General features: G+C 38.3%; 1 long non-coding RNA gene across 2 annotated transcripts; it reads right to left on the bottom strand.

Moving 5' to 3' along the window:
- Nucleotides 1-12,726: 12,726 nt before the first annotated feature.
- LOC306654985 lies at nt 12,727-66,373 on the bottom strand. Of its 2 annotated transcripts, XR_013762148.1 has the most exons (5): nt 66,309-66,373; nt 29,298-30,147; nt 15,195-15,356; nt 13,681-13,738; nt 12,727-12,820 (listed from the first exon to the last, which is right to left on the bottom strand). It is a non-coding gene; the product is annotated as an uncharacterized lncRNA (long non-coding RNA). The 2 variants fall into 2 exon arrangements; XR_013762149.1 differs by lacking the exon at nt 66,309-66,373 and having other exon boundaries at nt 29,298-30,167.
- Between the last annotated feature and the right edge of the window lie 5,716 nt (nt 66,374-72,089).

Raw genomic sequence — 72,089 nt, 5'->3', positions numbered from 1 at the left:
GATGTATAGTCGAGGGACATGACTTCCATGGTTCAGCTAAAGGGGTTTTGAACTGGAGCAAATAAAAGGTGGTTCTGATCTCATCTTTGGCACTAACTTGGTGGGGACCTTAGATAAGTCTATTTACTTGGAGTGCCTAAGATTTTTAGCCAGAGGACAGACTTCATCATGCAATCATATCAACTGCACTGGAATTTTGTTAGAAAGGGTGAGAGACTTTGTATATTATAGTGCCACTTCCAGACCTCAGCCTGACCGAGGCTGTGCCCTGCATGGACTCCGCACCTGTACCCTGCGCAGACCTGCGCTGTGGCTCCCCACCTACCAACGTGTCCAGAAGCTAGTGCAACCATCGGATTATCCCTGAAGGGGAAGCCACCATCTTTAGGTGGGGAAACTCCCATCCTGAGATGCCTGCTAAGACTGGAAGCTCTTTGTCAGGCACCTCTCTTGCATCAGGATACTGAAGACTGGGGAGATTTGAATAGTAAAAGACTTATACCATAGATTTTTTTTTTTAATTTTTAATTTTTAATTTATTTTTTCCTCACTCTATTTTCCTTTTATTTACTATGTATATTATAAAAGTGTCTGTGTCATTTCTCCCTGACTCTCATCCTCCTGGTTTCCACTGCCTTGTGAATTCACCAAGTCACCAAAGTCAGCAACCTTCTAATATCCAACAAGTCACCAATACACCCAACTTTCTTCATTTTTTTCATTTCCATTCACCAACTCTGTTTCCTGGTACTTTTGTCTTAGAGCAGTGCTCATTCTGGAGGATTGCTAAAATAGCTTCTCAATGGGTTTCCCAGCCTCCAGTATTGCCTCTTGTAATTGATTCTTCACGAGACAGAGCAGATATGTGCAAGTCCCTTCCCTTCTTGTAATTTTCCAAATGTTCTCCTTGACTTCAGGTCAGGTTCAAGCTTCATAGACCAATACACAAGATGTTCCATGTGGATAGGACCTACACTTATGCTCATGTAATACCCTTGATTATTAACATTCCTCAAAATGGCACAATTCCATGCCTCAGGGCCTTTGCACATTCCATTTCCTTTCCCCAAAGTGGCCTACCTCTCTCCTAACTCTCTGTAATGCCCCACCTCTTTTATTCCATAGTTCCTGCATTTCTTTTTCTCATAGCACTTTCCAGGGTATAATGTTGGTTTGAGTGTCTGTTTCTCTGAACTAGACTCTGGAAGGAAATGGCTCTTTCTAATCCCAGCCCTGGGACCAATAATTGTGGATGCTCAGTAGATGTAAAAGTGTTTTCAAATAGATGTGGAAGCACTTGGAAATGTTTACCCAGCACTAAACAGGCATTATTAAGGGAGTATTACTACAGGGTGGGAACTGCTCAGAGGAAAGGGACCTGGCCAAGACCAGGGCTTGGGCCTTTACGGCCTTGCATTGCCGCGTCTGCTTCCAGGTGGAGTCACATTACACATTTAGTGCTAATCACCTCTTTCATTCCATTTCTGCTCCTTTGCCAACATATCCTCAGGACGCTGTCTGAAAAATCAGAAAAATGGTTGTTCAGCTTGTATGGGGAAGCCAAATGGAGGCCCAGCTCAATTTCACCATTCAAATAAACAGCCTACCTATTGGACTTTGAATCCAACTGGAAACAGACCAGGTAAGGTAGCTAGGTATTTTCTCGTGTTTGCAAGACAGTAAGTTGCTGGTCTTGCCATTCAACCTTTTAGGTTGGTCCAGAGCCAGGAAATCAAAGTACCAGGGCAAATGCATATTATACATTAAGTACATATCTAGGAAAAGCAAATATCAGGCAATACCTGCTGTGACCTGAAGAGCCATCCGAATTTCAGAGCCCTGAAAAGCACCTTGCAGTTTGGTTTTCTACCAACAGAATAGCCCATTAAGTTGGGCCATTAACTCAAATGAAAGGTTTCAGATTTATTTTCATTGGCAGATAGAAATTAAGTTGCAAAAACTCAACCAGTACAGGCTAGAATATATTTAACTTCATTTATTTTTAATTACATAAGTAATACATGAATATATTGTCACTATAAAAACTCAAACAATACAGATAAAGTTCAAGTCCCTCTTAACCACTCACTACTTCACTCATTCCCCCCCGCCTGCTGATATCAATCTGAAGTGTGTCATTACACACACACACACACACACACACCCCAAAATGGAACCTTATATCCCAAAATAATAGATGTTCTAATCCAAAGTGAGATACAAGATCATTATGGAAGATGTCAGAGAAAGTCATCAAAAAATTCAGGGTTTTTAAATCCTCAACTATATCAAGAGCCTGAAAGAACCCTGAGAAGGATATTAGGTGGAGAGAGAGGTTTTGATGAAGGCGGTCAGTCCTCCACCTCCATGGAGCCAGGGAGAGGTGAGGTGCTTTTGTTCATCTCAAACATGGCAAAGGCTTCAGTGGGAACTTTCTGAGACCTGGGTCTACATCCCTGACATGATTATATTTAGCCGTCTTTTTCATTATGGCTCTTGCATTTTGTTTCTCGTGTAATCCTTTCCCAACTCTGAAGGTTAGAAATACGTTCCAGTTTTCTTCTAGCAATTTTATGATGATTATTTGGTATTCGATGTGTGTAGAATTTTGTTTTCACAATATGAGAGACTGGAATAACTACTTTTCCTCAAATGAACCACAAATTCTTTCAACACCATTCATTGAGAATTATTTCATGACACCAGGTGACACCTTTGCTGAATACTAAAGCTCCAGATAGTCACTGGTTTCTTCTGAATCATGTTCTGCAGCATTGATCCACCATCTACTCCTTTACAAGTACTTTCATTAGAATTCCATTCTGCTCCCTTTGGAGTTGAGAACACCACACAAATAATGCTCTATTACCAATGTTTTCCAGACCCTTTACAATGGTAGTACCAGGTACCTGACTCAGTCCCCACTCACCAAGCCAGTCCCCCATTCTGCCCTTACCCCAGATGTCTCTGCTCAAAAATCTCATCCGCTCTGTGAAGCACTTACTCTTTGCTTCTGAGGGGCTTCTTGGGTAACAAAGATGTTTTCCACCTCCCACTCCTGCTTCAGCATCCCTAGGGGATGCCATGGGGCAGGTCTGTGAAGCTAACACAGGCACCACTCCTCCACCCAACCCTGACCCTCAGTGTTATGTGGCTATGACTCTTGCCCCTTGCTGAAAGCGCTCAGGAGGCTCAATGATTTAGTCTTTTCCGGTTTTGCCCATTCATTTTTTTGTAGTACTGTTTTTCTTGGAATCAGGCATAAGGAGATGGGACTCTGTCCTCCCCTCAGAGGGACAGATAACAGTGCTATTGTCCTGTAGCCCTGGATCACTGTCCCACAGACAGCCCCTCACAGGCCTGTACTCTTCCCCATCCAGGCAGATCAGGAATCTCAAATGTGCTATGCTTCGCACTCATAGCTGAGGCCTCTGCTGTGGGCCACAAATCATACAGGGATGCAAGGCTTCTTTCAGTCATCTCTGCACTGGGGGTTGTGGGGAATGCAATGCGTCTGTACAAGGCTTCTGTGAGCCTTAAAGAGATAATATATGCTAAGTCCGTTGTAAGGGATGCATAGATGCCTCATATTTTTCCTTCCTCCCCAAATGAACCAACGCCCGAGGAAACACCACCACTCCTCTGAAGCTCCATTGATTGTAGGCCCTGTGCAACCAAAGGATATCTCCATACTGACTTTCATTGACTTCTGGCCTTTTATTTTTTCTTTAGGGGAAGATTTTTATTTTCAGAAGACAGATATTTAAATTATAATATATGGACTTTGGCTAAGCTACACCCATCATCCCTTGATTGTATGTGGAAACTGAAACAGGAACACCCCAGAGGATTGGCCCTGCATACAACTCATAGCTTCATCTCATTACAATCATCAAAGTTAATGAGGGCCATAAACTGTTCCATAACATATCAACGGGCAGTGTGATTAGAGGTCAACCTGGACGCCACTATAAAACTGGCACATCAGAAACAGCACATTCAAACAAAACTTTCTTATGACAAAAAAGACAATGAAACCACGTATCATTTTGGTGAAATTATGGCAAAACTAACTTTCAGTCAAAAGAATAATGGAGGCATGAGCTTTATTTTCTGATAAAGTTTTTATCTCAGGTTAGATAAGCAATTTTGTTTGCTAGCAAGTGTAAAAATTGATTACAGTTACTCAGTTATATTTTTTATCTCACCTACTTCTAGAAAGACTTTGAGACTATTTGAAGCAAAGCCATGTAGAGAAGAGGGCATTATGTAAAAAAGTACAAAAACTTAGAAAGAAAATGTACCAGCAATCAGGCCAATGTATATTAACATTCAGCTGAGACTTCTCTATATACATCTGTACATTTGGCACTATTTACTTTTTAAACACTATTCCTGGATCCCTGAAATATTATTATAGATTTTTTAAAAATTAAGATCAAATTTACATAACAAAAGTCAATCACATTGAAGTTTACAATTCAGTGATATTAGTACATTCACAATGTTGCACAACCATCACCTCTTTCTAATTCCAAAATATTTTCTATCACCCCAAAAGACTTATATTCACTAAGAAGTCTTCACCCCTGACTCTGCCTGCCCTAGCCCCTGGTGGCCACTACTCTTTCTTTCTTTGCCTCTGCTAGATATTTCACATGGAGAAGCACACATTATATGACCCTTTCATGTCCGCCTCTGTTCACTGAGCATGACTTCCAGCTTTACCTGCTTTGTAGAGCAGGCACTAGTCCTTCATCCCATTTTTACCCTGTATAATAATTCATTGTATAAGCCACATTTTGTTTATCCTTTTATCCATGAACCCATTCGATTTGATTCTACTTTTTGGCTACTGTGAACAATGCTGTTATAAATAGGGTGTGTACGAATACCTGTTTGAGACCCTGCTTTCATATTTTGGGGGTATACATAAAGGAATGAAACTGCTGGATCATATTGTAATTCCATGCTTAACTTTTTGAGAAAATGTTTTCTCCACAATAAAAGTTCAACAGGAAATTGCTCATGAAGCAAAAACTTGGGATAAAAATGCAAAATCACAGAACCATGTTTTTTTGGCAGACACACACGCAGGCTGCCTCTGCCATTCTGAATGCCCACGATGATAACAAGTCCATCTGGTATCATGAGTTCTTCATGGGCCTCTGCAGAAAAGGGCAACAGTGTGGATGCTCAGTTCCTCTAATCATCTTCTCTCCCAGGCACAGGTGATGCCACAGTAGAGCTTCTTATGATAAAGGCCATATATTGACAGAGACCTGTTGCCTCAAGTTCAGCTGAGAGCAGATGCCAACACCCTCCTTTGCCTCCTACTAAGTCAGGGGTGAATTATACAGCATGCTGGTACAGGAGACTGATATGGTCCCCAGGGTGGTTCTGAGTGGCAGCCCTCTCCTCTACAGAAATTTGTAGAGAAATGCAGAGGTCAAAGCCTGTAGATTGGCATGTGACCTCACTCCCAGAGCTGAGATCTCTGCACAAGCTGCACTCCAGTTCTGGGGTCAGATAGAAGTCACCATAAAACAAGAAAAAGAAGATGTTGGAAAATCTCAGAGCATCTACTGAGGATTTGACTAATGAACTTACTTTACTAAATCAGAAAGCACTTCAATTATAATGAGCATCTTTTTAGTACACCTAAGGAAGTTCTTTCAGAAAATTTGTTCAAGACAAAATAAAAAACACACAGTCTTGAGAGAAGAAAATTAGTCATATACAAAGTTTTATTCCTTAATCAGCTGAGATTCAGTTATGTTAAGATTCAGACCCCACCGAGTCAGCACAATACAGCAACTGGGTATGTCTAGTGGCAAAAATCACTAATACATCTATACCCCTCATTTTTTTGTTGTTGTTATTTCTTTTATCGCTTTCTCTCTACTCCACAAACATCTCAAGAAAAATACATGAAGAAAGACTAAAGGAAACAGAGTCATCTATTGCAATACAATAAAGAATCATGAAGTTAGTTCCCCACGTATATTATTGTGCATTAGAAGATAAACGTTGACCTAAAAACCTACATGGAACCAGGCATGGTGGCACATGCCTATAATCCCAGAGGCTCAGGAGGCTGAGACAGGAGGATTGTGAGTTCAAAGCCAGAATCAGCAAAAGCAAGGTGTTAAGTAACTCAGTGATACCCTCTCTCTAAATAAAATGCAAAATAAGGTTGGGGATGTGGCTCAGTGGCCAAGTGCCCCTGAGTTCAATCCCCAGTACAAAAAAAAAAAAAAAAAAAAAAATCTATATGGAGATAGACTATATCCTACTCTTTTAAAAAAATAAATGCATGCTCTTAACTCCCCCCCTCAAAAGCAATGCATATGCCAAACCATTTCTGGATCTCAGACTATAACAAAGAAAAATATTTAGAATTAAGTTTAATGGATTAGTTATTTATATCAAATGCCCTTCCTCTGACTACTAAGAACTAACTAGACTCAGAGTGGAAAAGCTGGTCCTACAGCTGTTACATCAGCAGTGCATTTCACAGGACCTGGTCTAGTATTTACAGGGAGCAATGCAGGTAGATGTCAGTGTTCAGGAGCCAAGACTCCATTGTTCCCTACTGCTGGGAAAACCCCTGAAGCATAATTTAACAATATGCAAAGTGAAATTCCTTTCTGACAGAGTCATTCCTTTGCTAAGTCCAGGAAATAGAAGAGAGGACCTCATTGTGTGCTATAAATATGCAGTACATAGTGATTGCGTCACACATCTGGAGGATGTGAATTTGTTGATGAAGGTAACTGCCATATTAATGTGACACAAATACAAGGAAACATAATGCAGAGGGCTAAAGCTATTTTTGGCACTTACTGGGTCACTGAAATGCCCAGTAATGAACCCTAGAGACCTCACAGATCCTGCTTGGAGAGCAAAGAACAGACATCTCCATCTCGCAAATCCTTACCGGCAATCCAGAATTTTCTACTTTGCTACTTTGCTCACATCCCCCTTTTTATGAGGAGGGATTGTTTTTCTCTCTTTCCTTTTTTTTTTTTTTTTTTTTGTTTGTTTTGTTTTGTTTTCCAAATCTTAGAACATTGGGGTGAGTGAATGAGGAATGAAGTTCATTGTTAGACACATTCTTTCCCTCGCTCCACAGCCCAGTAGAATGGATCCTCCAGTCTCCAATGCAGAACTTTAGTATTTTTGATGTGGAGATCCACCCATAAGAAGCAGTGCTGATTAGAAAAGAGAGCATTAGTAATAGTAGCCTTCACATATTCAGCATTTACTGCATGCCAATCCAAATGCTAAACATACATTTTGTACCAGATCACAATTGCAAAGATAAGCCAAATGAAAAACAGAAGCTGTCATTAAATTAACCATATAAAACTCCACCACTGCAAAAGCTCTTCATAAACAACTAGTGCACTAGTTGTGGGTCAATAATAATGTAGTTGAAGCCTGTCATTCGTGGATGGTCCTCTATTGGCCAGGAATGTTTTGGTGAACATAGCAGTTAATTTATACTGATGTCTTAAGCACTGAGTGAAGAAGGACCTTTCCTTGGCGGGGAGGGTGTGGGGGGTACTTGGAATTGAACTCAGGGGCACTCAACCATTTTTGCACTTCTCAAACAAGATTCAGAAAGTCAGCTCCCGTGGAGCTGATAGAGACTTCATTTGGCTAGTGATGCCAGTGATCATCCTTTGGGTACATTGGATATATCACATATTCCTTAATTTAATCTCTAACACATGATATTTTTCAGATGAGGAATCAGAGGCTCAAATGGGTCAAATATCTCACTCCAGATCATATCCACGATAAATGGTGGAGTCAGCCTTTAGGTGCACACCTGTGGTCTGCCCCTGAGGGTGGTAAGCAGCCATTCTCAGAATCTCTCTGATCCTGCAGGCCAACCCCATATCCACCCCTTCACAGCCTACTGATCATAGTGTCCAGATGTTGAGCAATGCTTGCCCTGGAGGTCTCCTTGGGGTCTCATCTCTAATGAGCAGCTCTTGGCTCTTCCAGTAACAGCCTCTCACTTTTCAAGACCACTCTCATGACCCACAGTCAAGTATGATCAGATTATCCAGAGGACTTAGAATAGAAGGGGAGGATATGACACCACATGTAATGGGCAATAATTAACTATGGACTTCAAAGGGATTTTGGTCTTCATTTCTCAATATCTCCAGGCAGAACTTGGTGACTCATGACTCACGGAGAAAGTCATCTTTCTTGAAAAAGTGTTTCACATTTTTTTCTACAACATTTTTATTAACTTGTTATCTTAAAAAAAAATGCTCCAAAGCACATGACTGCAATTAATTTTTTTAAAAGTAAAGACCAGCCTTCCTTTGGATCTGTAAGAGATACTCCATAGAGAACAGGATGTTAGAATGGTGGCTTTTTCTCAGGGTCATGGAATGATTTTTCCCATAAGCTTCTGTGTGATACAACTCACTCGGAGTCCCTGTTGATCATTATAGAAATGTTTCTTTCCTTTTACTTTTGAAAAATCTATTGAGAAATACTTTCTCCACCATGTTTTAAAGCACAGAGTCTTAAAACCTTTTTTACCCAAATTGAATTTATTGTTCTATGCTTTCATCTTTGTACCTTTATAAAAAAATTCCTGTCCCAATCCCAAGAGCACAAAAGATATTTTCCTGCACACTTTTATAAAATAATGCAAGTTGTACTTTTATATTTTAGGTCTTCATTTTCTGTAGGGTTGATCTTCATATATGGCATGACAATAAATTTTATTTCTTTAATGATAAAGAAATTCTTCCAAAACACTTTGCTAAATAAACAATACTTGAGACTCATTTGCAATGTAATCTGCTTATATATCAAGTTTCTGCATAATCATGAGCATATTTTGGGTGTCATATAAATAAATATCCCATAAAATATAAATGAATATAAATAAATAATCAATTGGTTTGTATACCTGGCCCTATGCCACTATTGCACAGGTCAAATTACTATATTTCCAAAATAATTCTCAATTTTTAGTAGAATATGTCTTCTTTACCATAGCCTTCTTCAAAAAGAGTTACTATTAGTTTTTTTCCCTGCTTTAGAATAAGCTTGTTAATTTTCATGTAATCTTTTGATATTTTGATTGGAATTATGCTAGATTTTAGGGTAATTTAGAAAGAGTCAAAATTTCTGTAATTTTGAGTCTTTCCATAATTAGGGTTCATCTCTTCCACTAACCTTGATTTATTAAAACAGATTTCCTTAATCATTTATATTTTCTCTAATAAAGTCATATCCAACTTTTATTAAATTTATTTCTAGGAAACTTACACATTTTGCTGCCATTACAAATAGTCTATTTTTTTTCTTTTATTAGTGCATTACAGTTATACATAATAGTTGGGCCTATTTTGACAAAATCATACATGCATGGGATTTAATTTATTCCATTTCAGTTTACAGTGCTCCCACCTTTTTTCCTTCCTCCTCCCTCCTCCTATCCTTCATCTTCTGTTCCACTGGTCTTCCTTTTACTCAATTATTTATTTAACTTTTATTGAGGGTTTAGAGAAATACATAAAGGTAGACTTCATTGTGGTATACACATTGTATAATTTCGTCAAATTCATTCCTTCCTTCCTCCCCTTTCCCATCCCTCCTCCTTTCCTATCAATCTCCTTCCTCTACTCCACTGATGTTCTCTCTATCTTTATGATATCTGCCTCCTGGGCTTTTTCCTCTCATTTTACTTTAATTTCTGCATATGAGAGAAAATATTCAACTCTTGATTTTCTGAGTTTGGCTCGTGTCACTTAGCATGATGTTGTCTGGTTCCATCCATTTACCAGCAAATGTCATAATGTCATTCTTCTTTGTGGCTGAGTAAAATTCCGTTGTGCATATATAACACATTTTCTTAATCCATTCATCGATTGATAGGCATCTCTGAGATGTTTGCATAACTTTGCTCTTGTGAATTGTGCTGCTATAAATGTTGATGTGTCTGTATATCTATAGTATGCTGCTTCTTTTGGATAAACACTGAAGAGTGAGAGGACTGGATCATGTGATGGATCCATTCCTAGTTTTTTAAGGAATCTCCATACTTTTTTCCAGAGTGGTGGTACTAATATTCATTCCAATCAACAATGTATGAATGTACTTGTTTCCCCACATCCTCTAATAATTGTCAAATAGTCTTTTTTTAATTATTTTTTTATTTTTATAGACTGCATTTTGATTCATTGTACACAAATGGGGTACAACTTTTCATTCCTATGGTTGTGCACCATATAGATTCATGTCATTTGTGTAATTATATATGTACATAGTGTAATAATGTCTGTCTCATTCCACCATTTTTCATACCCCCTCCCTCTCATTTCCCTCTATATAATCTAAAGTTCCTCCATTCTTCTCTCACCCCCATCCCCCACCCCCATTACATATCATCATTCACTTATCAGGGAAAACATTCAGCCTTTGGTTTTTTGGAATTGACTTATTTCACCTAGCATGATATTTCCAATTCCATCCATTTACCTGCAAATTCCATAATATTATTCTTCTTTATGGTTGAATAATATTCTATTGTATATATATACCACAGTTTCTTCATTCATTCATCTGTTGAAGGGCATCTAGGTTGATTCCACAATTTAACTATTGTGAATTGAGCTGCTATAAACATTGATGTGACTGTATTACTGTAGTATGCTAATTTTAAGTCCTTTAGATATAACCTGAGGAATGGGATAACTGGGTCAAAAGGTGGGTCTATTCCAAGTTTTCTGAGGAATCTCCATATTCTTTCCAGAGTGGCTGCACCAATTTGCAACTCCACCAGCAATGTAAAAGTGTGCCTTTTTCCCCATATCCATGCCAACATCTATTATTGTTTGTGTTCTTGATGATAGTCATTCTAATTGGAGTAAGATGGAATCTTAGAGTTGTTTTAATCTGCATTTCTCTAATAACTAGAGACGTTGAACACTTTTTCATATATTTATTAACCGCCTGTATATCTTCTTCTATAAAGTGTCTATCCAGTTCCTTGGCCCATTTATTGATTGGGTTCTTTGTATTTTTGGTGTAAAGTTTTGTAAGTTCTTTAAAATTTTGGAGATGAGTGCTCTGTCTGAAGTGTGTGTGGAAAAGATTTTCTCCCACTCTGTAGGCTCTATTTTCACAGTATTGATTGTATCCTTTGCTGAGAAAATTTTTTTTAATTTGAATCCATCCCATTTATTGATTCTTGTTTTGATTTCTTGTGCTTTGGGAGTCTTGTTAAGAAGTCTGATCCTAAGCCAACATGATGAAGATTCAGACCTACTTTGTATTCTATTTAGAGGACCCAAAAAAACTCCACTAGAAAATGTCTAAAACCAATAAGTGAATTCAGCAAAGGAACAGGATATAAAATCAATACACATAAATCTAATGCATTTCTATTCATAAGTGATGAATCCTCTGAAAGAGAAATTAGAAAAATCACTCCATTCACATTAGCCTCAAAAAAAAAAAAATACTTGGGAATCAATCTAACAGAAGAGGTGAAAGTCCTCTACAATGAGAACTACAGAACACTAAAGAAAGAAATTGAAGAAAATCTTAGAAGATGGAAAGATCTCTCATGTTCTTGGATAGGCCAAATTAATATTGTCAAAATGATCATTCTACCAAAGGCACTATACAGATTCAACGCAATTCCAATTAAAATCCCAATGACATTCCTCATAGTAATAGAGAAAGCAGTCATGGAAGAATAAGAGAACTGGAATAGCCAAAACAATTCTGAGCAGAAAAAGTGAAGTAGGAAGTATCACAATACCAGACCTTCAACTATACTACAGAGCAATAGTAACAAAAACAGCGTGGTATTGGCACCAAAATAGAGATGTACCCACATAAATACAGTCACCTCATACTAGACAAAGGAGCCAAAAGCATACAATGGAGAAAAGATAGCCTGTTCAACAAATGGTGCTGGCAAAACTGGAAATCCATATGCAGTAAACTCAACTCAAAATGGATCAAGGATCTAGGAATTAGACCAGAGACCCTGCTCCAAATAGTCTCTTTTTAAAAGAATTTTTTTTTGCTATGATGAACACCAATGGGGCTGATATTATAAAATTAATTTCATTTCCAGCAGTTTTATCAGCTCTCATTAGTACCTATAAATTTTCTGGAGAGTCTAATGACTTTTCATATTGACAACAACGTCATCATAATAATATAATATTACCATATTAATAAATGCCTTGTAGGATATTTTTCTTTCAAGTTCCTGTACAATTTCTTTCTTTCTTTTTATTTCTTAATTATGAATATGATCAGTCAGGAAGACAGAAAAAAAAATGATCTAAGATCAGGGGTAGTGGGTACATGGCTTTGAGATCAGTCAGAAATGGAAGCAGTTTGGTTTAGTCAAGGATGGTCTTGCAGAAAAGAGAGGCAAGTATTGAGAAAGATGGATCTCAATTCCACCTTTTAGGCAATAGAAGTAGGATGAAGAACATCCAGAGTGTCCCAGCACCCTTTTCTGAACATGGCAGGTTGCCAGGCGGGGAGATGTGCCATGGTGCAGGCCGAGGGGGAGAAACAGGGCAAGGAAGGTATGGCTGTCTGTGAAGTCGAGCTTGAGAGATAAGAGGCAGCAGGAGTGTCTCTGGGCAGGGTGCTGCAGTGGGAGGAAGAGATGCCCTCAGAAATAATGGCAAAGGCAAGGACTCAGCACATTTTCCTCATCTGCTCCACATCAGTCTGAGCTATGCAGGGCTCACAGCAGCTGCTGAGAGCCAGCTATGCACAAGTCTCTCCATCTTCCCATCCATGAATTGACCTGGAATTGGTCACATGAGAGTTCATCAGGGAAATGAACAAAAGTTTCAAATCAGTAATCTTTGCTTTGGAAACACTTGCTAAATGTTTACTGTTTACTTATACAGGACACAAAGTTTTCAGAGTGGGCTGACTCCTCACTCACCACACAGCTGCATACCACCTTTTGAAGAGATGGGCTTGTTCATGCAGGATGCCTGTAACTTTGGAGTTAGAAACTGACCATCTCTTCCCAGGTAGAGAAGCATAACATAAGCATTTGCTGCAATAATTTGATGATATCACTAAAAAGTTGGGAGTAGTAAATTCCAGAGTTCCCTTCTGATGCTGGCCTCTATTTAACACCTGCAGAAGTGTCTATGGTGATTAGAAATCAAGGGAGTACTCCTGTGCCAAGGTCAGGGTCACAGCACAGCATTCCCTCTGTTTTCCCACCCCAGGATCCTCCCTGACATTCATCAATGGTGAATCATCCTGTTGGTATCTGGAAACGTGAGCCATGTGTGACATGGATATGGGGAACCTCTCAGGCATCTTTCTGTGTCATGGGTTGAAGATTAATAGAATTCCTGAAAGCCTACCATCCAGTTCCTTTACATCTTCTTTACAATTTCTTCAGTTTTTCTTATTTTAATATCTACCTCTAGGATTTTCATCACCACCCCCATACCCATTAAAGGTCTTGTCTTCCTGTGTGATTTGACTTTTTTTGCACTTAAACAGATTTGCTATCGGAAAAGTTCCTTAGAACAATAAGGTACTCCGGGGTGGGGGGCTCTTTCCAGTCTCTCCTCTTAGTTCTTCTCCAGTTCCTTTTGCCTCTAACCCTAATATAGAGAAAAAGGAACATAGCAGACTTACATTTGGAGATCACCAGAATAAGAAACTTCAACACACAAATGATTGACAGCAGCTCACCCTGTGCAAAGACCTGAATAGATATGAGAAAGAGCAAGAATAAAGCTATTATTCATTCATGAGCACAAATTCCTTAAGATTGAGTTGTTTATAATAGTAATAACTTCAAAACAAAATGAAAAGAAAATAGCTAAGTGTTCAATAAAAAGAGATTGGTTAAATAAGTCCTGACACATATTTACATTGGAATGTTATATAGTCATTAAAGATCATGATATAGAAGAATATTTAATAGCTTGGAAGAATGCTTATGATGTATTGCTTAAGAGAAAAACAGTCACAACATGAATCTCATACAAACACATGTGCACACATGCAGGCACGTATTTGTATAAGCAGCTGTGTCACTAGATAGATAATGGAAATAAAATAACTGATAAAGGCAACTCTACAAAATGTCAGGAGTTTATATTACATACCATTTTTACTAATTTGCATTTTAAAATTTCATATCATATATCACTTGTTCAAAGTATTTTGTTTTCTTTTAATTTCAGGGCTACTTATCTCCCTACTTTCATATCTCTTGGGAAAATTCCTTGTGCTTTGTGTCTTCCAGCTAAGTGACCTTGACTGCCCTTTGGCAATTACTCATAAAGGACAATGAACTCATTATCAGTCACAGAAATCGAGACCCAAACTCTCCACAGATTGTGCTCTGAATTCAAATGCTGCTCTCGGGTCACTCTGTATGAAAGCAGTCTACATAGTTTTATATTGAGTCAAGAACAGCCCACTTGATTTACTCAGTCATTTTGGACCCTAGCAAGGGGGTTTTCAAAGCATGCTTTCCTTTTCCCTTGCAAGACAGCATGGAGTTAATTGCTCTGGCAGACCTGGGTCATGGAAGGAAACTTTGGTCTTAACCACTTGGTTTACCTCTGGATTATATGTGACAGAGCCTGCTGATCATGTGGGAAAGAGGAATTCTATTGCAAGAACTTTCTAGTTAAAAGCAATCATCTATTTTTAATCCCAATTTTAGTTTCAATTTTTTAAATCACAAGAAATCTTTCAAAAATTATTTTGAACTTCCCTGCCTTGGTCAGTGGAGTATATTAAATCTAGTGATTTTGATGAATGCTAACTCTAATTGTTTTTTCTGCCCTAAGTGATGTTAATGCTGGACACAACCTCGTACCATGCAGCCCACAGACCTTGCCTTTCACTGGTTTTCTGCATTCTCCTCCAGCACAGTGAAGACCACACTTCTCATTCTGTTTCAATTCATGCTCCTGATACCACATATCAGGTGCCTTAAGCAACAGCACAGTTTTGGGGTTTTTTTGTTTTGTTTTGTTTTGTTTTGTTTCCCCTCACAGTTCTAGAGACTCAGAAGTCCAAGATCAAGGTGGAACTGATCTGGTGTGCTGTGAGAACCTCTTTCTTGGATCATAGGTGGCCTTCCTCTTATATCCTTACAATGTCCAGGGAGACAGTCTCACTTTCCTCCTCACCTTACAAAGATGCAATAGATGCTAATGTCATCATAGGACTCCATCCATGACCTCATTTAAACTGAATCTCTTCTCAAAGCCTCCACCTCCAAATACCATCCCAATGGGAGTTAGGTTCCCATGTATGCATTTTGGGGAGATGAACAGTCCATGACACACTACCTACAGAGACAGAAGGTGTTAATTTCTTGTCTCCTCTAAAGTGCTGTACTTTTGATACTGTCATGACAGTGACAACACAGGAACAAGTCATTAGTAGTATTTTAAAAGTGTGAGTAAAGAAGTTCTGAGTAAATTCTTAAGGGTTTATGTTCTCATTCTTGCTCCCTATAGTTTTTCATCTATATTTTCAATCTGGTCTGGTCAGCATTTTATTTATTTATTTTTATCTCTTTATTTATTTACTGGTGTTTGGTCATAAACTAGTTGAAGTATTGGAGAAATGATCTTCAAACATGAGGCATTCACCTATCTTAAAGGTAGTTTTTACTATTGTTTTGGTTTGATTTCCATTTTTTTCCTAAATAAAATAGATGTTTTTCACAGGTGCTTTTTCAGCTTTTTTGTCACTGTGGACCAAAGATCCGACAAGAACAATGTAGAAGAGGAAAAGTTTATTTTGGTGCATGGTTTCATAGGTCTCAGTCTATAGTTGGCTGACTCCTTAGCTCTGGGCCCGTGGTGAGGCAGAACATCATGGCAGAAGGGCGTGGTAGAAGAAAGCAGCTCAGAACATGGTAATCGGGAAGCAGAGAAAGCTCTGCTCTTCAGGAACAAACTATAAACCTCAAAGGCAGCCTCCAGCGACCCACCTTCTCCAACTACAACTCACCTGTCTACAGTTATTACCCAGTTAATACATATCAGTGGATTAATCCACCAATTAGGTAACAACTCTTATAATCTAATTATTGAACCTCTGATCATTCTTTCATTGTCTCACATGTAAGTTTTGGGGGACACATCATATCTGGACCATAACAAAAGGGAAAAATTTATGTTCCATATTTTTCATCCTCTGCTGTTCTAGACATAAAGAAGATGCTTGATAAACACCAGTTAATTGGAAATTCATAGAACTCTGAAGTCTCTTAATAACTACAGATGCCAGAGGTAAAGCCATGATATAATAAAGATACAAGGGTGCATGACAGTGTTATGGTTTAGATATGAGGTGTCCCCCAAAAGCTCACGTGTGAGAAAAATGCAAGAAACTTTAGAGGTGAAATGATTGAGTTATGGGAGTTTTAACCTAATCAGTGCATTAATCAGGGATTGACTGAGGGTAACTGTAGGAGGGTAGGGTATGGCTGGAGATAGGACATTGGGGAGTGTGCCTTTGGGGGTGTATATTTTTCTTGGTGAGTGGAACTCTTTCTCTGCTTCCTGGTGCCATACCATGAGCTGTATTCCCCATCACACTTTTCTGCCATAATGCTCTGCCTTACCTCAGGCACTGAACAATGGAGTCAGCTGTCTATGGACTGAAACATCAGAAACCATGAACCCCAAAATAAACTTTTTCTCCTCTAATTGTTCTTTTCAGGTCTTTTGTTCACAGCAGTGAAAATTTGGCTAAAACAAACAATATAATGAGAGATCAAATAGAAGTTTCATTTTTTTCTGTGTTAATCTATGATTGCAGTTATTGATAGCTGCTATGATTTAAATATGGGTAGCATGCCACAAAAAGCCATGGATTAAAGATTGTCTCAGTTTTCCCAGTTATAGAATGCCTGCCTAGCATATGCAAGGGTATAAAACACACACACACACACACACACACACACACACACACACACACAAGGTTTAGTTTTCAGAGTGGCAATATTGGGAGGTGCTGCGAACCTTTACTTAAAGAGTTAGGACCTAGTATGGGAGATCATTAGGGGTGTGCCCTGAAAGGAACTGTGGAACCCTCATCTCTCATTTTGTCTCCTTCTCTGCTTTCTAGTTCAAGATGTAAGTGTTTGTTCTGCCACATGATCTCATCATTATGTGCCGCCTTCAACAGAGTCCAAAAGCAAAGGCACTATCTGATCCTCAACTGGAACTTCCAGAACTGGAGTTAAAATAACTCCTATCTCTTTATAAGTTAATTGCCATAGGTATTTTGTGATAGTAGTAATACAAAGTTGGCAATACAATAGTACATAACTAATAGATGAATGATCCTCATAACATTTTACTGGAGATGAGGATTTTCAAGTTTTTATGAGTTATTTTATCTTTGTAAAATGAGAAGGAGTTGGAGATTCACTGCTCTGAGGGGTCTAAAGGGTGAAGAAAAGACTTCTTCCAGGCCACAGCACCAGATATCGTTTTTGTATAACAGATTCTGTTTCCATCTCTGTCTTAGGCAAGAGGAAGAACAGCTGCAATTTTACCCACTTTCAGTAACTTTGTAGGAGTTTGTCATCTGTACTTCCAGTGCTAACATTTCCATAGATCTAGTTGTTTCTTCCTGCGATATGCTCTGCCTTGGATTTCCTAGTGTTTTTATTTTATCCGAATGAACTCTGTATTTTGTGAGGCTGTTTGAATCCTCTTGGAATGAGGTAGGACATAAATAAATAAAAGTATTATCTCTAGAGCCGCCTTTTCCCCACCAGTTGTCAGACCCTGGGTCTATGGGGATGCCACTTAATAAATTACTGATTGCATGTATCCTGAAGGTAATGGAGCTTCCAAAGGTGCAGAACAAACCACCAGAGAGTTATTTAAGCACTAGGAAAATCTGGCTCAATACATTATTCCAGATCTATATTTATGTTCATGGCTTACAAAGCACCCCAAGGGCCTTTTGGGATAAGAAAAGCTGCATGAATCTAAGAAAATATTATTAAATAGATTCATTTTGGGTTGCAAGAGAGTATGAGACCCTCTGGAGAACCACTGGAGGAGAATGAATTATTTTCTGCAATCTCCAACACTTGTCTTTTTAAGAGTCTCTCATTGAACCCCTGGTGCCCACCCTAATAGTTCCAGCTAATCCTGTTGCTATAGTTACAACAATTAATTACATGCTTAACTAGCCTTACTAGTACATTGCAGCAATTCAATTAAAATCTGATTTTATTCTTCCTGTACTTTGAGAATTGTTTTTCTTTTTTTTTTCAGTCTCCAGCTCTGAAAACTGCCCATAAAATGGATTGAAAGTTTCTCAGAGGTTGTTCAGCTCATTTACCAGTGGCATCTTTGGCTAAAATTTGATGTGGCCCTGATATAGACTTTGGTATGAGAGCCAAAACATTTGGGAGACTGATTCCAACAGCTGAGCAAATCATAAAACCAATACCCAAATGGGTGTGGGTTGGTATGAGGAGATTTTTTTCCTTTCTAATTTTAATAATGTATTTAAATTGAAATGAGGATATACAAGATTCCTAAGTTAGTGGCTAAGATCAACCACTGGTTTTGCATGTACAGACCCTCCCAGTGGCCCCAGCAGCTGTTCCATATGATTGAGGCCAGAGAAGATTTAAGGGACAGTGAGATTAACTGAAGACCCAAAGTCTCCAGGTACCTGATGGAAACACTTTGATTGGAATGGATTATTCCCTCTTCTACTGGCTACTAATGTCAAAATAAAAATCCAGAACCTTCATTTATTCAGAGGGAAACAAAGTTTTAGAGATGTAGCATCCAAGTTTGCATCACTTTTGAGGACAGAGTTGGTGGTTAAAACCCATTTTTTAAATTGCAAAAGCATTCTATCAAAATAACAAACACTACAATTTTCTGACCTGTCTGCACATTTTTTTTTTTTTTTTTTTTTTTTTTTTTTTTTGGTACTGGGAATTGAACCCAGAGGTGCTTAACCACTGAGCCACTTTACAGCTCTTTTTTTTTTTTTTTTTTTTTTTTTTTTAGAGACAGGGTCTTACAAAGTTACTTAGGGCCTCACTAAGTTACTGAGGCTGGCTTTGAACTTGTTATCCTACTGCCTTAGCCGTGTGCCGCCACCACCAGCTGTCTCCACATTTTTAATAGTTCCTCTTTTCACTTTGCCTCATAATAATGACAGATAATATTGATGAATTTCTATGTACTAGGTACTGGGCTAAGAAATTTCCCCACATAATTGGATTCAGCAGATGGGGAAACTGAGGTTGTTAGCACTAACAGACTCCCCTCGTTGTAGTGGGCTAGTGGCAAAGTAACCATCACACCTGACCTGACCTTTCTCCTGTCATCTGAGCTCTGAGTGTTGTTTTGTTTTGTTTTGTTTTGTTTTGTTTTGTTTTGTTTTGTAGTGGGGATATAATCCAGAAGTGCTTTACCACTGAGCTGCATCCCCAACCCTTTTTATTTTTTATTTTGAAACAGGGCTTTACTAAGTTGCTAAGTCTGGCCTCAAACTTGCAATCTTCCTGCCTTAGCCCCCAAGTCACTGGGATTAGAGGCTTGCACTACTACACCCATCTCTGAGTCTTTATTTTAGACTTTATTTTAAACTCGCAGTTCGTCTTAAAATTCTCTTTATTCTGACCCTCGTTTTGAGGATCACTGACCTCTTTGACTCTCCAACTTCTACTTAGAGTCTGTGAGGGGGAAACCCCCCACCCAGCCCTGACCTTCATCTGCCTGTGACACTTCCCTTCTTGTCTCCCCATTATCCCTGTAAATTCAATACATTCAAAACAGAACTAGTACCTTCCCTTCCCTAGCTTTCACGCATGCATTCTCTTGACTGCTCTACCTCTGAAGTGGGACACATTTTCATCTGTCATGGAGCTCTGAAACCTCAGCATTCTCTCTGATCTTCAACTCTTCCTCTTCTTCAACTCCCTATGAGTATTCACTCCCTGGCGTCTTAGCAACTAACATGGTAAGCTCTCACTTCTGTTGGTATCTCCTTTCCATGTCCTACCTCAGCTGCTCCAGGGGCCAACACTGTCTCCATGGGACAAACCAGTCTTTTTCCATGAGCCAGGCTGCAGGCTTGTCTAGAAAATTGAAGCACACATGGATTTCCTTCCTAGTTTCCATACTGCTGTGCATCTATTCCCTTCCATCACAGCCTCAGAGCTTCTGGGCTGTCCTCAGCAGGACAGCTATTTGCTGGAAACACTCTTCCTTTCTCTCCTGCACTTGGAGCTTCTCTGAACCATTATTGCATCCCAGTCCTTCAATCAAACAACCTTTCTGTAGCAACCCTTAAAAACAGCATCCACCAACACTCTTTATAGATATGTCCTGGTCTAGTACAAAGCCAGTGCATGGTAGGTATTAATACATTTAATTTCTAAACCAAAATCTGCTTATTTAAAATGAGAATATGTCAAAATGAATCCTAATATGTACAATTACAATGCACCAATTCAGTTTTTAAAAAATATTAAATAGGATTTTTTGAAGACATTCCACCAATTGAAAGGAATGATTCCAAAATGTGTGTGTGTGTGTGTGTGTGTGTGTGTGTGTGCGCGCGCGCGCACAAGACAGTGGATAAGAATATTTACATGCACAAAGAGAAGGAGGAATGTGTTTTATACTGTATTTGAACTTTTCATGAGGTATTTCTTAAGAGTCTGTATCTTCAAGCACTGTGCTAGGTGCGAATATTATCATACCCTAGATAAAAATTCATTAAATGAGCAAATGAATAGAGGAGAGAATGAATTAGTCTATTTACTTATTTATATATATTTTATTCATTTGCCCATCATGAAGACCATGGTGGGTTGTGAGAAGAAAGTAGCACTCTTATTGTTTGTGTATCCCTTAAATATGTAACAAATATTTTCTATATGCTCACACCGTGCTGAATCCTGAGAATACACAGGTAGATAACATTGTGGACTCCCACAGAGGCCCTCCACTTGGCTCATTCATAAGATTCTATCTTTCTGATTTTCTGAACCATTCCCACCACACACACACACACACACACACACACACACACACACACACCACTCCACTCAGTAACAAAGAGGGACTTCCAGAAGTCAGTGGAGTCTCCCAATCTATCCAGTCTAATCCATGGAGGACATAAGAACAGCTCATCACTATCCCAGTCTTCCCTGGGATGTGAGTGGCAATCCCTGGAAAGGATGGAGAGAGAACTTGTCATATAAACTGCATGATGCCTACCACACCACAGGTGTTGTCCTCTGCCATTGCAGATGTCACAGAAGGGCCCAGAGTCTCACCTTAGGTTTATATTGTCAATGTTTATGTGGGAACAGGCTTAATCTCACCAACTTCACTAGAAAAAAATAAAACAAGAAAAATATTCCAAGGAAATCTAGTTCTTATGTGATCACTATAGCAACACTGCTGTCACATAAGCTATCCATCTGGGCCAAAGTAGTACAGAAAATACAATGGATGGGGTTTACCTGTGCCCCCACATTCCACGGTACAGCAGCCTGGGGCCATGAAATGGGGTAATAGGCAGATCATAGTATTTCTCCTTCTGCCCCAGCTACTACTGGAAGACTTTCTGCACCTTCAAATTCTTCCCCATCCAGTTCTGGGGTACCTGGAGGCATCTCATGAGAGGTATGCTCACCCCTGGACCTCCTCAGGCTCGTTGCTAGAATAAGCCTAGTGCTGGCATCTCCTAAGGAACCATGCAGGCCAGACATAGCAATGTTCCCCTGGCAGCAGGCCCAGCTGCTCTGTCTTGTGGCCCAAAGTGTCCCTTGGACTAAACACTGAATGCAAATCAGGAACTCGCCCTGTATCCCATTAATTCTCTTCTCTCTGAGGCATGTGCCCCAAGTCAAGTTCCTGTTGACTCCCAGGGTCTTAGACACTGGGTAAAACTCCTTTGGACTTCTCTCTCTTCACATAGCCACAGCCCCTCATTGTAGCCCCCAAATACAGAATGGGTGCTCCCCCAGTTCAGATTCCCTCTTTCCTGCCTATGCACCCCAAGTCTTGAGTCAAATCATTGAGTCAGTCTGCTTATACACCTGCTCTCTTGCTTCCATATTGTGATTCTTTCTCAGGAGGCTGCTTGATTCTTCACCTAACTAAATCCCTGAGGGATTATTTTCCATACCAGCAGAATCCCTGGGTAAATGTATTTATATAACGTTTTACTTAAAGACAATCAATTTAAGCAAAACCCTGCAGTTTGGTGATTTGAAGGAACTTTTGTTTGCTTACTCAACTTTTAATAGGTAGAATTACCTGCATAGGTTTCACAGATGACTGGATCCCTTCAGAAAGATGTGAATCAGAAGCAGATGCTAGACCAAAGGAAAAGTACTGCTATACACTGAATTGTGTTCCCCCAAAGTCTCATGTTACAACCCAACCCCAAGGTGTCTGTATATTGAATATGAAATTGATTAAGTTTAAGCAAGGTCATAAGGGTGTAGCCCTAATCCAGTAAGGATTAATATCCTTACAAGAAGAGCAGAGACAACACAGTTTGTTTGCTCTCTCTCCACCATGTGAGGACATAGTGGAAAGGTGCATCTTAGGTGCACCCCAAAAACGATTTGGCAGGAAACTTGATCTTGGTCTTCTCAGTCTCCAGAACTGTGAGAAAATACATTTCTCTCATTTAAATGACACAGTATTACTTGGCTTAATTGGCTTCCCAAGCCAATTAAGTTTCAGTCTACTGCTGAGAAAGTAGGCAACATTTATGAACCATTGAAAAAGCCAAATGCTAGGTGCAGTCACTTGCACTATTTATTTAACCTTCATAGCAACCTTTGATGTCTGCATTTGTATCCCCAGTTTACACAGGGAACACGGAACCATGATATTTACATACAGGCCGAAATGTCCAAGTTGGTGTTCAGACTTAAGTCTGAAGTCTTCCAAATGCCAGAGTGGGGAGCTGGGAGAGACAATGAGGTTGGAGGAAGGTTCACTGGCTCACAAAAGAGGTCTGGAATGGCTCACTTTCCACTTACTAATTTTCCTGTGGTCAAAAGGTAGATCTGGAGATATAGCATTCTCACTACCTAAACCCGGAAGAGAGCAGGGCACTGACCCTTGGGTATCTGTTTTGGGTTTTGAATCTCAGTGACAATAGAGCTCCTCACCCTCCTTGCGATTTGGTGTAGAACCAGGAGCTTCACTCATGCTCATCCACCAACCCTCCTCTTTGCTGTAGCTCTTCCTTCTCTTCCTTTCTGCTCATCTCAGGCAACATTTTTCTGAATTCTTAGGTCACCTGGCCTCTCTGTCTCTATCAAAACTTATCCAGACCTCTACTAACTTATCTGGAACATGCACAATTTATGACAATTTATGCCTGTAGGTTTTGGCAGGTGAGGAGATGCACAATTTAAATCCTCCTTTAAGAAAGGACTTGCCAACCAGCATGGATGGAGGTGAGCTGAATGCTTCTAGCTCCTTCAAGTTCCACTTTAGCTCTTTTTTTATTATTTTTTTTTTTATTTTAACAGACACATTTTGATTCATTGTACACAAATGGGTACAGCTTTTCATTTCTATGGTTGTACACAATGTATATTCATGCCATTCATGTAATCATACATGTACTTAGGGTCATACTGTCTGTTTCATTCTACTGTTTTTCCATTCCCATCACCTCTCACCCTTTTTCCTCCATACCATCCAAAGTTCCTTCATTCTTCTCTTCCCCCCGCCACCCCACATCATTATATATTGTCATGCACTTATCACAGAAAATATTCAGCCTCTGGTTTTTTTCAGCTTGGCCTATTTCACTTAGCATGATATTTTCCAACTTCAACCATTTACTAGCACATGCCATAATTCTATTCTTCTTTATGGCTGAGTAATATTCCATTGTGTATATATACCACAGTTTCTTTATCCATTCGTCACTTGAAGGGCATCTAGGTTGGTTCCACAATCTAGTTATTGTGAATTGAGCAGCTATGAACATTGATGGGACTGTATCACTGTAGTATGCTGATTTTAAGTCCTTTGGGTATAAACTGAGGAGTGGGATAGCTGGGTCAAATGGTGAGTCCATTCCAAGTTTTCTGAGGAATCTCCATACTACTTTCCAGAGTGGCTGTACCAATTTGCAACTCCACCAGCAATGTATGAGTGTGCCTTTTTCTCCACATCCACACCAACACTTATTGCTTGTTTTCTTGATAATAGTCATTCTAAATGGAGTTAGATGAAATCTTAGGGTGGTTTTAATTTGCATTTCTCTAATTACTAGGGATGATGAGCATTTTTTCATATATTTGTTGATCACCTGTATATCTTCTTCTGTGAAGTGTCTGCCCATTTCCTTAGCCCATTTATTGAATAGGTTCTTTGAATTTTGGGTGTAAAGTTTTTTAAGTTCTTTATAAACATTGGAGATGAGTGCTCTGTCTGAAGTGTGTGTGGAAAAGATTTTCTCCCATTCTCTAGGGTCTCTTTTCACATCATTTTTTTTAATGTTTTACATACTTTATTAGGTGAATTTAAGCTAAAAGAAAAAGTGCATAATAAATATGAGGAGTAGATCTATCTATCTTTTCACATTATTGATTGTTTCCTTTGCTGAGAAAAAGCATCTTAGTTTGAATCTATCCCATTTATTCATTCTTGCTTTTATTTCTTGCACTATGGGGGTCTTGTTAAGGAAGTCTTGTCCTAAGCCAACGTGATGGAGATTCAGGCCTACTTGATCCATTTTGAGTTGAGTTTTGTACAGGGTGAGAGATAGTTTATTTTCATTTTACTGCATATGGATTTCCAGTTTTCCCAGCACCATTTGTTAAACAGGCTATCTTTTCTCCATTGTATGTTTTTAGCTCCTTTGTCTAGTATGAGATAATTGTATTTATGTGGGTTCGTCTCTGTGTTGTCTATCCTGTACCATTCATCTACCTGTCTATTTTGGTGCCAGTACCATGCTGTTTTTGTTACTACTGCCCTATAGTAGAGTTTAAGGTCTGATATAGTGATACCTCCTGAATCACTGTTCCTGCCCAGGATTGTTTTGGCTCTTCTGGGTCTTTTGTTCTTCCAGATGAATTTCATGATTGCTTTTTCTGTTTCTATGAGAAATGTCATAGGGATTTTAACTGGAATTGCATTAAATCTGCATAGCACCTTTGGAAGTATGTCCATTTTGATAATATTAATTCTGTCTATCCAAGAACCTGGGAGATCTTTCCATCTTCTAAGGACTTCCTCAATTTCTTTCTTCAACGTTTTGTAGTTTTCATTGTAGAGGTCTTTTACCTCATTGGTTCAATTGATTCTCAAGTATTTTATTTTATTTTATTTTATTTTATTTTATTTTAGGCTATTGCAACTGCAGTTGTTTTCCTCATTTCCCTTTCAGATGTATCATTGTGTATAAAAATCATTATGTGTATATCATTATGTATAAAAATGCTTTAGACTTTTGCATGTTGATTTTATAACCTGCTATTTTGCTGAATTCATTTATGAGATCTAGAAGTTTCATGGAGGAGGTTTTTGGATCCTCTAAAGAATCATGTCATCAGCAGATAGTGACAGCTTAAGTTCCTCTTTTACTATTTGTATCCTTTTAATTTCTTTAGTCTAATTGCTCTGGCTAGTATTTCAAGTACGATGTTGAATAAAAGTGGTGAAAGAGGGCATCCCTGTCTTGTTCCTGTTTTTAAAGGGAATATTTTCAGTTTTTCTCCATTAAGAATGATGTTGGCCAAGGGCTTAGCATAAATAGCCTTTACATAGTTTAGGTATATTCCTACTATCCCTATTTTTCTAGTGTTTTGAGCATGAAGGGGTGTTGTATTTTGTCAAACACTTTTCTTTTTCTGCATCAATTGAAATAACCATATGATTCTTATCCTTAAGTCTATTGACATGATGGATTACATTTATTTATTTACATATGTTAAACCATCCTTGCATTCCAAGGATGAACCCCATTTGATCATGGTGCAGAATTTTCTTAATATGTTTTTGGATACAGTTTGCCAGTATTTCGTTAAGGATCTTTGCACCTATATTAATCAAGGATATTGGTCTACAATTTTCTTTCCTTGAGTGTCTTTGCCTGATTTGGGTATGAGGGTGATATTAGCTTCATAGAATGAATTTGGTAGGGTACCCTCCTTTTCTATTTCCTGGAATACTTTGAGAAGTATTGGAACGTGTTCTTCTTTGAAGGTCATGTAGAACTCGGCTGAGAATCCATTTGGTCCTGGGTTTTTCTTGGATGGTAGGCTTTTGATGGCTTCTTCTATTTCATTGCTTGATATTGACCTATTTAAATTGTGTATGTCCTCCTGGTTCAGTTTGGGAGGAGCATATGTCTCCAGAAATTTGTCAATGTCTTCAGTATTTTCTATTTTGTTGGAATATAGATTTTCAAAATAGCTTCTCATTATGTTATGTATTTCAGTGGTGTCTGTCATGATATTTCTGTTTTCATCACAAATTTTAGTAATTTGAGTTTTCTCTCTCCTTCACTTTGTTAGTGTGGCTAAGGGTTTGTCTATTTTGTTTACTTTTTCAAAGAACCAACTTTTTGTTTTGTCAATTTTTTAAATTGTTTCTTTTGTTTCAATTTCATTGATTTCAGCTCTGATTTTAATTATTTCCTGTCTTCTACTACTTTTGCTGTTATTCTGTTCTTCTTTTTATAGGGCTTTGAGCTGTAATGTTAGCTCATTTAGTTGTTGACTTTTTATTCTTTTCTTGATTGCGATCTATGTAATGAATTTTCCTCTTAGTACTGCTTTCATAGTGTCCCAGAGATTTTGATATATTGTATCATCATTCTCATTGACCTCTAAGAATTTTTTTTATCTCCTCCCTGATGTTGTCTGTTATCCATTCTTCATTCAATAGCATATTATTTAGTCTCCAGGTGTTGGAGTAATTTCTTTTTTTAATTTTGTCAATGATTTCTAATTTCATTCCATTATGATCTGATAGATCACAAGGCAGTATCTCTATTTTTTTGCATTTCCTAAGGGCTGCTTTGTGGCATAACATATGGTCTATTTTCGAGAAGGTTCCACGTGCTGCTGAGAAGAAAGTGTATTAGCTTGTTGATGGATGGAATATTCTATATATGTCTATTAAGTCTAGGTTATTGATTGTGTTATTGAGTTCTATGGTTTCTTTGTTTAGTTTTTGTTTGGAAGACCTATTCAGTGGTGAGAATGGTGTCTTAAAGTCACCCAGAATTATTGTGTTGTAGTCTATTTGATTCCTGGAATGGAGAAGGACATAAATATTTAAAATTGTTACATCTTCCTGATTTATGGCTCCCTTAAGCAGTGTGAAATGTCCTTCTTTATCCCTTCTCACTAACTTTGGCTTGAAGTCCACTTTATCAGAAATAAGAATGGAAACCCCTGCTTTTTTACTGAATCTGTGTGCGTGGTAGGTTTTTTCCCATCCTTTCACCTTTAGGCTGTGGATGTCTTTTTCTATGAGATGAGTCTCTTGAAGGCAGCATATTGTTGGGTCTTTCTTTTTAATCCATTTTGCCAGTTTGTCTTTCGATTGGTGAGTTTAGGCCATTAAAGTTCAGGGTTATTACTGAGATATGATTTGTATTCCCATTCACTTGGGCTTATTTTTGGTTTTTAACTTGGTTTGGTTGGTTTCTCCTTTGAATGGATTTTTCAGTAAGGTAGTTCCTCCCTTTGCTGACCTACATTTTTGTTTTTCATTTCCTCTTCATGAAATATTTTGTTGAGAATATTCTGGAACACAGGCTTTCTATTTGTAAATTCTTTTAACTTTTGTTTATCATGGAAGGATTTTATTTCATCTTCAAATCTGAAGGTTAGTTTTGCTGGGTATAGGATTCTTGGTTGGCAACCATGTTCTTTCAGAGTTTCAAATATATTGTTCCAGGCCCTTCTAGCTTTTAGAATCTGGGCTGAGAAATCTTCTGATATCCCTATTGGTTTCCCCCTATATGTAATCTGATGCTTTTCTCTTGCAGTCTTCAAAATCCTATCTTTATTTTGTATGTTAGGCATTTTCATTATAATGTGCCTTGGTGTGGATCTGTTGTGACTTTGTGCATTTGGTGTTCTGTAAGCCTCTTGTATTTGATTTTCCATTTCATTCTTCCGGTTTGGGAAATTTTCTGCTATTATTTCATTGAATAGGTTGTTCATTCCTTTGGTTTGTATCTCTGTGCCTTCCTCAATCCTGATAATTCTTAAATTTGGTCTTTTCATGATGTTCCATAGTCCTCGGAGATTCTGTTCATGATTTCTTACCATCTTCTCTGTTTGGGCAACTTTATTTTCAAGATTAAATATTTTGTCTTCATTGTCTGAGGTTCTGTCTTCCAAGTGGTCTAATGTGTTGGTGATGCTTTCCGTTGAGTTTTTTATTTGGTTTATTGTTTCCTTCATTTCAATGATTTCCATTTTTTTTAATCTCTATTTCTTTTTTGAAATGGTCTTTTGCTTTCTGCTTATTGGTGTTTATTGGTGTGCTCATTCAATGCCTGCATGTGCTCTCTTAACTCATCCTTTGCTTCACCAATCATCTTAATCATGTATAATCTGAAGTCCTTTTCTGACATTTCTTCTACCATACTGTCACTGGATTCTATTAATATAGAATCTAGATTTGTTTGGATCATTTTCTTCCCTCGTTTTTTCATGTTGTTCATGTATCTTTCCCTCTAGCAGTGCAGATCTAGGGTATTGCAGTTCCCCCACCCATAGGCTTATAGTGACCCTATAGGTTTCCAAAACCTTTTCTTTAAGGGGGAGATCAATATTAGCAGTGCCCAGTTCAGACAGTATGCAACCCTAGACCAAATAGCCCCTATGAGGACACTAGCAATATTGTCATAATAAACAGAATGAGTTCAATTATTATCTTCAGTATAACAAACAGATTTGCAATAAGGTCTGCAGTTTCTAATGGAGGACAAAGAGGATGTGGAGGGGTGTAGGTTGTAGCTGTTAATGGGATAAGAAAAGAATATATAGAAGTTTTAGATAATAGAAAGAGTGAGAGTGTAATCAAAAGAAGTTGATTGTTAGCATGCGAAAAGTGAGGAAGACTAAGAGAACAGGTAAACAAAAGGAAAAGAGAGCAAGAAAAGTAAAGAAATAAAAACATAATTTTTCAATAAGGAGAAAAAAGAAAATCTACAGTATAACAGTCATGTAGTAGTCAAACCTCCCAGTCTTCAGTAGCCTGATGTATGAGACTTACCTTACAATGAGCTTCCAGTCTCCAGAAGGTGTCTCACGATGGGATTTGCCCCACCTAAAGATGGAAGTTACAGCCTCCAGGATTATCTAAAATGGCCACTCTGGCTTCCAAATGTGTTGGCAAATGGGGAACTGCAGCTTTGGGTGTGGGCGTGGTCAATTGGAGGTCCTGGAGGCAGGGTGCAGTTGGTCAGGCAGGGGTCCTGGAGGTGGGGTGTGGTTGTTCTGGTTGCAGGATCCTGGAGGCAGGGTGTAATCAGTCAGTCTTGGGGTCCTGGTGGTGGGGAGCAGTCAGTTGATGTGTGGGCCCCTGGAGGCAGGGAGTCATGGGTCAGACTGAGGGATCCTGGAGCAGGACGGGCTCAGTCAGTCTGGCCAGGGGTTCTCTCAAAATGGCAGCAGCCACATGTAAGCAAACCCACAGGTACTGTGACAGTGAACTTCCAGGCAACAGCAGGCAGCTGGCGCTCCACTGATTGTCTGTGGTCAGTTTGCTGACTGCTGTTGGACAACCAGGAGGTGAACCTTGGGCAGTGGGTGATGGATAGGTGAAAGGCAGGCGATGGACAGGCAAGAGGCACGCAAAAGGTGGTTGATAGGTGTCTGACAGTGAGCAATCTGCATTCAAAAAGGTGTCGATATGCTGGCAGACTGTGGGTGATCACAGAAGATAAATGGGGTAAACAGCAGGGGATCGATAAGTAGCAAAAACTGCCTCACCAAGAAACAGATATCCTCTGCTCGAAACCCGAGTTACGGAGTGACAAGAAACACAGCCTCCCTCTAGTCTGCCATCTTGGATCCTCTCACTTTAGCTCTTGAGACAAGGTCATCATGCTGTTCTTGGTTACCTTCAAAAGAGATAATAATAGATGAACAGGAGACTAACAACAGCTACCCAAAGAAGAAGTCACCATCTTTTACCCAATTTCTGTAACTTAGTTTTTATATCTGAAACCTGTTCTCTGAAGAGCTGGCTGAGTCTTATACAACACCATGGCAAATATTCACCCTGAATACTCCTTTCTTCCCTCTTTAACTAGAATGGAAGTTCATGGGACAAGGGGACTACTCATACATTCTGAGGACTACTAAATAGAGACCCAAGTTGATATTGATTTCCATAGAACTGGAGTAGTATCATGGCTTCCAGTTAGAGTGAAGATTTATATGGCAGTCAGGTAACAATCGGAATCCTAGCCAAAGTTCAGCTTATAATTTGTCTACTGGGTCTAAACTGCCACCCAATGATCATTTCCCCAGTTCCCAAATGCACAATTACAACAGACAAAGTTGATAGTTGGTTGAATCCCCACCTGGGGTCTTAGCCCTATAGGATGGTAGGCCTCATAATGAAGACCAAGTATTTCTGACCAAGATAGTTAATCAATCACAGTATTACACCTAGCAGAGGGGAGTAAGGACACCAGTTGTAGTGGATTAGGATCCACCCTAATGATCTCTTTTTAACATAATCACCTCTATAAAAGCATCTCTAAATATGGTCACATTCTGAGGTACTGCATGTTAGTACTTTAACATATTAATTTGGAGAGGGAGATGTAAAATTCAACCCATAAAAATTGATTACCATTTATTTATTTATGTCTTTCTCTCAATATGTTTTTCAGTGTTTCCTGTTGAGGTCATGCTCATCTTTTTGTTTTATTTTTAGGTATTTGATTTTTTTATGCTCTTATAATATATTATTTAATGCCATTTTAATGATTTTCCTTTATATTGATATACTAGCTTGTTGGTTTATTGATGATTGATACATTGACCTTTCATCAATACATTTACTGGTTATGATAGTTTATTTGTAAACTTCTTTTAGAATTTTCTATTTCACAACCATGTGACCTAAAAGTATTGTTATTTTATTTCACCATTTTTAAATCCTTAGATGTTTTTTCTTGTCTTATTTCACTGGCTAGAAAACCAGTGTAATAATGAATGGGAATAATAGAAACAAAACTGGTCTCAATTCCAATCTTTAAGCAGACATCTCTTGCACTGTATCATAAAATATAGCATATTTGCTATAACTTTTTGAGATGTTCCTTTTCATTTTAAGGAAGATTTTTCATTTTTTGTTTTTGTTTTGTTTTGTTCTTTGCTATTTGTTATTTTTGTGAGTCCTGCTATCAACAATGGATGGTAGATTTTAGCATATGTTGCCCTATTGAGATCACCATAGCATTTTGTTTCTATTCTATCAATATCCTTTTATGATTTCCTTTAATGTCTGAAGAATCTGTAGTGATTTTTCATTTGTCTTTTGATATTGGCAATAGGTATCCATTCGCTTTCTCTTAATATGTTTTCTGAGACTTTAGTTTTCCAAAGAACCACATTTGATTAATTTCTGCTATCAAGAACATATTATCTACTTTCTTTCTTTGGGTTTAACTTAGTTTAAATTTTTATTTATATTAAAAATTGGCAAATTATAGTTGTAGGTATTTATGGGGAAAGCAGAGTGATTTTACAACATATGAATACAACATGAAATAATTGAATCAAGCTAATTAACTTATTCATTACCTCAAGTACATGTCATTTTGTGGTAAGAACATTTAAATTTTTTCTTAGTGTTTTTGCAATATATAATACATTATTTTTACTATATTTACCATACTGTGCAATATTCTCAAAGAAAATAAAACCTTATTCCTCCAAGCTGAAGTTGTGTACCCTTTGACCATACCATCTGATTATCCCACCCCACACAGTGTTGTAACCACCATTCTATTCTCTGCCTCTTTGAGTTTTTGTTTGTTTGTTTTTGTTTTTTGTTTTTGTTTTGCAAATTCCACATATAACTGAGAACATGTGGTATTTGTCTTTCTTTGACTGATTTTACTTAGCACAATATTGTCCATTTCCATCTTCTACTCAACATGCATAACATGTATTACAGTTGATCCTCATTATTCATGAATTCTCAATGCTCAGGAGGCCTTTTAAGTCATTTGGCATGTCCAGAGCTGAGGAAATTTTTTCTTTTAAATAGAAAAAATTTAATTGACATAATAACTGCATAACATAATAATTGACATAAAATAATAAAATAATAATTGACATAATAATTGCATATATTTGTGGGATATTATGTGATGCTTTGATTTAGATATACATTATAGAAAGATTCAATGAAGCTAGTTAGCCTATCCTTCACCTCATTAACTTTTCTTTTTGAAGTTGAGAACATTAAAAATATACTCTTTCAGCAATTTTGAAATATATAATTATTTTTATTATCCATGGTCACTATACAACAGAACATCAGAATTTATTCCTCCATTACAACTGAAATTTTTTACCTTTTTATTAACACCTGTCCTTTCCCCAGCTTTCCCTCCTCCCAAGCTTCTGGTAATAACAACCTTTCTACTTCCTTTTAACCCCCTGTTATGAATGCTTGTCAAGAAAATCATTAGATGATTATTTTTCATCTTGTCTTCTTATCCGATATATGAATGTATCTTTTGAAGCATGACTTTAACCACTTCCTACATTTTTTTAATGTATCTTATTTTAATTTTCACATAATCAAAATATTTTCAAATTTCCACTATGATTTCATCTTCTTCATGGATTAGAAATATGTTGCTTAATGTACAATATTTGCTAATTTTATTATTGTTGTTAGTTCTAGTTCACTGTATACTTTCATTGTACAGTACAAGGAATTCTGTTAAGATTTGATTTATGACTCAGTATATGGTTAGCTTTGCTAAATATTCCATGTGCTCTCCAAAATAATGTGAATTCTAGAGTCAGTTGTATAGTCATTCTGTTCAAATTTTGTGTACCCTAAAATGATTCTGTGTACTTGCCGATTGGTCACCAGAACACGTCAAAATCAGTCAGTAGGGCTGTGAATTTATCTGTTTCTTCTTTTGAAGCTACCATTTTTGCTTTATGTATTTTGATGTTATGGTATCACTGCATCCATCTTTTATCACTAAGAAATGTCTGTTTTCATCTCCAGGAATATCTCTTCCCTAAAGTCTGTTTTATCTTATGTAAACTATGCCAGTTTCCTTTCTATTAGCATTTGCATTTTCAGATCTGTTGTGTCCTCATATCTTAAGTTTTTTCTTTTTTGGTTTGTTTTTTTATTCTGTTTGCAAGCTTTTATTTTTTAATTGGAGTATTTAGTCCATTTACATTTAGCACAATTCCTGGTATGGGGGTTTCATCTACAAACTGTCACACCTGTTCCTCAATCCTTCATGTGCCTTTCTTGCATCTTTGAAACAAAACACTTAATAAAAATATTTTCCAATTCCTTCTATCTTATTTTGTTAGTTATCATTTTTTTTTCTATTTTTCTTTAATGACTGTGTGGTGATAATAGCCTACCTCTTTGATGTATTACATTGTGATAAATATTTATATTGTTACTGTGCTAATTCCCCATGTAAGAAAAGAATTTTACAAATTTTAATTCCATTACACTGCCTCCATCTTTTTCTGTGTGGTTTTATGTATTTATTTTTCATGTATTTTAAATCGTTATTGCTCTATGTAGTCAATGTTCATTTAGATTTATTTGCATATTTATAATTTTCATTTTTCTTTATTTCTTCTTACATTTCCATGTTTTCATCTGACACAGCTATCTTATTACAGAAAAGTGCCTTAGTATTTCTTTTAGTGTACACCTTAAGGCAATAATTGTTTCAATTTTGTTTGTCTGAAAATGTTCTCATTTTTCCTTTATCTTTAAAGAAAGTATTCCCTGGGTAGATTTCTAGACTGGCAGTTATATTTTAAAAATTATTCAGCAATGTTTATCTGGAACCTAAAATTTATACAAAACTTGACTAAGTAACTTCACTTTTAGCAAATGAGTAGAAATAAGTTAAAATGCAGATAAAGCAGTGTGTACAAAGATGTGCATGGCATCATTATTTATAATAGTGAAAATTAGAAAGAACCATAAAATTCTAACATTTAGGCAATAGGTAAATTATGTTACTACCTTACAATGCAAGTGCAAGTCATAAAGTGAGATCTATGAAGAATTGTTAGTAAGAAAAAAAAAATAAGTAGGAAAAATAAAATGCACTTTTCAAAAGATCGAGTGTTTTTTGGTCTAAATAACAAAGCTGTATGCGTACAAAAAGCCTAAAACAAATGTGTAACTCAGTTAACTCAGTTATCTACAGGTAAAAAGTTATGGGTAGTTATTTTTCTGTAATTGGAATATATGATTCCTATTCATCTTGTCACTTTTCTCTTCCTATTCCATTTAAAATTATAAATAGAACACGTCATAAAAGTTTAAGTCATTTAAAGGGCATTCAAAGGGTCAAAATTATCTTAATTGTCACCTATGCAGAATTTTCCATGAAAGGAAAACATGGAAATACACCACAAAAATCAATTTACCTTGTCATATATTGCTTTAGGTCTCAAATCACTAAGGAAAAAAACTTTCCCACACAAGATAACTGCAATGAATGGAAAATGTCCCCTCAAAATTCCTGTATTGAAATCCTCACCCCCAATGTGATGGTGTTAAGGAGATGGACCTTTCAGGATGTGATTAGGCCATGAGGGTGGAGGCCTGAAGGACAGGATTAGTGCCCTTACAAAAGGGGTACCAGATAGCTTCCTTGCCCTTTCCACCATGTAATGACGCAGTGACAATGTGGCATCTATCAACCAAGGAGTTGACCTCACCAGACACTTAATCTACAAGACACTTAATCTACTACCTTGACCTTGGACTTCCCAGTCTCCAGAACTGTGAGAAATAAATTTCTATTGTTTATAAGCTGTGTAGTCTGAGGTATTTTGTTATAGCAGCCTGAGCAGACTAAGAAAATAACATAAACACATGATCCCTAAGCATAAATCTTTATGTTGAAAATCGCATCCCATACACATTTCCTCTGGAGTTGAAAGAATCCTATCTGCCATCCTTCACACAGTTCTAATCACTTCCTAATCCTCATTAGGGGTGGTAATAATGCTTCCCCTACAGGAATTAATTTTATGATAATCATACATGTCAGAAACTCCCTCAGCTGTTTCACAAGGTTTTTACAAATTGGTTGCTTTCTTATTTGGGAAGGTGTGGGATGGGCCAGAAACAAAGGCATCACTGGAACTTGCATGATGTTTTTAGACTTGTTAATTAGCTCAGCACTCTCATTTTATCATTTCATCAGAAGATGGTTTGAGGCTTAAGCCATTCTGAGGTCATCAATTCTGACTTAGCTGATTAACACTGGTCTTGTCAGATAATTGGAAAGGTCAAAAAATAGTGTCTAGTCTTTCTCCTAAAGCTAAAATTATTGTTGGAAAACTTTCTGGAGATATTCAAGCCTTTATAGGAAAGAGTTTAGGAATTAGGTAGATCTTAACTCAGATCCTTGTTCCTTGCTGTCTTGCTGTGTGGTCTTGGGGAAAGAGTTTGTCGTTGAGAACATAGGCTTCCTTCTCCATGAAAAATGGAAATAAAAATACCTCTTCCATAGTGAGAGACAAGACAGTACACATGAAGCATGACATCCAACGCACCATGAGGGTACACTAAATTTTCATTTGCTCAAATCTTGTCTTAACACTTTCTAGAAAACTTTGCCTATTTGAGAGGACCAAGTTTTGACTTCTAAACTGGACATTTTTCACTCTGAAAGCAATGCTGCTTAGGACACTTTTACCTTAAATGTGGAATGTGATGGTGGGTCAGATATAGGAGGGAATAAGAAATGAATAAGACAGATACAATGGAGATCCAGGATGCAGGCAAAGTACAAAGACGTGACAAGAAGACCAGGGAAGAGATGGTGAAAATTCCTTTTTTTCCACATAACTAATGTTTATTGAGCACCTACTATGTGTGGGCACAGAATTTGACACAGAGAATGCAGTAGGAAATGAGACAAATCCTGTTCCCCTTTCTTATACTCTAGTAGGGCAAACATATAGAGATAGAATGGTCAGGGCTGTGGTGCTGAACAAGTTAGTGACTGTTGGGTCACAAAGGGGCCCACTTGCTTCCTATTCTAGAATAACCCTGAACAAGCCTACCCTCTTTCCACCAGCAGTGGTCCAGCCCTCAGCATGTAAAGCCACCCAGAAACAGGGCAAAGGCTGGTTGGACTGGAGGCCAACAGCATGGCATTGAAAGGGCAGACACTAGATATTTTCTTCTGTCATGATCAGTCTTGGGGGAGTGAATCCTCCATTCCCCCAAGACAGACCATAGTGCTCAACTGTAACAAATCCCACACTTAAAAATTGCTGGAGAGTCATCAAGATGAATAACTTCTGTGGGCAAAATCCTGTCCCTTGGGGAAGGCTAGCATGCACACGTGCTGGACTCAGCCTTTCCCTGCCCAGGTCTTCTCTCCCCACCCCCATGTGTCCTCACTCTGAGTCTCTAATACTATCAGGCCAGGATGATCACTTGCCCAGTGCCCCCTGGGTAGGCAGGAGCAACTGGAGACAACAGAGAAGTCAAAGAAGCAATGTATGCTTCTTCCTGGGATGGAAGGTCACACTGAGCGGAGAGGTGACAGCCTGGGATTTGAACACTGTTGAAGATCTTGCTAGTTTAAGAATGGAAAGTGAATAATCTTCTTGTGCATCCTTTCATTCACTTCAAAGCAGACCTGGTTCCCACATTCATTGAGTTTACAGATCAGGGAGGAAGAAAGAAAGATCACAGGCAAACAAGCCTGACAGCTGCTATGTAGGAAACACAGGATGCCATAAGATGGGGAATTTATCTGGTAGGGAAGCAGAGCATCCCCAAAGAAGTGATCTAAAGGATAAGTAGGAATTGAGCCAATGAAGAAGACAAGGAAGGTGGGAGAATCAGAGGCTCTTGGCAGAAGAAAACATTGCATTACACAAGGAAAGAAGATTCTAGTGCAAACTACAGAGTTGGAGAAAGGTAGAGAAGAGGGAGAGGTGGTGCTCTGCAAGGGTGCAGAGGTGGAGTGATACCCTAATTCACTAGCTCAGTAAAATAGATTAGGAAGAGATCACACAGAATTGGTGTTACTTCTGTAAATGTTTGGTAAAACTCCCCAGTGAAACTCCGTGCCACAAGCTGTAAGGAGGGTAGAGTTAAACTGACAATTCAATTTCTTAATAGTTAGTTACAGGGTGATTCAAATTCTCCATTTAATATTGGATAGGCTGCAGAAGGTTTGTTTTTTAAGGAATTGTCCATTCCACCTGAATTGTCAAATTTAGGCACAGAGTTGTTTATAGTGTTCTCTTATTGTTTCTTAACTTTTATAGGGTCTATAGCAATAACCCCTATTTCAATTCTGATTTTGATCAATTTTTCTTTTTCATCTTTATCAGTCTCTCAACTTCAAAGAACTTGCTCTTTGCTTTATTGAATTTCTCTATCATTTTCCTGCTTTCAATTTTATTAACTTCTTTTTTTATTTAAATTATTTTTATTTTTACAGACTGCATTTTGGTTCATTGTACACAAATGGGGTACAACTTTTCATTTCTATGGTTGTACACAATGTAGATTCACATCATTCATGTAATCATACATATACACAGGGTAATACTGTCTGTCTCACTTTACTATCTTTCCTTCCCCCACCCCTCCACTCCCATTTTCCTCTACACCATCCAAAGTTCCTTTATTCTCCCCACAACCTGCCACCCCCATCATTATGTATCATTATCCACTTATCAGAGAAAACATTCGGCCTTTGGTTTTTGGGATTGACTTATTTCACTTAGCATAATATTTTCCAGTTCCATCCATTTACTTGCAAAGGCCATAATTTTATTTTTCTGTATGACTAAATAATATTCCATTGTATATATATATATATATATATATATATATATATATATATATACCATATTTTCTTTATCCATTCATCTATTGAAGGGCATCTAGGTTGGTTCCACAATCTAGCTATTGTGAATTGAGCAGCTATGAACATTGATGTGGCTGTGTCACTGTAGTATGCTGATTTTAAGTCCTTTGGGTACAGGCCAAAGAGTAGGATAGATGGGTCAAATGGCAGTTCCATTCCAAGTTTTCTGAGGAATCTCCACACTGCTTTCCAGAGTGGCTGCAACAATTTGCAACTCCACCAGCAATGTATGAGTGTACCTTTTCCCCCACATCTACGCCAACATTTATTATTGCTTATGTTCTTGATAATAGCCTCTCAGTGTTATATTTGATATTACATTTTTTTTCCTTCTAATTGCTTTGGGTTTATTTTGTTCTTCCTTTTCTATGTTCCTAAGCTGAGAGCATCATTTATTTCATTCAAAACTTCCTATTTTGGAATGTATATGTTTAGTCAATGCTATAAATTTTTCTTACTGCCCCGCTTTTTTGGGTTGCACAAATTTTGATATGTTGTATTTCCATTTTGCTTCCATTCCATGTATTTTCTTAATTCCCTTGAGACTTTCTTTTTTTAATCTTTTAATTTTTTACAGACTGTATTTTGATTCATTATACACAAATGGGGTACATCATTTTGTTTCTATGGTTGTACACAATGTAGATTCATACCATTTGTGTAATCATACATGTACATAGGGTAATTATGTCTGTCTCATTCCACCATTTTTCATAGCCCACTCCTTCTCATTTCCTTCTACATTATCTAAAGTTACCCTATTCTTCTCTCACTCCCCACTCCCCACACCCATTATATATCATTCTCTACTTATCAGGGAAAACATTCAGCCTTTGGTTTTTGGGGCTTGGCTTATTTCACTTAGCATGATATTGTCCAATTCCATCCATTTATTTGCAAATGCCATAATATTATTCTTCTTTATGGCTGAATAATATTCCATTGTGTATATATACTACAGTTTCTTTATCCATTCGTCAACTGAAGGGCATCTAGGTTGGTTCCACAATCTAGCTATTATGAACTGAGCTGCTATAAACATTGATGTGGCTGCATTACTGTAGTGTACTAATTTTAAGTCCTTTGGGTATAAACCGAGGTAGGATAACTGGGTCAAAAGGTGGGTCCATTCAAAGTTTCTGAGGATTCTCCACACTGCTTTCCAGAGTGACTGCACCAATTTGCAACTCCACCAGCAACGTAAAAGTGTGCCTTTTTCCCCACATCCATGCCAACATCTATTATTGTTTGTGTTCTTGATAATAGACATTCTAATTGGAGTAAGATGAAATCTTAGTTGTTGTAATTTGAATTTCTCTAATTACTAGAGATGTTGAACACTTTTTTATTTATTTATTAATTGCCTGTATGTCTTCTTCTGTAAAGTGTCTTCCCAGTTCCTTGGCCCATTTATTGATTGGGTTCTTTGTATTTTTGGTGTAAAGTTTTGTAAGTTCTTTATAAATTTTGGAGATAAGAGCTTTATCTGAAGTGAGTGTGGAAAAGATTTTCTCTCACTCTGTGGGCTCTATTTTCACATTCTTGATTGTATCCTTTGCTGAGAAAAAGCTTTTTAGTTTGAGTCCATTCCATTTATTGATTCTTGCTTTGATTTCTTGTGCTTTGGGAGTCTTGTTGAGGAAGTCTGATCCTAAGCCAACATGATGAAGATTCAGGCCTACTTTGTCTTCTATTAGGTGCAGGGTCTCTGGTCTAATTCCTATGTCCTTGATTCATTTTGAGTTGAGTTTTGTGCAGGGTGAGAGATAGAGGTTTTCTCTTTGATCCATGCATTATTTGGAAATGTGTTGCTTAGCATCCAATCATTTGGCAATTTTCCTCTTATATTTCTACTATTTGATTTCACAGTGATCAGAAAATACACATTGTATAATTTCAAGTCTTTTAAATTTATTGAGGTTTTATGGCCCAGAATATGTTCAAACTGGAAACAAGTTCTAGGGGCTCTTGAAAAAGATGTGTTGACTTCTTTATTAGTTTTTGTTTCACTTATTTTTCAGTCCTGTTGTTTGAGTCATACTTGACTAGAATCACCATGTCTTCTTAGTGACTTGATTTTCTTGCCATTCCATAATATTCCTCTCTGGTCGTTTTCTTTTCTCTGTGTCTCCTCCCTTTGATATAGCCATTTTTTCCTTCCTTTGACTATTTATCTGATATGTTTTTTTTTCATTTTTTACTTTCAGTTTTCATATGTCATTACATTTTAAATGAATTTATGATAGATAGCATATAGGTGGGTTGTGTTTCCAAATCTTTCTGCCAATCTCTGTCTTTTAATTAATGTATTTACACCATTTAAATTTAATGCAATTGCTGATATGACTTAAATCTGACGGATTTGTGTGTGTGTGTGTGTGTGTGTGTGTGTGTGTGTGTGTGTGTATGCCCTGTTTGATTTCTCTGTTTTTCATTTTTTCTTTATCCTTAATTACTGTGATTTACTTGAACATTTTATAAAATTCAATTTTGACTTATCTATGCTATTTTTGGGAGATTTCTTTGCATCATAGCCTTTAAAATGGTGGCTCATGTATTAAATTATGACTATAGCTAATACAGTCATTTTATCAGTATGGGGAAGTGTAGAAAACTTACATCCCTTAACATCTTTTTGTATCACTCTATATTTTATTAAGTATTTTTCTACATATATACATTTAGTATCATATCAGACAATATATGACTTTGTTTCAACCATCAAACACAACTTAGAAAACTCAAGAGAGGGAAAGCTTATGGTGTTTTTCCATACATAATATTATATTTTCCCCTTTCCTGGTGTTTCAAGGTTCCTTCTTTTGTCATTTCTATTGTGTTTAGAGAACTTGTTTGAGTCATTCATTTAGAGTAAACATGTTAATGATAAGTTCTCTTTGTTTTCTTATTCTGAGAATGTCTTGATTTTCCCGTCATTCCTGAAACACAGCTCAACAGGGTATAGGACTTCTAGTTGACAATTTTTTTCTTTCAGCATCTGAAATATACCCTGACACTTACTTCTGGCCTCCATGGCTTCTAATGACAAATTCATTGTCATTCTAACTACAATTCTACAATATATAAGGTATTGTTTTTCTTTGACTATTTTCAAGACTTTTCTCTGGCTTTAGTTTTCAGAAGTTTAATTATTATGCATCTTGTGGATTTGTCAGAGGTGGTTGTCATGTCCTTTTGCATTTTTTTTTAACTTTTTGGATCTGTAGATTTATGTCTATTGCCAAATTCAAAGAGACATTTATTCGTAGAGTACTTTTTCAGATTCACATTATTTCTTTCATCCTTCCTGGACTTATGAAATACAAATATTTGATATTTTGCTAAAATCCCACAGGTTCCAGAGGCTCTGTTCATTTTTTTTTTTTTTTTTTTTTTTAGCCTCTTTTCTCTCTCCTGTCCAAATTGGACAATGTTGATTATTCTGTCTTTCACTTCACTGATTTCTCTGTCCCCTCCACTCTGCTATTGAGTCTATCTGTGGAGATTTTTATTTTATGCTATAGTCTAGATATGTGGTATCCCCCAAAAGCTCATGGGTGAACCAATGCAAGAAAGTTTAGAGGTGAAATGATTGGGTTATGAGAAACTTAACCTAATCTGTACATTGATCCACTTGAATGGTTTAACTGGGTGGTAACTGTAGGTAGGTAGGGTATTACTGGAAGAGGTAGGTCACTGGAGGTATGCCTTTGGGATATTTATTTTGTCTCTGATAAGAGGAGCTGTCTGCTTCTCTCTGCTTACTTGTTGCCATGTCCTGAGCTGATTTCCTATGTCATGTCCCTCTTCTCTGATTTTTTGACCACACCTTAGGCATAGAACAATGGAGTCAGGTATCTATGGACTGAAACCTCTGAAATCATGAACACCAAATAAACTTTTCCTCTTCTAAGATTGTCCTTGTCATGTCTTTTGGTCAGAGCAACAAAAAAGCTGACTAAAACATTTTAGTTACTGCATTTTTCATTGCTATAATTTCCATTCCTTCCTTTTTATTTCTTCTATTTCTTCCCCACGGCTTTCTATTTTTTTCCATTTGTTACAAGCAGGTTCACAATTTCTCATTGAAATCAAGGTTGCTAAAAAATCATTGTCAGATAATTCACTCATGGCATCTGTTGGTTGTCTTTTTCCATTTGGTTTAAAATACTTCTGGTTCTTGGTATGGTATGTGGTTCTCTCTTGAAACCTAGGCATTTTGTTTATATCCTGAGGCTCTGGGATTTATTTTGGCCTTCTATTTTAACTGACTTCCTTTGGTAGCACTGTATTCAGGAAAGGTTTGGTGCTACCTTGTAACTGCCAGTGGAAAGTTAAAGTACAGGTTCTCCATTTGATCTCCATGACATTTAAGGTAAAAAGAGATCCTCACTAGTACTGGGTTGGGTGGGAATTCGACCTTCCTCGCAGTCTTTATAGATACTGTGGTTGTGTGGGAGCCAATTACCAGTGGGGATGAAAGTCCTAGCTCTCTGTTTGACTTTTTCTGATATTATCATGGAGGGGCTCTTACATTATCTTATTGTAGTGTCATGATGATGAAAATTCTAAGCTCCTCACCTAGGTTTTTGCTGATATGATTAAAAGTGAAACTATAATTTATTCTGTGGTTTGTGGTCAGAGTAGACCGTCAGCATCTAAGAGCTTTGTCTTGCTAGTTGCTTTGTTTCTGGTCCTTTGGCTAGGAAAAAAAAAAGTGAATTTGGGGGCAGGAATGTTTTGTCTGTGCCAATTGATATTTCCAGGTTATTGGTTTCTTCACTACAAGTAGACCATACTTAATGCAAAAAGAAAATCGAGGGAACTCACCACCATATTATTCTTCAAGTGCTAACATTCTTAACTCTTCTATCTTTTTATCCACCTTTTGAATCATCTTATGTTTATTTTACATATAATATCCAAGATATTTACTATTGCTACTAGAGGAGTAAGAATAGGATGACCATTCTGTCTTTTCCTGTAACATGTTCTTTTGATTGAAAAATCATTGAAAGAGAAGCCTGAGGGGCTTTTGACATCTATGCAAACTCACTCCATCTTATATATTTTTTTTTAAATGGGTTTATTCCAGGTACACTGCTGTTCCTTGCTGGAACTAAAGCTAGAAACCAAAAGACCCAATATTTAGCCAGTATTCTATCATCATTAAATAACACAGGGAGGGAAAATTTCACCATCACACGTCTGTGAAGTGACCAAAACCTCAAAGCTGACTTCAGCAGCTCCTCTGAGATCAGGTATAGATCATTTGACTCCCTGGGACAAGCTCTGAGTAGCCAAGCCAGGCAGCAGCCTGTTTGAACCCAGCCATAGGTGTTACAGCAGAGAGTCCTGGATTGGAAGATCTTTGCAGGCAAAAAAAGGAATCCGAAGTTTATTTCTATATAGCAAGGAAAAATAGCATTAACTTGCCTCCATCAGTGCTAAGGATCTGGGAGTTGGTGATTACTTTAGTGATCATGGATGGCAAAGGCAAAAAGTTAGAAACTTTTCTGGTCCTGCAGACAGATGAGACAAAATTTTCTCAATTTCTGTTCTTTCTGATGTAATCAGTTTTCATATTCTAGTGAAAACCTCTTGGTTATTTTTAAGCTAACCACAAGCAGATGTGGGAAATGTTGCAAGGGTCTATTTCTTAATAGCCCTTCCAAAAATTACCATGACATCTTATAATGAAAATTTAAAATCCTTTTTGCATTAATCCAAACAAAATGGCTAGCCGAAACTTTTGAAAAGGCAAAGTTGCTGCTCCCCAAAGTGGGGTTCAGAGGGTCAAAGATGGCTGCAAAGATTACTTATTGTTTATAGATTCAGAGAATCACAGATTTGGGGGTGAGGCATGAGAGGGATGTTTTCAACTTCCAGACCAAAAGAGAGCAATAACATTTATCCTTGTTATATGTGTAGTGACTCTTCAGCAGTTATGGTGAGGTGACAATTTCTTCTTGCCTTTCCCATTCCTCCTCTAGTCCAGTAGATAACTAGTGCATACTCACAGCTCCCAAGGAGGCAGAGGGCATAATAAAGACAGAGACTTCCTGGGGAGCTTCCTGGCATTTGCTCTCCAAAGAGGACTAGAGAGTAATTCAGAAAGTCTAGACCAGAAACATAAGGATTTCCATGAAGCCAGTCCAGGGACAGAGAAGCAGGCACAAGAAGCAGAACTTCCTTTGTTCTCTAAGTAACACAGGCAAGAGAAAAGGTAATTGAGGGTTAGATGAAGCACATAGGACCTAGGTACCCTGGGGAAAAGTCCCCACATTCCAAGAAGAGCTTGTAAAATAGAGGCTATGTGCCAGGAGGGGTTCTATAGAACCATGAGGCAAACAGCTCTGTGTTATTGGTTCAATTTTGGAAGGTTTAGCCCTAAAACAGACAGTTGAATGAGAGATTAGCATAGAAATTGTTATTTTTAAAAGTGCAGGGATGTTTGTTACTTCTTCCTGGATTTGTGGCTAAAGGCTCATACCCCTGGGGATTTCACATTGTACTCCCATTGACCCTGACAGCATCCTGTGACTAACAAAGTCAGTTCTCAGAATCCACATGTCTGTGCTGAGGTTCAGTAGGCAGACGTGTAGAATCTGCAACCTAGTTGGACTTCAGGCCCACACATTCTCTCCATCACAGCAGCTTGCTCCTATTTCCTGCCAAAATAAATGATTAACAAAACATTTATTGGTAATCTCCATGGAATCAAAGATATGTTCAAGGGAAGAGAATTAAAAAAAAAAAAAGCTTACTAGGTTTCTAACTTTCCTCCTTCAGGAAACAGCTGCTTCTCTCAAGTCTCTGCTCCTTCACACTAGAAGAGGAAGAAGACTGTGTCTCTTTAACAGTCTGCTCATTGCCTCTGCTCATTTCAACTCATATGCATTTGCATGTGAAAATTACCTTCCTCAGCTCCCAAATTGATGTTTGCATGTGCAAAGAGAGAGGCCCCTTTCTTTGAAGCTCGAGAAGACATTGCTATAAAAAATAATTATCATTTCTATTCTGATGTTCACCCCGTGGCCTCTCGTACCTCACACATCAGAGTGTGCCGACAAGAAACCACACACCCCAGCAAGCACTCGTTTTATTTTAAGCATGGGCTCTCTGAAAGAAGCAGATTGCTTACCTCTGATTTCATCCGATGAAACCTATACTGTGCAACTTAATTTCTCATGTTTTCTTGTTTTGTGTCACTTTCTGATATCAGCTGTAATTTGATTTCATAGTTTACGGAACCATTTTGCAGGCACTGGGATTCTTCCATTTCTCTTTAGATAGAGATAAGAATATAGGTACCAGGTACAGGGATAACTTGGCTAAAGTTAATAACACTGTGGTCTGCTGACTTGCACAGGTGTGGAAGGCTATTTCCTTCCAGTGTCCAGAACATTGATTCAGAAGAAGCCTCTCTGGACCCTGCAGAGGGCTCACTCACTACCTCTCTGCCAGAAGGACCCCAGATGCTATGCCTGGCTCAATAGCATCCTGAACTTTATTTTCCTGTGTGGGGTTCAGTCAGTACTGGCAGCTTTCTTTCAATATGCGCTCTCACAACCTGGTTCTCTTGTCCTGTACATAGCTGTGGGTCTCATCCAGATAAACAAAAGGTAGGGCTCATCCTGTCCATGGTGATGATAATGTGAATATAAATCAATCAGGTTTAGAGTTCTCATTCTGGAGTTCACAAAAATGGGTTTCAACATCGTCGGCACATATTTTAATTTAATTTTAAGAATAAGCATGATGGATAGATATGACCATTTCCATTTAAAATATGGGAAATTGAGGCTCAAAGGGTTTTTTCTCAATTCACAACCAGTCAGGTTCAAACACCCAGTCTTGAAAAAATCTCCCCTTGCCATGATGTGATGAGAGTAAGAAAGGTTTGGTCATGCTTTCAGTCCTCACCCCACACCCTCCCAGTGCCCCCAAATTGCTTGAGACTCAGTGTTTCCCTTATCTATGAATCACTGTTTGCTCAAATAAACTCTTCAAAATTGTAATGTGCCTCAGTTTATCTTTTAAAAGCCATCTAGAGGAATTTGCTTCCACAGACCTTCAACAGCAGTGATTAGGCAATTGTCAGATCCAATTCAGAACCACACAGCATGCTGGCCCAAAGTCATTAAGACAGTAATTAGAGAATTGAGTCCCACTGTCTGGGTTTCTAGAATCAAGTCTAGAGGTGTATCTGCTAATCACCAAATACCAAGATCTTACACCAAGCCCCCTAGAGACCCCTGGATGGTCACTGACACAGGTATGTATTTTATACACTTGTCAGACCCCCAAATTGACATGGTGATGCAATATGTTAAGTGGGGTGTTTCAAAGAAGGACAATGTGTGTCTGTAAGTTAGTTTGGGAAAGTCTATTTCTAGTAAACATGTTGAGGACCTGCACAGTAAGGAGTTTCATAGATGGACGTACATAAAAATATGCAGAGAGGGGAGTTGAAATATCCCATCAAGATGACTTTTTGCTTGCATTTTGTTCAGTTTATGGTAAGTTTTGTTTTACAGACAAGGACCACTAAAGTTGATTTTAATCTCTCAAAATAATCTGTAGGTACAGCATGCAGCAGCAACCATCTCATAAACTGCAGAGGATGTGCAAGATGATAGCTGTAATACAACCATTTGCCGCATAAGAGGAAATAAAGTGAAATGGGTGATTGGAGCAGATATAGCATAGAGTAAGTGCCAAGCATTACTTACACTCTTCAAATGATCGAAATTACATGCATCTCCTCATGTCTAGGGGCACAATAACCTATGAAAGCAAAGCCGCTGAATGTGAAGTGGGGGAGCAGGCAGCTCACAGGAGAGGCACTGGAATTCATTACATCCTACATTTCAAAGATGCAAACACACTTCACCAAGGATGGCTGTACATTAGCTCAGTACACCCACAAGTGGAAGTCCCTTGGAACCTCTCAGGGAGGATATGGCACACTTGCAACCCAGCCATTAGAATGAGAGACTGGTTCAGATCTCTGGTCTGGGCAGCAGAGTCTGCAGCTCCCAGGGTGGTTCTCACAGCTAATACTGGAGTCGCCAGTGGAAGTGTCCTTGGGTCATTAGAATTCTTTGCTCTGCAGTCCAAGACTGTGGATCACTGAGTTACATAAATGAGGTGTCTCCTCAGAAGATGCACCACCTGCCTTAGCGAGAAATATGTGGATTCCTCAATGCATCCCATGCCTCCCATTTCTCAGGCAGAATTCACAGCCCTGTCTAAAACTGCCTGAGAGCACTGCCCTTACCCATTCACTGCAAAGGGCAGCACCACTAAGCTCTGGTCAAGGAGGGCTCTGTAGAGAAATGAATATTTTTATCAACCATCTTACAAGGGGACTCTCTAAATTCCCAAAGGTCCTGAAGAGCAGACCAGAGGGTCATAGGGGATACTGTGACTCAAAGACAATGTTATACAATTGGAAGATTTTCTCTATCCCATAATGCTAAGCTTTAAGTGTGTTCCCAGATCCTCAACCCTTATAAGCTTTTCTTGGAACCCAGAACCATGAAATGGCCCAGGCTCCCTGAACAGAGACTAATAGAGCACACCAAAAACAATGGCATTCTTCTCAAACAAATCTACAAAGAAAATCTGTAATAAATTATTGGATCTGCTGGGAAAGTATGTCCAAGTCAAGGAAAACATTCACCAGGCTCTTCAGAACTATTGAATACTCAAGTGCTCTCAAACCAAGTACCAATCTCCAGAGGTGCTCTACTTCCAAAAGTTTCTATGATTCAGTTCAAGATCAACCCCTCCTGGAGATTCACAGTGCACATGGGCACTGTAAAGGCTCTGAGAAGTCACTAAGTAAATCCACTCTCACAAAATTGTTTTGACTTCGGTTTCCCTCACCTATTTTGTGAAGGATGGTGAGATCATTTATTGGGAGAATAGGGTATGTTTTTTATGTTTATGCAAGAGTAAAATAAAAGAAAGTTGTTCACACCCACTCCCATCCTAGGTCTTTATTTTACAGACTTGAGACTTCCCCTGTGTCTAAGGTCAAGTTCAATCTTTTTAATTTAAAAATTTAATTGGTTCAAGATGTAAAATGGTGTCTTAGGCCTTGAAGGGGAGAGGACTGAAGATCAGGCCCTGGGGAAAAGAGATTCCAAACAGGAAATGGACTACGCTTGGGAGTTTCTGTCCTGAGAAGGGGCAGACCCTCAGTGAGGAGATCATGATCATATAGAATTGAGCCCTGTGCTCCTGAAGCTTCAGACAAAAATTATATGGGCAAGTCTGACAGGAAACCAGAAACAACCAGTTGCCACCACCATAGGCACCATTCTGGCTTGGAAACTGAGTCTGTCAGTGAGATTTAGGGGGATTTAGGCTACAGGCAGGCCTCCTTGCAACCTTCCTAAAGTGAGTGGTTAGAAGAAAAATGCCCCTTACATAATTGTGTTGAATTTCCTCCCTTTCACATGCATGGGTGTTCAGAGTCAGATTTAATTTGATTTGGGGACACAGAGTACTAAGATTTTTTGTGTGCTTGAATTTCAGTGATTGCAAATGCAAACTCCACACTAGGAATAACACCTACACATACTCTGTGGACCTCATTTACTGCATATTACTTATTTAAAAATACTTAGAATGGTAGACTTCGTCCTCTCTACAGGTTCTACTTCCTTTCCTTCCCATATAAATTACTTGACAAAAGGTGTCACTCTTATAACCACATGTATTTGACACCAAGTAGAGCCAAACATCTGCAGCCTGTCAAACAGCTGGATGAAAAGTAAAAATTTATTTGGCTCCCTTCATTTCACATCTCAAGAAACCTAGATATTTGGTCATAAACACAGAAAACCACATTTTATCTCATTAATTTTTTCATTGTTTTGACCTAAAGTAAAAAAATTTAAATCTATTTACCCCAGTTTTATACAGTAAATTATCAAATAAATTGAGTCTTATAAAGTAATCTTGGGACTGTGTAATAACCTAGGAAAATGTTTATGATATATCAATAAGTAAAGTGCAAGTCACCAAACAGAATGTTTCACATCTACACTCAAGTCTACCCTTGCAGGAATTGTGCTCTATGAAGTCACCACACACAATAAATTATTAACTATTAACCACCACTTCAAGGAAGAGAAAGTTTAGTTCCTGTGAGCCATTGGTCAAAACATTTTTGTCTGCTGATCAATGGATAACTTTGTTTTATGCATATTTCTGTTTAAAGACACCCTATTTAATATATACTGTTGATTCATTAACATTGAATTCATAACCAACAGCACTATTTGAGGCTGAAAGGAAGCCTATCTCAGATACCTATTTTCTCATCAAAGTCTTCTTACTTAGGAACACTGGATAGCACTTCAGTTCTATAGTGGAGAGCCATGGTAAACAGTGAGATCACCAACAAAAAGAAAGAAAGAAAGAAAGAAAAATGTGGCACTAAATAGATCATGAAAAGTGTGTGCCATGGTGCACATCTGCAATCCCAGTGACTTGGGAGGGAGGCTGAGGCAAAGGTTCACAAGTTTGAGTCCACCCTCAGCAACTCAGAAAACCCTGTCTCAAAATGAAAAAATGGAAAGGGCTAGGGGTATAGGTCAGTGGTAGAGCACCCCTGGGTTCAATCCCCAGAACTGGCGGGGACAGGGGGAAGGGAGTCACTTGTTTACAGGACACAGAGCAACTGAAATATTTTTGCTACTCTACACATCTGCCAATGGCCACTAAATGCCATTAATGTAGATTTGGAGGTTATAAATTTTGGCAAGCAGGTGAATTCACAGATCCAGAACTCACATATAATGAGAATCGACAATACTGTTTTTATAATCATGAAAATATTATTGAATTTAAAAATCTTATTAAGCCCAAATAGGATAAGAGTAACATTACAGTATATTGAACCTGCACTGAGTACTTAGTGTATTCTAGGCAACATAATCAAAACGTCTCTCCCCCTGCAAGGCATAGTTGCTTCACTTTGCTGATTGTAGATAATGAGCACAATTAGATTTCCCTCTTGAGCCTACTTCTCCCTAGAGACCCTGTAGACATCACGAGGTAAAATGTTTTCCTGTCTCCTTTTACCAAAAATTTCTGAATATGAGGACTCCATTTTCCCAATGTGAAAATTTTAAGATGACATTCTTAACTAATGCAAATAAACTTGAAATTATTTTATATTACATACTCAAACAATTTAGTTGTGCACAGATAACACACATTTACATATCACAGATAGGATTTTGGGGGGGATGCTGGGAATTTAACCCAGGATCTCATGCATGCTAAGTATGTATTCTACCACTAAGCTACACCTCATCCTCAAGACTATTTTTGAAAAAATTGCTTTTTTTGCTCCAAATATTTCATAACAGAATTTTATTCATCTTGTTCACATGCTTCAACATCCATTACTCCAGCAGCCCTAGAATCTGAGTTTTAGCATCACATGATGCTTCCCAGAGATGTCAACTTCCTAAGATCTTTAAGATATAAACTCATAAATCTGTAAATTATATCATCACACAAATTTTTATTCCAAGCAGCAAGTATTCATTGGCACATATGGATGGTGCTTTCATCCAGTTCTTCTGTAGTGACCTGACGAAATATTTCTTCTTTTTTCTATTTAAACAAAAAAGACCTGAACTTTATTTAAAAATTGCTTCATTGGAAAAGGAATTAATATTTGAGAGATGTTTTCACTGATGGAGAAATAAATCTAACAAAACTATAATGATTTACAAAGCTGAAATACTGTAGATTCAATTCTTATACACCCTAAATGAGGCTCATACTAAATGAATCTAAAATATTAACCATCCATCAGAGTGTTAAATTGGATCCAATTGCTCAAGTGCTCATGGAACTTTATATTCTTTTTTTTTTCTAATTTCCATCAAAATGCCAATGGCATTTTTTTTTATTTAAACAACTGGGATACATGTTGTTTCTCTGTTTGTACATGGAGTCAAGGCATACCATTTGTGTAATCATAAATTTACATAGGGCAATGTTGTTTGATTCATTCTGTTATTTTTCCCCTACCTCCCCACCCCTCCCACCCCTCTTTTCCCTCTATACAGTCCTTCCTTCCTCCATTCTTACCACCCTCCTTATACCTAACCCTAAATCTAACCCTAATCCTAACGCTAACCCCTCCTACACCCCCTTATATGTCCTCATCCGCTTATCAGCGAGATCATTTGTCCTTTCGTTTTTTGAGATTGGCTTATCTCACTTAGCATGATATCCTCCAATTTCATCCATTTGCCTGAAAATGCCATGATTTTATCGTTCTTCATGGCGGAGTAATATTCCATTGTATATATATATGCCACAGTTTCTTTATCCATTCATCAACTGAAGGGCATCTAGGTTGGTTCCCCAATCTGGCTATGGTGAATTGAGCAGCTATGAACATTGATGTGGCTGTATCTCGAGTATGCTGATTTTAAGTCCTTTGGGTATAGGCCAAGGAGTGGGATAGCTGGGTCAAATGGAGGGTCCATTCCAAGTTTTCTGAGGAATCTCCACACTGCTTTCCAGAGTGGCTGCACTAATTTGCAGCCCCACCAGCAATGTATGAGTGTACCTTTCTCCCCACATCCTCGCCAACACCTATTGTTGCCTGTGTCCTTGATAATTGCCATTCTAATTGGGGTGAGATGGAATCTTAGGGTGGTTTTGATTTGCATTTCTCTTATTACTAGAGATGTTGAACATTTTTTCATATATCTGTTGATTGCTTGTACATCTTCTTCTGTGAAGTGTTTGTTCATTTCCTTAGCCCATTTGTTGATTGGATTATTTGTATTCTTGGTGTAGAGTTTTTTGAGTTCTTTATAGATTCTGGAAATTAGTGCTCTATCTAAAGTATGAGTGGCAAAGATATTCTCCCACTCTGTGGGCTCTCTATTCACATTACTGAGAGTTTCTTTTGCTGAGAGAAAGCTTTTTAGTTTGAATCTATCCCAGTGGTTGATTCTTGCTTTTATTTCTTGTGCTATGGGAGTCCTGTTAAGGAAGTCAGATCCTAAGCCAACAAGTTGAAGGTTTGGACCTACTTTTTCTTCTATAAGATGCAGGGCCTCTGGTCTGATTCCGAGGTCCTTGATCCATTTTGAGTTGAGTTTTGTGCAGGGTGAGAGATAGGGGTTTAATTTCATTCTGTTGCATATGGTTTTCCAGTTTTCCCAGCACCATTTGTTGAAGAGGCTATCTTTTCTCCATTGCATATTTTTGGCCCCTTTGTCTAGTATGAGAAAATTGTATTTATTTGGGTTTGTGTCCATGTCCTCTATTCTGTACCATTGATCTACCTGTCTATTTTGGTACCAATACCATGCCGTTTTTGTTACTATTGCTTTGTAATAGAGTTGAAGATCTGGTATTGCGATACCTCCTGCTTCACTCTTTCTACTGAGGATTGCTTTAGCTATTCTGGGTTTCTTATTCTTCCAGATGAATTTCATAATTGCTTGCTCTATTTCTGTAAGGTACATCATTGGGATTTTAATTGGAATTGCATTGAATCTGTATAGCACTTTAGGTAGTATGGCCATTTTGACAATATTAATTCTGCCTATCCAAGAACATGGGAGATCTTTCCATCTTCTAAGGTTTTCTTCAATTTCTTTCTTTAGTGTTCTGTAGTTCTCATTGTAGAGGTCTTTCACCTCTTTTTTGAGATTGATTCCCAGGTATTTTATTTTTTTCAATGCTATTGTGAATGGGGTAGTTTTCCTAATTTCTCTTTCTGAAGATTCATCACTTACGTATAAAAATGCATTGGATTTATGAGCATTGATCTTGTAACCTGCTACTTTACTGAATTCACTTATAAGTTCTAAGAGTTTTCTGGTGGAATTTCCAGGTTCCTCTAAATATATAATCATGTCATCAGCGAACAGGGATAGTGCACCACGATCAAGTGGGTTTTATCTCAGGGATTCCAGGTTGGTTCAACATCCGGAAATCAATAAATGTCATTCACCATATCAACAGACTTAAAGTTAAGAATCACGTGATTATTTCAATAGATGCAGAAAAAGCGTTCGATAAAATACAGCATCCCTTCATGCTCAAAACACTAGAAAAAATTAGGGTAGTGGGAACATTCCTTAACATTGTAAAGGCCATCTACGCTAAGCCCATGGCCAATATCATTCTAAATGGTGAAAAACTGAAAGCATTCCCCCTACAAACTGGAACAAGGCAGGGATGCCCTCTTTCACCACTTCTATTCAACATCGTTCTTGAGACTCTAGCGAGAGCAATTAGACAGACCAAAGAAATTAAAGGGATACGAATTGGAAAAGAAGAATTCAAACTTTATATTCTTTAAATGTATTCTCAAAAGCATGAATTGATTTTTTTTTAATAATGTCAATTCATCCCTGTTAGTACCATAGTTTCCAGAAAGTCAAAATCATAGTGTGAAGTATTCAGCCCCCAACCACATTCTGCTGAGGGTTCCAAAACACACATAGGGAGTGAAAATAAGTGTTTGTCCCAGGGGAAACTGATAGTCCTTGATCCCTTGAAATCACCTTCTAGTTGGAAAGGTCACACTGACAAACCAGACATGAGCAATACTGCAGAGTCACTAGCCACCACCAGTAGGGTAAATATTGACATCTCACTTACAGAAAGGAGAGATTCAATGAACAATGGCTTAGTTCAGAAGAATCAACCAAGGCACTTAGATGCCTCTAATGAGCAAGAAGGTAAATGCAGTATTTCTTAAGTGAAGGAAGAGTCTGAAGAGTAACACTAAGTCCAGGACTCAACCTGAAAGCCTGATTCCCACATGGTCTTCTGATAATATGGGGAAGCAGGTGAAACAGTGAAGTTATTGTAGACCCATTTTATAAAGTGATTTTGGAGGATTTTGTTTGTTTGTTATTTGCCTTTGTGGCCCCCAAAAACAAGGAGATTTAGTGTTTTGTATAAAGATGCTTCAAGATGCTTCTCACAGATGATCTGTCCTCAGGCTCAGCATTGTTCTTAGTTCTGCCAACCATGGGCTAACTCTCGGTATTGGTAGCTGTTTTATTTCAATAATCCTGTAAACTAAAGAATTCACATGTTTTGTATTGAAAGCATGTTTCAGGTTGGCCATTTCATGGACAGAGCATCACAAAGGTCAAACATCAGACTAGTAATTGTGGGGTTTGTTTAAGAACAAGTCAGGGCTCAAGTAATAGGGGTGCCAATGAGGGCCCTCACCATGTCACAGTGGTTCTCTAACATTCGGCAATTGCTAGGTCCCCCACTTGGATGATGTTTGTGCTTGCCAAAAAGACATTTTGAGCTTTCTTTTTTTTTTTTTTTCCTTTATTTATTGGTTCTTTTTAGTTGTGCATGAATCCATTTTTTAGTTGTAGAATCCATTTTATATAATTATATAAGTATAGAATTTATCAGTTCCCAGTACATTTCCTTCCCCTACCCTCTCCCCATCTCCTGCTTTATTGATCTTTCTATTGATCTTTCTGCCACTTAACCAGTTATTTTTTAATTAATTTCTTGTGGATATACACAATGGTGAGATTCACTGTGGTATATCCTTATATGTACATAGGAAAGTTATGTCAGATTCATTCCACTGTCTTTCCTTTTCCCATCCTCCTCTCTTCCCTCCATTCCCCTTTGTCTAATCCACTAAACTTCTTTTCTTTTTTTTAATCTTCCCTATCGTGGGTTAGCTTTCACATATCAGATAAAACATTCAACCTTTTTTGGGGAGGGGATTGGCTTATTTCACCTGGCATAATAATCTCCAGATTCAAATGTCATAAACTCCTTCTTCTTTATGGGTGAATAAAGTACACTGCATATACATACCACATTTTCTTTAGCCAATCATCTGTAGAAGGGTGCCTACGTTGGCTCTATAGCTGAGATTTTGTGAATTGACCTGCTAAAAACATTGATGTAGCTGCATCACTGCAGGATGCTGATTTTAAATCTTTTGGGTACATACCAAGGAGTGGAATAACTGGGTCAAATGGCGGTTCCATTCCTAGTTTTTGAGGAATCTCCATACTGCTTTCCAGAGTAGTTGTACCAATTTGCAGTCCCACCAGCAATTGTATAAGTGTACCCGTTTCCTCACATCCTCACCAACATTTACTATTACTTGTATTCTTGATAATTGTTACTCTGAGCGGAGTGAAATGAAATCTCAGTGGAGTTTTAATTTGCATTTCTCCAATTGCTAGAGAGTTTTCAGATCTCAATGACGAATGTCTCTCATATAAATCTTTCAAAGCTATGGCAATCTGTACAAACCACCCTACCACTTGACTCTCAGGTGGAAGCTGCCCTTCCTACTCCTTGCACTTCGAATATAGATCACCACTTTCACAGAAGCCCATGACAATGTATAGCAGACCATCTCCTCCCTCCCAAGACTCTTTGTAGTTGGCAATGTTGAGGTGCTTCAGGTGAGACAAGAGCTGAGCTTCCAGTTCAGCAGCTCACTGCTCTTGGCTGCAAGTGTTCCTGAGATTCAGTTTTTTGGTGAACTGCCTGCAGTCCCTTCATGAGCATCACCTCCTAATAGCTGCCCCTGCTCACAACCTATAAGAATTTGAAGATAGGGTAATTCCCCTCTTTTTGAAGGATCCTTTGAGTAAGAACAGGAAATTTTTCTAACTTTGGGGCACATTTTGTAATGTGACACCCAAAACACTGTGGCAAAGTCACTAACTATATGGGTCATGGTCCCTTTCTAGAAAATCTAACTTCCTATTTTCCAAAGTTTGATGAACCACTCTTCACCTATATTTGGTGGTGAGAAAAAGCTGGCAAGGGGTTATTGAGCAGGACTATGGGGCTCTTTATGCCATGTGTCAGGGACATGGAGCCTGCCCCCTCAGCTAGCAAGGCACATGCTATAGCAAGTGATGCTGACCCTACTCTATGCAGTTTGAAGCTACTTCCAGAGTCTGAGGCCGATTTAGAATCAAATCTGGTACACACAGAGGAGGCACATTATCTGGGTAATGAGAGCTGATGAAAAACAACTTGCAACTAGCTCTAAGGAAATCAGGCTGATTTTCTATAAACTACCTTGGAGAAAACAGTTCTTTAAAAGGATACACACTTTGAAGTTCTCTCTCTTGCTCCATTCCCTGAAAGATGTACACCTTGCCACTCTGCCTGATAGAATCCTCCCAATGCCGGAGTCCATTCAGCTCCCAATATGAAGCTTGTTTGGGCCCTGCTGGTCCTCGCCCTGTACCCTTTCCACCCTGAGGCCCATCTTTCTTGGGGAGCCTGCCTTTGGCTCTGGTCACCCCTCTAGTTACTCCTTAAAGGCAGGCCTTCCTTGTGCTCTCTACAGTGACTTAGTACCTGTTGCTGCATTGGAACCAAGCCAGGAGTTCTCCAGTGTTCTCAGTTACAACACTCTGGATGAGGTTCCCAGGCACCAGCACTCCACGTGTATAGCTGCAAGGGCAGAGGACAAGCAAGAGGCATTCTGTTCCCAGCACCTGTTCTGACATTCATGAAAGCATGGCCCTCACAGTAAAACATCTCATACATGATGCTTAACCAAACTTTCGGTCAGCAAATCATCTACACTTACAGTGAGTTTCTCCTCCTGCCTGGTGATAGTGCAGACATGTGACACTTGCTCAATAGCTAGAGACACACTGGCATGCAAGGACACTCTACTCATCTTTAGTGATCTTTTTTGATCACTTTACTTTGTCACTTTCACACACTTTTTAGTTAGGATCAGCTCAATTAACAAATGAAAATTACTCTCAAGGAAATATAACCATGAAATCACAAAAAAAGGTATGAATACATTTTTCAATTCATGACACAAAGTGCTATTTTTTTTATCTACATAGAACTCTAAATCAATAAGGAAAAATGTAAAACCTCAGTCTAAAAACAAATAAAGGATATCAATCAATATCTTACAAACAAGAACAATAGATATCATAGGTAACTGATTTAAAAAAGCATAACTTAAGACTATAGTGCATTTCACTGTAAGATTGACAAAAACATTTTTTAAATTTAAACATGTTGGAAGGTATGTGGAGAAACAGGCATTCTCTTGTGTTACTGTGAAAGTTAATATTGGTCTGACCCCTATGAAAGAAATTAGGCAATAACTTCCAAAATTAAATGTTTATTCTCTATAATTCAGTAAATTCAATGGTAGCTATTACTATGCAAACATTTTTCTCATTGTATTGTTTGAGATAGGAAAAGATTAGAAATGAGTAGGAGGCAAAAATACATAAATAATGCAAACACATGCAGTGGAATACTATCTAGCTGCTCTGATTTGGATATGAGGTGTCCTCCAAAAGCTCACACGTGAGACAATGCAAGAAGGTTCAGAGAAGAAATGATTAGGTTGAGAGAGTCTTCACCTAATCAGTGAATTGAACCCTGATGGGATTAACGTGTTAATTGGAGGCAGGTGGGTGTGGCTAGAGACAGTAGTTAACTGGGGGCGGGGCGTGGCTATGGGGTATATGTTTTGTATCTGGAGAGGGAAGTCTCTCTGCTTCCTGATCACCATGTTGTAAGCTGCTTCCCTTTGCTGCACTCTCCTGCCATGATGTTCTGCCTCACCTTGAGCCCCAAGGAATGCAGTGGGCCTTCTATGGACTAAGACCTCTGAAACCATGAGCCCTTAAATAAACTTTCCTCCTTTATAGTTGTTCTCATTGGATCCTTTAGTTACAGCAGCAAAAAGCTGATTAAGACACTAGCATTTAAAAAGAATTACTATATACATCTGTATACAATGATATGGCAAGCGTATTACAAAGAACTAAGTAAAGAGAGCAAGACAAATAAGTGGGTATTATTTACTATCATGTATTGAGGCAACATTTTTTATAATAGTATAAAATATTTCTAGAGACTATTCTTTTCTCTTCCCTCCCTCCAAAAAACATACTAATAATGATTGCTTTGGGAAGAGAAATTTGAATGCTAATACTCATGGGAAGGGGACTTACTATTGACTCCATTTTTCTTAAATTTTTCAATCTATGATCATTTATTAACAGTTGTAGGAAAAGAAATTAAATTAATCTTTAAATATATTCAAAAAGCACAGCCTGGGAGAAAATATTTGCAAAGTACAAATATGATAAAGTACTCAGGTCCAAAAATACATAAAGATCTCTCAAAACTCAGCAGTAGGAAAACAAAACAAGACGTATTTTTACATAGCTAAAAATTTATTACATGAACAGACCCTCTAAGAAGAAAATAGTTTTGGCAAATAAGCATATAAAAATATACTCAAAACTATTAGAAAATGCTAATTAAAACCATGATAAGCTTCCACTACACATTTATTAAAACATCTACATTTTTGAAACAACAGCGCTTGAGCTGGCAAGTATGTGGAGCAATGGGAACTCCCCTAGAAAGCACTGAGTTCTGCTGAGAATGCAGTCATTTCTATAGAAAACTGTCTCGTGGTTTCTTGTAAAAACACAACTCCATGTACTTTATGACCTTGCAATCCCATTCCTGGGTACTTATTCCAGAGAAATGAGAACATACAACCACACAAAGGCCTGTATGCTACACACAGAAGTTGGATTCATAATTATTAAAAATTAGAAACAACTCCAATGTCCTTTAACTGGTGAATATATCAACAAACTTCAGTATATCCTAACCATAAAATGCTGCTTAAACAATAATATAATACTGAAACAACAGGGAAGAACCTTAAAATCATTAAGCTAAGTGAATGCAGCCAGTTAGAAAAGTTACTGCGTGATGCCATTTGTACAGTCTGCATTGCTTAATGACAGGGGTAAGGACTGAGCTTGTTACTGTGCACACATTATAGAGTGTACTTGCACAAACAAGATGGCTACCATGTCACTAGAGAGTATACCATGATGGGACTGCTGTGGTACACATGATCCCTCTTTGATCAAAACATGGCTATGTGGTACATGACTGTACAGCCTTCCAGAAAAGTCAAAACTTAGAGGGACATAAAGTAAAACAGTGATTACCAGAGACTGAGGCAGAAAGAAGGGAACTGACTGCAAAGGGACAAGAGGGGACTTTTTAGTGTGAGACGATAGTTGTCACACAACCATGCATGTGTGTAAAATGCACAAAATCAGACACCAAAAAGGAGTAAATTTTACCATATTTAATTAGCCCTCAAAAACTGATGTCTCAGGTTTACTGTGGGCAGCACAGGTGGTTATCTAAACTCTGTTTTCTGAGAATAAGAGAAAGGATTATGAAAAACTCAGATTAACTTTGCTATTTATTCCTGGGAAGATGCCTGGGCATCTCCTTACCAAGAGTCTAAAGTCTCAAATTCAGGACCGAGCCATACTTCACTATGTTGCTTATGGGGGAAAGCATTTAGTATCATTGTCTACCCAAACAGAGTGATGATACTATCTATTCCCACTGGGCAGAGCGATTTCAAGTATGAACATGATCAGAATTAGAAGCTCCTCTTCCAAACTGGTTATGAAGGCCATTTTACCAAGCTCAGAAGGAGATGAGAGAATATGATTCAAGTCAGTCACTTGGAGAAACAGCAATGGTGTAGATCTAGAACTGAAAAAGAATGTGAGGGAATTCAATATCTTTGTTCATTGCATTGGCGATTATGCTTTCAATGGCATTTGTATTTTGATTTTCCAGTTTATTCATAATGTGTTATGAAAACAATCCATATGAAGGATGTCCATTTAAAAAACAGAAACTTGAAAACATACTCAAATCTATTCAGACACCCTGCTAAGTTACTTTTTCTTCAATAGCACTGAGTTACTGGCACCTCTTAGCTGTTGGCTTCATTAATCTGTCAGCTGAAATAATATGCTTCTGGATTTTTTCTGTCTTGACACATTGAGGTTAGGAAAAGAATGGGCAGGTTATGCATACTATTTTCTAAATTAACTCAAGCTCAGCCTACAAGGTTCAGGCCATGTGCAAGGTAACTGAGGAGGTAGCAAGCGTAAGTACAAGGTCTGCTTGATTAGGGGCCATTGTCATGAGAAGCCAGGTGTTACCCCTGATGATGTAAAGGACAAAACAATTTAATCTTTTAAGACAAAGTAAATGAATCCATTCTACACGGAAAGAGATAAATTAGAACAAAGTACAAAAGTAATTCCTTTGATAAGCATATTTTATCTGCCCCATGACTGTGAAATCAGAGAGCCAATTTAACACTGATTATTAACAACTTAATGTTAAGAATTATAAAAATAAAAATAGAAGTCGGCAGTGAAAATCACAATGTCATGGCTATTTCAGAAATGCTTCATCTGAACACAGCAGTCTTAGAGAGGCAGCAAAGGCAGGAACTGTGCCTGCCAGAGTAGGAAAAGCTTTATTCCCTCTTACACATCCACAAACAGAACTCGGCCTCCTCAATGATCCAGGTAATTGGAGCATCCTTCCTTTATTCCACTTTTAATGTTTTTAAAAGGCAAATTTCAACTAACCAAGCTACTCTTCACCTGTGGGACAGGTGAGCCTAGAGGACTTACTTCCCAAAAGGCATTGAAATGACAGAAAAGAGATTTTTAAGGGAAAAAACTGACAAGGACAAAGAATGGGAGGAAAAAGAGTAATACCATTATAAAATCTGGAAGGTGGATGGTAAGAGAATCTTGACCCAGCAGAGCCCTGGGACCTTGGACAGAAGTTTAGGCACCCAGTTTGGTGGGGGTACCAAAGTACAGCAGTTGTAATCGCTGACATTCCCTGAGGCCTAAGGGCCTAAACACACCTGGTGTAGGGTGGGTAAGATAGCCTGCAAATAGGTGTGTGTTTGAGCCTTAAATGGAGAGGTTGTGGACCTCAGTATACCACTCAACCCCACCCAAAGACTGATGATCCCCCATTCCTATAGGACCTGAGAGATCATTCTGGAAAAACTGAAACAAAGAAATCCAGTGACTCCAGTAGTGAAAGGCAAAGGGCTGGAATTAGGAATCATGGAATGGTGGCAAGACTCCATTCCTGCCCTTATAAGTTTCTGTCCCTCACTTCTACACCATCACACATGTGCAGTCAGTCAGGCAAGAGAAAAGACTGACAGATGGAATTCTCTCCTCCAGAAAGCTTTTTTGCAGTATTTGACTTTTATTCTGTTTTGGTGAATGTTTATGAAAAATGTTGTTATACATCAGACAAAATGCATGTCAGGGTTATGAAGTATAATCATAAAATGAGGACCCCTGATTCCACTGCCCAACCCTGGAAAAAGATCATGACCAATGTGGGTGGAACTCCCCATAGTGCCCTGATGGCCTTCTGCCTCCGCTGCTCCAGAGGAACAGTGTTTGTGCTGCTGCTTCTCATTTTTCTTAAAAAATAATTTTACAAGATAGGGTACATATTTCTGAACAGCTTCCTTTTTAGCTTGATAAGGTGGCCTCAGACTACTGAAGTTCTGAGACTCATTTTGTCCATCACATTGGTGGGAATCTTGGGTCATTAACTTCCAAGTACAATCTTGGATCATTGAAATTTTATTTTACTCACTTTGCTGTGGATGGACATTTAAGATATTCTTGCTTTGGCTTCCATGAAGACTGCTGAAACCATTTTCTTATCTGTGCCTTTTTAGCCCCATGGGCAGGAGTCTTTTCTAGGGTACATAGAGAAACAATGGATCAAAGTATTTACTCAAGTTCAAGTCTATTTAAGAATGTTTTTCAAAGGCTTGTATCAACTTACACTCATGCCAACAGTGTTTGTGTTCCTGTTGTTCTTTGAAATTTTGAATATTGACTATATCAAATTCCTCAAGTTTTATAAATCAATGGGTATTTGACAGTGTTCTTAATTTTTATTTTCTTGACCATCCATAAGGTTAAGCTGTCCTCACAGTTCTACATTGTTGGTGGACTGTAAATTAGTACAACCACTATGGAAACTAGTATGGAGGTACCTCTCAAAAGACTAGGCATGGAACCACCACATGACCCAGCTATACCACTCCTCAGTATTTATCCTGAAGAATTAAGGTCATCTTAACTACAATGATACATGCATGGCTATGTTTATAGCAGCATAATTCACAAACTATGGAACCAGCCTAGGTGTCTATCAGTGGATGAATGGATAAAGAAAATGTAGTATATATACACAGTGGGATTTCATTCAAGCCCTAAATAAAAATGAAATTATGTTGTTTGCAGGAAAAATGGATAAAACTAGAAACCATCAGGTAAGTGAATTAAGTCTAAATCAGAAGGTCAAGTGTTGTATGTTTTCTCTCATATGCAGAATCTAGAGACAAAAAAGGAAAATAAAGGTGGGGGTGGATCTCATAAAAATCAAAGGGAGATCAGTAAAGGAAAGGGACCAGGGGGTGACAGGTGAAGAGCAGTGTGGAGAGCTAAGCAGCAATATTGAACAAATGATACTGTTACACTGTGTGCCTGTATGGATGGGTAATGACAAACCCCATCATTATGTACAACCATAATGCACAATAAAAAATGTAGAACAAAATTAAAATTTTAAAAATCATACATACATCTCATAATAATTTTAATGTATAACAAAATTAATTTATATATTCCATGTTCAATTTCTATTATTTGAAAGAAAAGGTTAATCTATCCTCAAAGATTTATTGATTATTCATGTGTCCATCTATGTGGAATGCTTATGTGTATCTTTTGTTCATTTTTTCTATTGGGTTGATTGTTTTTATGGATTTATAATAGTTCTCTATATACAATGGATACTAATCTTTTTTCAGGAGTACATGTTATGATGACATCTATGAGTTTTAAATGTGTTTTTCCTTCCTTTTATATAATGTCTTCTAGAGAATTCCTAAATAACTGAAAAACTAATCCAGGTTCAAGGAGAGGAAGTCTGGATACCATAAGATGTCATTTACTTTGTTTCACAGTCTGAACTGGTTTTTTGAGGTACGTTTACTTTTAATTCACTTTCCTATTTGAGTCAATAATTATCTTGTACAAAATGAGCATGGAATGTAATAAGCAGCCTTTTTCACACCTGTTATAGTGGAACAAGCATGGGCTATGGAATTACATGAGTACAGATTTGAGTTCTGATCCCATGTTCAGCTCTGCACTTGAGTGAAGTAAAAAAATTTCCATTTTCTTGTTTCTATTGTACTTAACAATACCTAATTATAGCTTTGATAGACATAATAATCACATGCATACAACAGACAGTAAATAATACAAGCTTCCTTTATTATTATTATTATTATTATTATTATTATTATTATTATTATGTTTCCTTTCTCTTTATCCTTGCTTTCCCTTTATGGCCTCCCCCAGAATCATAGGGAGTTCAAGAACTTCTTGAACCCAATGGCCCAGCTCCTGTTAGAAAAGAGAGGTTCCCATAGGCCCCATTCTGGGTTGGATGCCCTGAAGGTCTCCGGGGCCATGGACTAGATATCTGCAGGACCTGGACACCTGGACATTTCAGGTAGTATTAAAAGTCCCATGTCATCCAAATCCACAGAAGACTTATATAATAATAATAGTAATGATGATGATAATAATGGCATGAGCAAAGATAAATAAATAATAAAGCTGTCTGTTAAAAACACTAGCAAAATCAAAGTAGTTTCTGGTTATAATTAGTTTTACCTTTATTACTGTCAGTTTTACATGCCAGTTGCTTTTCAGGGATTATCTCATGCAATCTTCATAGCCACTTTATGAGATCTTTCCAACTATTTTTTGCATTTGATAGCCCAAAAGGAGGGAGAGAAGCAAACAGTCTGCCTCCACCAAGTGTCTACTGCCCACTCTTGTTCCAATTGCTAGGACATTCCTGTATTTATGCCAGTATTATCTCTAGTAGCAGCCTTTTCTTACAACTTGTAGACAATCCTATCCATGGGACACTGCCAACTGGCCTCACCGCACGTCTACCCTGATCAAGCCTCCATAGGGCCTCTGCTCCACACAGTCCTGTGGCAATGAAGGCAAGGCAATGAAGGTCCTATTCGGACCTGAGCCTTCCACTGTGGGACAGACAAACTCCATGGCCTGGTCTTTTTTTTTTTTTTTTTTTTAATCTTTGAATTTGGTTTATTTCTTTTTTTTTTTCATTTATTTTAATTAAAAATCATAAATTTACATAGGGCAATGTTGTTTGATTCATTCTGTTATTTTTTCCCCTACCTCCCCACCCCTCCCACCCCTCTTTTCCCTCTATACAGTCCTTCCTTCCTCCATTCTTACCACCCTCCTTATACCTAACCCTAAACCTAACCCTAATCCTAACACTAACCCCTCCTACACCCCCTTATATGTCCTCATCCGCTTATCAGCGAGATCATTTGTCCTTTCGTTTTTTGAGATTGGCTTATCTCACTTAGCATGATATCCTCCAATTTCATCCATTTGCCTGCAAATGCCATAATTTTATCATTCTTCATGGTGGAGTAATATTCCATTGTATATATATATATGCCACAGTTTCTTTATCCATTCAACAACTGAAGGGCATCTAGGTTGGTTCCCCAATCTGGCTATGGTGAATTGAGCAGCTATGAACATTGATGTGGCTGTATCTCGAGTATGCTGATTTTAAGTCCTTTGGGTATAGGCCAAGGAGTGGGATAGCTGGGTCAAATGGTGGTTCCATTCCAAGTTTTCTGAGGAATCTCCACACTGCTTTCCAGAGTGGCTGCACTAATTTGCAACCCCACCAGGAATGTATGAGTGTACCTTTTTCCCCACATCCTCGCCAACACCTATTGTTGCTTGTATTCTTGATAATCGCCATTCTAATTGGGGTGAGATGAAATCTTAGGGTAGTTTTGATTTGCATTTCTCTTATCACTAGAGATGTTGAACATTTTTTCATATATCTGTTGATTGCTTGTACATCTTCTGTGAAGTGTCTGTTCATTTCCTTAGCCCATTTGTTGATTGGATTATTTGTATTCTTGGTGTAGAGTTTTTTGAGTTCTTTATAGATTCTGGAAATTAGCACTCTATCTGAAGTATGAGTGGCAAAGATATTCTCCCACTCTGTAGGCTCTTCACATTACTGATAGTTTCCTTTGCTGAGAGAAAGCTTTTTAGTTTGAATCTATCCCAGTGGTTGATTCTTGCTTTTATTTCTTGTGCTATGGGAGTCCTGTTAAGGAAGTCTGATCCTAAGCCAACAAGTTGAAGGTTTGGACCTACTTTTTCTTCTATAAGATGCAGGGTCTCTGGTCTGATTCTGAGGTCCTTGATCCATTTTGAGTTGAGTTTTGTGCAGGGTGAGAGATAGGGATTTAGTTTCATTCTGTTGCATATGGTTTTCCAGTTTTCCCAGCACCATTTGTTGAAGAGGCTATCTTTTCTCCATTGCATATTTTTGGCACTTTTGTCTAGTATGAGAAAATTGTATTTATTTGGGTTTGTGTCCATGTCCTCTATTCTGTACCATTGATCTACCTGTCTATTTTGGTACCAATACCATGCCGTTTTTGTTACTATTGCTTTGTAATAGAGTTGAAGATCTGGTATTGTGATACCCCCTGCTTTGCTCTTTCTACTGAGGATTGCTTTAGCTATTCTGGGTTTCTTATTCTTCCAGATGAATTCCATAATTGCTTGCTCTATTTCTGTAAGGTACACCATTGGGATTTTAATTGGAATTGCATTGAATCTGTATAGCACTTTTGGTAGTATGCATGGCCTGGTCTTGAATCCCCCTACAGAATACCCAATAGGAATAGACCCTTTTCCCCTTTTCCTGACCAGGATGCCTTATGGCCCCACACACTAGCTCAGTCTTCCAGTACATATCCCTCATGTTCCATCCACAGCTGAGCTCAAGCAAATCAGACCCTTGCCATGTGCAAACATGGCCAACTGGGGGCCTCAATGGCACTGTTACTATAGGTCAGCTGAGGGGAGTGTATTCCATAGATCAAAAAGAGCAATAATGACTAAACAAAGCAGATGTGTATATAAAGGATTTGGCACAACATTTTACAATAAGCCTTCAATGTCCGTAAGTGTTTCTAGAAATCTGTACTGCTGTCCTTCTGTGCATTAACTCACAGTGACTTGTGATGAAATTTCAATTGCTGGCAGTCATGTGATGGCAGTGTGCTAGTTTACCTTGGCTGTTGGCCTCATCTCTGTCATTCACTGTCACTGTCATTCTCATTCCTGGCTTGTATGTCTGTAAAATGAGTGATCAGTGATTGCCAAGGACCCTTCAAAATCAAATATATCTCTTTCTGTTAGCATTTCAATTATTCATCTAGTTCAGTCAATTCACAAATATTGATTGAATGATATTCCAGGGCCTGGTAAAATTAGGAATGCTTTTTTTTTTTCTGTGCTAGAACATAACTTCAACATTTTTTATATCATAAAATTGGAAAACACTTAGCACTGAGAAACTAGCCTGAAGGTCACATCTCTTTATTCCCTCTGATGTGATGCCAAGCAATACCTGGCCCTTCTCTGAGCCCAGAGGCAAAGTTACCAAGAGGCTGATCAAACTTAAAGCTTCAGGGCCTCTCACTTGGACGAGTCTCTTCCCATTGTCTGGGTAGAAGTTCTTGCAGGGCAGGTACATGGTTGTGTGTATTTGTCAGATTTTCAAAAATAAAATTTTAATACAATCAGTTTAGGCTGAGTCTCTTTCCACTTATGTCCCACCACTGTGTCTCCCATCATGTCAGGTGTCATGTGAGTACTTCTGGGGTCCAGCTAACAGCACGTCAAGTTTGGAATACGTTTAGTTTGACTTTAATAGAAGGTATGCATATGGTTCTCAGTGACCTTCTTGAAGAGTTGAGGGAATGAGGGCTGTCCCAGTACTGGGAAGGTTTCCAGGGGTATATCTACCATCCACCATGTAGACTCACTCAACATTGTGACACCAAGATGCAGGGCCAAAGGCCAGGTCCTGATATTGGCCCATGCTAATATCAGTATCCCAGTACCAGAAGCCTGTAAGTAGTGCAGCAGAAGAAAAAGCTGGTGTATGGAATATTCTCCCAAATCTCATTGCTCATATATGACACATGAAAGAAACTTGATTGAGGATTTCCAAAATTAGGCAATAATCCTAAACCTTTACCTGACATTACTAGGAATTTTTATCTGTGTCCTTTATGTAGCAAGTTAGGAAGCTAAAAGAAACTTCTCAAACTACCAATATCAAGAAATCAAAAAAGTTTAATTAAGCAGGACAGAGTGAAGACTAATTATACAAAGTAGTATCACAAAACTGCTATCAAAGCAAATGCAAACAAAACACCTAGAAAATAATATTACGGTGTATGCCAAGCAGATAATAAAAATGCTGGGGTTTTTTGTAACGTTTGTAGTATTTGTGATTTATTTCCTATTCCACATATTCTTTTTCATACTTAGTTGTATTAATTCATAGTTTTATATTTCTGTTCTTAAAAAGAATCCTCCAATTGCCTTAGAGTGAGACCCCACAACACTGGGATCCTCACCCTGCCTGAACCTAACTGTGAGAATCTTCAGTTTTCTGAATGTCTTTTGGCCTCAAAGTGGAAATCTCTCACAGGACAGTGGAAGAGACCACAGAGTGGTGGCCATCACACAGTCCTTCCTAGGAGACATAAGCAACCAAGCATGGGATTGGGTGCACCTACTGTGACCACTTCTACTGTTTTCATGAAGCTGAGGAGACACATAGTCACTGCTGTCCTGCCTCACTTGGGGCAAGAAATACATATGACAGTACACTTCCCCCAACCCTCACTCCTCCTCTGCTGCCTTGTAGCCCATCACTGGGAAGGAATCCAGGAACTTTGGGTCACTGCACGACAAAGAGCTGAGGAGAGCCTAGGAATTCTATCTGCTTCCCATGAGAGAGGAATTTCACAAATAAAACAAAAAGTGTACCCATCCCATCCCCCCAGATTAGGAGAATGCCATGAGTTAGGAGAGATGGGAGCTGTGCTTCCGGATGCTGTGAATAGTGCTGATGGGATCCACACACAAGAGGGAAAGTCTGGGGCTGGAGGGTGAGTTGTTTCACCATCACTGTTTTTGTCTTTTCATTTCAGGAAGCTCCCAGACAGTCACCACTCTGTATTCTGGACCCTGGGCCACTTGGAGTATTAATGTTAACAGTCAGGGCTTAGAAATCAGTCAGAAACCACATACTGACACTTCAATCAACAACAGACCACATATATCATGGTGGTTCCGCAAGATTATAAGAGTTGAGAAATTCTTATGTGAAGTGACATCATAGCTGTTCTAATGCCGTAGTGCAATGCCCTGCCCATGTGATTGTGGGGATGCTGGTGTAAACAAGACTATTTCGCTACCACTTGTAGAAAAGTCTAGCACATAGAATTATGTACGGTACGTACTTGATAATGATACTAAACAACTGTGTTACTGATTTATGTATTTACTATACTGTACTTTTTATGGTTATTTTAGATTATATTTCTACTTATAAAAAATAGAAGCTTACTGTGAATCAGTCTGCGGTGTTACTCTAGAAGCAGCTTCACACATCTTGTGTTTACTCTCTCCCTTGATTGCTTGAAGAGACCACATGGTGTGCTTGCCTTCCACCACCTAGGTTTGTGTAAATCCACTCCCCGAGGGTTCCCTCAGCAATGGGATTTCTAACAACACATTTCTCAGGACTTATCCCAGTCATTAAGCAATGCGGGCCTGTACATGAAATTGCAGATACACCACCTGAGACCTCAAGAACTTGGTGTGCTGTATTCAGAGAGAATACAAACACCATATCCTCTCCCCAACTTCAGACTTTCAGACAATGTGCTTTGGTTTCTAGGACCTTTTGCCTTATAGAAGATCCCGCTGGGCTGCCCTGCTGCCCCTGTGGAAGGAGAACTGCAGGTGCTCCAGTGGCAGGCTGCACAAGGAGCTCATCACTAGCATATTTCCAAATAATACTCGTCAGGCCCAGCTATGATGTGCCAAGGTATCATGCACACACTGGAGCTGGGGAGGCACTTAGGACATGGGGCCTCCAGGACATTAAGCAGCTCCCTTTTGCAGAACATGCCTGAAAATATGGATAAACAACTCAGTAAAGACTGCTCATCAGCTCCAGTTTGCCAGGAAAACAACCGTCAAGAGCTCTCTTCTGATAAAATGTCAATTTCTGTATATCACTACTCAGTGGTATCTTCTCCCATCCTGCCCCACATCCATCAATCTTCCTTACAGAAATGATTATGATAAATGAACAGTGAAAATTAGAACTGCCCTGGCATCTCTAATTCACCTTTGCAGTTTTACTGGATGTGTGCAGTATGAGCTCTGTCCTCCTGGGGCTGGTTCTGCAAACTGGTCCTACCCTTTCAGGTGGGAAACAATAACTTGGCCAGCATCTGTTTGCTGCCAAATCCTTCCATATGCAGGCCTTTGGGCTCTCCTCAGAGGATGCTGGGCACTATTTTTAAAAATTCAATTTCAAAAATGCCAGTCTATGTCATAGCTGATAGTCAAGGCCCACCTCCAGCACCAAGAGCAAAGATTAACAGTGAATCTCTGTTCCTGGTTCCTTTCATCTTTCTTTATTCTTAAAAGGGTTAGAGATAAAGCTGACAGATGAGAAGTTTCTTCGGGGCTTCTGATGAAAAGATATGGGTTAAATACAGGTAAGTTTTTTTCTTTTCTTGAATTTAATGAGCACCTAGCCTGTGCCAGGTCAGGTGCTAAGCATGCTGCACACACATTTTTAAACTTTTGTGATCACTCTTTAATTAAGTTGAGAGTCAGTTAGAGGCAGAATGGGTCAGGAACCCAGCTATCTTAGACTCCAGTTCTATGCTATCTTGGTGCATGATTTTAAGAATTCTGGGGACCTGCCCCCAAGGGATTCCAGGCCTCAGGATAACATCCTGGAAGGGACTGGTCAGCTGCTGGGAGTAGGAAAATATGGGCTATTTGGAAATCTCCCTCATATCTTAGCAAGGATGGTAAGAAAAGAAAATTAGAAAATTTAGATAAAGGCTTACATAGACTCAGGCTAAGAAAATAGAAGAGAACAAAAAACTTATTACTATTAATCAGAAAGTAGAAAAATACACCCCCAAATCTAGGATACTTAGTTCAGACTTCACTCTGATAAAATCTAGACAAGTGGAAACTGTATTCCTTGAGAAAAGGGCTTAAAACTACAATACACACACACACACACACACACACACACATACACACACACACATGCAAATACAAAAAGTACAGAGATCATATGGTAAGCACCCATTTACTCTCCTTCCAAAAGTGAATGAGTATTGTTTTCACCTCTAAAAGTAACAGGTTTAGTAAATTAGCTTCTCAGAAATTAGGGAGTCTTCTAGAAAAAGTTTTTGATAGTGCCATCTGGTGGATTCATCCTAAAAATGCTCTTTCCTCCCTCAATTAAATTGATTGGAGAGGACAAATTATAATACACAATGAGACATTCAGTCCACTCATATTCCCCCACGGCTCTCCTTTATTTTTTCTGTGGGTATCCTCAGCCTCCTTTCCATCCTGCTGTAATTGACTGATCCTTGAAGTTCCTGTTTCATTTCACAGCCTTTCTGCTGCATTAGAGCAATTTTTATAGCAAGATTTACAAGGATGTCAGAAATAAAGAAAACTATTGTAAAATTGCCATGGACAACGTTATAAACCGGCAATAAAACTAGCCATCATGCACAGCTGGTATTTATGTAGGCCACCTGCTCCATTTTTAGCTGTTCCTGACCAACTGCTTTTACCACATTCATTGTGGTTTTCAAGACCTTTTGCTTGCCTCCTCTTATGAAGTTCCTTAGGACTGACAATAAGTTCCAGAATGTGCTGAGCCCCAACATTGGTCCAACCTTGCTTGTTCTTGAAGCCATAGCTACACTCAGAAGCCCATCATGACCAGTTCTTGCTTCTAAGTCTTTGAACTCTGCCAAAACCCAGTTATCAGACAGAAGAAGTTTTACCATAACTCCTCTGCAGCTTTAAGACACACTTCAATCCAATCACACATTCTCATCTGTCAGTTTTAAATAAAATATTCAAGAGTTTGTACTGTCTACCCGTTATGAAGAAGATACCAGAGCCTCAATTTTCAGGAGCAGTTCCCACTCAACGAACACCTGTTTGGCATGAACTGAATAGTTTACATATACCTCATAATGACTCTGCCAGTTTGGTTGAATCAATCACTCATTACCTTTGTGACTTTAGTAAATAATTCTATTAACCCACTTTAGCAGCTGACCTATCAACTGTGCAGGATTTTAGTAAGAATTTGAAGTAAAATTAGATATAGATTCACCAATGCTTATTCTGGGCTAAGCATCCTCATATTATTTCATCTCATGAATCACCATAGTTATGATTTGGAGATGAGGTGTTCCCAAATAAACTCGTGTGATTGACAATGCAGGAATGTTCAAAGCTAAAATGATTAGATTATGAGAACTGTGACCTAATCAGTGGACTGAAACATTTGGTGGATTAATAATTAGAAAAAACTACTGGACTGAGTGGTAACTATAGGCAGGTGGGGCATAACTAAAGGTAGTAGATCTCTGGGGGCATGCCCTTGGGAATTATATCTTGTCTCTCTGGCTCCTCCCTCTCTCTGCTTCCTGGCTACCATAAGGTCAGCAACTTTTGTCCACCACAGCCTTCTACTGGGGTGCTCTGTCTCACCTCAGGTTGAGAGCAATGCAGGTGACCACCATGGACTGAACCTCTGAAACCATGAGCCAAAATACACTTTTCCTCCTCAAAGTTGTTCTTGTTAGGTATTTTGGTCACAGTGACAAAAAGTGGACTAACTGACACAACAACCAAATTATAAGGTGAATATTATTAATATGCCCAGTTCAAAACACAAAGCTTATAGCAGAGAAGTTAAGTAACTAG

Source organism: Sciurus vulgaris (genome assembly GCF_902686455.1).
Source record: "Sciurus vulgaris genome assembly, chromosome: 2".
In the NCBI taxonomy this organism is placed as follows: domain Eukaryota; kingdom Metazoa; phylum Chordata; class Mammalia; order Rodentia; family Sciuridae; genus Sciurus; species Sciurus vulgaris.
Note: the sequence above shows the minus strand (reverse complement) of the source record. Positions and strands in the feature narration are given on the sequence as shown.